Here is a 72,089-nt window from a genome sequence, read left to right as displayed (position 1 = left end):
CTGGAAAATTGCTTTATTGTATGGCTTCTGTATTTTTAACTGTAGTTTGAAAGATACTGTAATAGTTATGAATTCCCATTGAGACCCATTATGTTGGCAATCAGGTGCCTCAAAAGGACAAAAGTATGCCAGACAACATTCAATATTCAGCTTTTGAGAGAAACTGTGTTGTTACACTGTTCTGTATTATTCAATATATAACAATGAAGCATTTCAAGTACTTTAAAATTATTCTGTTACTGTGTGTACTTCGACAGTCTGAAGTAAAAGAAAATATTTCTGTGAGGTGGTTACAACTTGAAGAGACTTAATTTATTTTATATTCTCTTCTAATGAAAAGAAAGCAGCAGCAATGTTGACCAAAAAGCCTTCCTGAGATTCCAAACAAAGGTAGTATATAGCACATATACTTTTTTTTTTTTAAACCAAAATGCTTGTATTCTAAGTTAGTAACATTTTTGTTATCTGTAATGATACTGAGAATCCAGTACTAGGAAGGCACTTGTTTCTGAGTAACAGTTCAAGTGCTAAAGTAGCTTTCCACAGCTCCTCTTTTGAAAGCACTGTCTTTCACATCACTACTTAGTCATTGCCAAGAAGCGTTTCTATCAACAATATTCCTTGGAAGAGCCAAACATCAAGGACATTTCAGGGCTGCCAGTCCCCTTGATTTGAGGAAGCATTACCATCACTGAGATTTTGGTCTGTACGTCAAGGCATAGTCTGTTTTTACTCTCCTAAAGCAGCAAAAATTGCACCCAAGTGATTTCCTGGAGAAGGGGGCGCACATTTGGCAATTAGAAAACATAAGCGCAGTGCATGTAGGTGTCATGGTAAAAGTAGCCTGGGACCAAAAATTTAATCTCTTCCACACTGGCGAGGGAAGTACCGTTTATTTGAAGTTAGTGTTTCTCATTTAAAACCAACTGGTACCATGACCAGAAGAGCTGTATGAGAGCTGGATCCAAATAAGGCGCAACAAATCACACAGTTTGCCTCTTGCCTTTCTGCTTCCCCAGGGAGGCCATAAGAAACTTGTGCTTTTTCCTTTAAACTGCTCCGACTGAATACATCTCCAGCTTTTCCCTTACCCATCACCACAGTGAGCGCACAGCCGGCGACGGCCAAGCTGAGCCTCCCCAGCACTTGCCTGTCTGCGGTTCCTCCCCATCTCTCCTGCTCACCCGAGCTCCGCAGGTCATGCTCAGCAGCTTCCTGAGACACTCGGCCATGCTGGCTGCTCAAGATCTCTTCAAAATCTCCAAATCTCACCTGTATTTGGGTAATGGGTTTTCTCAGAGCCAGGGCACTAAACAGCCCAGATTTGCTGGTGACAGGATGACTATCACAAATCTCTGCAAAGCAAGATTGATCTGCGGCCACAATTCAAAGGAGAACTATAGATTATATCTCTATAAAACAGTCGTGGGTTCCAGACTTGCATAAACCAGGGTAGCAATGGTAGATGAGTTTGGGTAAAGTGCAGGGAAGAGTGTTTTAAACCTACAGCAAAGATAAATCCTAAGGGCAAACCCCAATAACTAAGAGGACATTTCCTTCACTACTATTTCTATCTGTCAGCTGCAAATAAGTCCTTTCTTATTATTCAATAATCTTTTTAAGAGGGTTAGAAATCAGGAGGAGACCAAGATGACTTCTGTGAAACTAATAATTTATAGCTATCAATAAATTTGTTTTTGCTTGGGGTTTGGTCAGTTTATTGTTGGGTTATTTAGGGTTGGAGAAGAGCTAAAGAAAGATGAATTACATAAAAGGTGACCTGCATCTGGGAAAATACAATTTCAGCATTTGGGAAAAAATATTGAAAAGGATACACAGAATACCCTTTGAACTGCCGCAGATGGCAATGAAAACAAAACCTCAGAACAAGTAAATTAATAAATAAGTCAGACCACAGATTGTTGCGCATCCACAACAAGCTGCAGAGTTTATTGTTTTGTTTCCAGACCGAGGTCTACAGAAAATAAATATATGGGGCTCGGGGCATTTACAGATAATGAACATCCAGACTGAGCAACATACCCCAAGGTATTTCGGAATCATCTCACTGACAGAACAGAAATCAGATAAAAAAAAGCAAGAAAGAAATATGATCTGCAGAGACACAGAGACTTGAACTGACTGGTAAGTAAAGGCATCTTTCCACCTGTAGTACAAATAACTACATTTGAAGTTCACCAAGGAACAGATTTCAGCTGATTTAGCCCTGACCTGTATCTGAAGTTTTGTCTATACAACGTAACTGGTGAGCTAACAAACTTGCAGCCCTGTTGTCTGCCTATAAAAATGGCTTTGATTCCTGCCTTCCCACCACCAACCTCCACCTCAAGGCTGGGCGAGACCTGCCCTTACATACACATTAAAACATGCTTAATCATTCAGACAGGTATTTAATTTTCTCAGGCACATCTGTTATCAGGATAATAGAATGGATTTTTTACTATTCTGCAAAAGAAAAACTTTACCTGACCCCAACAAAAATATCTTCCCATTATATATATTTATACTTGCTTAGTTTTGGCTCCAAGTAACCCATTAATTTTGTATTGAGTAAGGAAAAGAAATAATCGTGTAATATGCATCTTTCAAGGAATGGAAAATGTACCATGGCTCCTGCCACAAACCACCTCCACCAATCTCTAATTAATAAATATGCTTGAATACTATCTGTAATGAACCCAAGAATGAAAAGAAAAATCTGCATGAACTCACTAGTAGTGCAATGAGCTTAAAGTCATTCTCTAAGAATAGAAATGCTGAACAAGTTTCTTTGAAATTGATTCTTTTTTTTCAGTCCTTTGCATAGGACTGCCAAGCTAGCTACAGCACTGCTTTGGATGTAGTTAACTTTGCATCATAGCAGGAGTTCAGGTCCTCAGGTGCAGTAAATTGAGGTCCCTCTATTGACTCCAGCACAAGTCTTCCTGCTGAATCTTTACATTACATCAGTCTTGTGTGCTTCGCTATTAACTTCAGTTTCTGTTTATCAACTTACAATTATTTAATCAAGAAGGGCTCTTGAAATGCATTATCACACTTTGAAAAATAATACCAAGGATGAAAGAGAGAGGAAAAGCAACAGATGGGTAACAGTTCCAGCAGGACAATTCAATTTCCAAACAACAAGCTATCACAAGCACATCAGCCTCCCCACAGGTTTCTTTCTCAGTTTAGCAATAACGTGCTAAACGTGCCTCCAATTTGTGAGGCATTTTACAGTGTAAACATTTCAGTAAACCCTGGGTAATTGCGGCGAAGCTCACTAAATGAACAGCCCAGCTGGGACTCAGCTCTGCCAGTGATGCCCAAGGTTGCTCTGGGTGCTGCAGGGACCTTCCCCCCCACCCAGGGCTTTTTGGGTGAGCAGCAACCAGACAGGCAGACTGACAACGTGTTTCTGTGCCAAACAGGCATCCCATCCGAGACTGACACCTGTAAAAATCGAGCAAGGGGAGAGGAAACTGGTTTCCCGTGCTGAGCTATCACTACCCCTTATATTTGAGCAAGGGATAACCCCTTCACTGCAGTGCAGTTTCTCCATTCATCTTTTGGGCAAAGGAGGGAGAGGATACTGAGCTGAGGTTCCTCCTCACTCCACCTACCCCTTTTGATTGTTATAATCCATGTGTACTTTTATCCGGCTGAAAAATAGTTAGGAAAGAGCTGATAAACCAGTATAATCCATTCATTTACCTGCTTCTAGAGATGTTCGTGAAACTCTTCAATTTCTTCTATGCATAAAGCAGGATTTAATTTTCTTTCATGAAACACAGAAAGAATATCTGCTGCTTTGTTTTCCCTTGAATTAACTTGCAACCTCCTTTCTCCTCTTTTTAAAAGCAGCCTTGCAGAGTCAGGCAGCCGGTATCCCCCAGCGCTACGGCTCCTGTTCTCCCAAGCTGGAGGATGCTTCAGAACCACATCGTGTACAGATACAGCCGAGCGCTGCAGCCCGGCACAGAGCTGGGAGCACATGCTAAGGCTGGAAATGGAGCTGATTCGCTTTTCTAGAACAGTTGTCACATGCCGATACAACTACATCTGTATGTGACCCCATGTGTGACTTATAGAAGGGATGCACAAAAAAAAAAACAACCTCTTACATTGTAGACAAACCAGCAAAATCTAATTTGAGTCTTATATTTTAGCCAATATTCTGGGAACTCAGATGCTCTCCTCTTTCAATAAATAACAATATTGGAATGTTTAATTCATTATTGTCTATATTAGTACATTACATTCCTTGAACTAATGAGATTTAATTCTTATTGTGTTTTATGAGTCTGCTCAGTCTTAGGCTCATGTGAATGACTAACAAACCCTTGGTTTGAGGTAGAGGAAAGAAAAATCTTGTACTTGACTGTCACCTCCTTCAGGCAAAGTACAGAATTTGGCACTGTTAACAGTTCTTCGTTTAACGGTTATTCAAGATTTTCTATCCTGTTTCTCCACAAGAATTTCCATGTTTTCTATGCTAGAAGTCTTTTTCTAGTGGCTCAGAGGATAAAGGAATTTAGCATGGTAACACCTTCCTCTTCCTGGTGTACATGATAATCTCCAGAATCTCCTATAGGGCAGAGCACAGCAATAAGTTCTGGATGAAAAGTCTTACATTCAAGCATCTGCCTTCCTGCAGACTTCTAGTGCAAAGACAGACCATCGAGTTAAATTCAGATGACATTGATGCACACAGCTCCTGATGGATTTGAGAAGCAATATTTACATATCTGGGCTAAAGATTAATTGATTCACCTCTACATTTTCTAAAACAGAGACTAACTCAAAGAGGTTTCAGAGAGATTAAAGAAAAAAACAAAGCTCAAGCTGTAAAGTAATCAGATGCAGTGAGCCCCGTAAACACAAAAAGCATTAATTACCTCCCACCTTGAGCATGCAGAGATGGGGCTGCTCATCCAGGAGCAGCTCTGCAGAATGACAGCGTGGCAGCATCTCAACCAACACACCAAAGGAGAAGCAGGTCTGAGAGGAACCTGAAAGGTCATCAGCAAATGGGACCCAGGAGCAGAGAGGGCTGAGCAAAGAGGTGCCCACAATAGGCATTTCATTTCTTAGTCGCATCTGTCTGCCACTGCTAAAAGATGCCATAAATATTGGTCACATTTCTTAGGACACCCAGGACAGTTTTATTAGTTGGCAAGTCTCCATAATTCGTTCACCAAAACACATCTTGCTAATGCCACCATTTTTTTCCTTTCATTATGGTTGGGCAGGAGCAGGAGACACTTTCTGAGAGCCACTGAGGTGATCAGCAGTTTCAAAATGTCACAGGAAAATTTAGGGTGGATTTGACAGAAATAAATAACAAGATCTCAAGACACTTCACCAAAAGCGGTGCGTGTATCAGTAATACAAGTGACCATCCTACTCAGACCAAAGGAATGGGTTACCATGGCACCAAAGTTTGCAAATTCAAAGGAAAAAACAGCAAAATCATACTTGTGGGAATGACAAAGATGATGTTAATGAATGGGGCTCTTATTTGGCTCCGTTCTTGCTGCAGTCCTCTGGGTCACATGCGGTTCTCCCTGCATAATGGAAGAGTCAGCACCTTCTTTCTTGCTCTGAGATGATACAGTAAATTTAACCATCTGTTATGTTTTGTTAGAGCTCGGAGGAAAGGGAACAGCAACAGAAGAATATCTGGGCAATTAATTGTTCATCCTATGTATTAGACAAATAAATGTTTGCATACATTAGCAGAGCAGACTGATTTCGGTTTTTTTTTCTCTCAATGTTGATGATATTGTTCTCCATAATCTGGAAAACTTTGCAGTAGTATCTGAGTGGTGTCATAATGAACTTACTAATGGAAAACAACCAGAGAGTGGATGGTGAATACTGTGCCAACGTAATTACTAAATAGACCAGCTAACCAATATTCTTACAAAATTCAAAGAACATGCCTCAGGAGAATCCCTAATGATTCTTTCCCAAAGTTTCTGAACGTTTTCACTTTTTTAGTGTGAGTTAGAATCAAAACAACCTGAAAATGAGAAATCAAAATATTTGAAGGCACTGAACAGATCTGGCGCTCATCCTAGAAAATATCTGCTACTATTTGTGCATTCATAATAACAGCAGAGGCAAAATGCGAGTGGGAAATCCCAGAAAAATCTTCAATAGGAAAGCAAAGATGCCCCAGCCTGGCTCCTCACTCAGCTCTTCTAAGGAGCAAAGCAAGGGAAAGGTGGTCCAGGAGAAGGCACACAAACCATGAGGAATGCACACCCAGGTGTTCATCACCACGGAGGAGGTACAGCCAACCTTGGACTGCTTTCAAGCTCTTAGATATCACATACCTAATCTAAATACCTCTCTCCCCTAGTTTATTCAATAAGGGAAAGAGAAGCATTGTGATTTTCAGCATTCATTTTAATATACATTTTAAACATGCATTAACCATAATGGGAATTTAGATTTCAAAGTACTCATTCTGCAGCCAATATACCTAAATATTGGAGCAAACATAGTTTTAAAAAGTGTTTGTCACGGAGGTACCCCGAGGCTAGTTTAAGGGACAACAAGGTCCAAAACAACTTTTATTAAACCGGTGAGAAACAGGGTTTTAGCACTCCAAAAGTGACTTAAATATAGGTTCGGATATCAGTTGAGGAAAATTATTAAGGGGCAGCAACCGATACAACAGGAGGTCCAAAGAGTGCATGCACATGGCTTCACCCAAAACAATGCCGGAACCGCCCAAGTCCCAGAGGAGTACACACTTGCCTGAACACGGTGCGGGATTATTCTGAAAGAGATATAGGTACTCGTAGTGGGTACAGAAAGTGTACGCTCGCGATTCCGCGAGGGTACATTTATAATACACTCGCAATCCTGCGAGCGTTAATTTACTTACACATGCGAATGTGCACGGAATACTACAAGTGCTTATATGGAAGCACGGAAGGAAAATACACTCGTGATTGTGCGAGGATAAATTTATAATACACTCGCAATTGTGCAAGGAAATAAAGTTACACTCGCGATTGTGCGAGGAAATAATTTAAAGTACGCGTGCAAATGTGCACGGAATATAAATACACTCACGATTGTGCGAGGAAATAATTTTATACGTGCTTGTATTAAGAACAGGAAGTTACACGTGCATATGTGCACGGAAAGGATAAATATACTCGCAACCCTGTGAGAAGTTTTACTCACACCCGTGGCGGCAAGGCAAGTGGGGTCTCCATCCTGGGGAGGGGGGCTCTCGGAGGCAGCATCTTCAGCTCGCGCTCCGAGCGACCGGCGACAATGGGCCCAGTCTCGACGAGAGAGTCCCGTTTTTATACTGGCTGATCAGACCTGACTGTAGGCATTCTAGAAGCTTCTCTGCACCCCCACACCGTGTGTGGGGTGCCCCTGAAGCCTCCAAACATCCCCCACACTGGTCACAGGTGCCCAGCAGCTCACTGGCGCCTTGGCAATCCCTTCTCCTAATGGCCCTGGCCAGGGTGCTCTGGGGCCAAACAAAAGAAGCTGTCAGCCTCACACAGAGAAAGAGGGGGATGTGCCTACTCCTTCCATGATGAAGGAGGAAGGGGGAGAAAGGGGGGTTTGCATTCTGCCACAGTGTCAGTATCACATATTGACATATTGCATCATTTACTTCCCATCTGATTGTATACTACTGATGTACGTAATGCATATTCTACTGATGTACAGCATACATACACTATTAGTTGTGCTTCAACCACCCACCTGTAACCATCTCTCCTGCCAGCCTCAGCACTGCCACCAGCAATGCAATTCTTCATATTATCTTTCCATTTTATATTTCAAAACTGTTTCACAGTTTTAAACAGTTGTCTCACATTAGTTAGGAATCATCTGCCTTTATTTTTCTGCTCCAGCATGGTTTCTTTTTATTTTCCATTTCCTGTTTACAGTCACATCTACTTAAACACAGATACATCCTGCTACCAAGAATAATTGAAGTAGTTGATGATTTTAGGTACTCAGCACTTGGCTGATTCGGAGAGCGCAGTATCTCAGCATACCTTCTGCTTGGATCTCACGGTTTTGCTGCAGAGCAAAGAGAGTTAGGAGCATTTGATCTAGCAAGCACGTTTTATTAAATTATTGGCATTCTGTAGATTTCCGTGGTTTACACTGCTTATCTTTTCCTTTGGCTAAATTGCCTCATTCCATGTTTGGCCACGTAAAAAACAAAGAGCACACTATGTTTACAGCAGAGACCAGTAGAATTCTAATTCAAATATATTAAATTTCCTGTGTCATATTCACAAACCCTTATTCCATATTTTAAGTTAATTAATTCATTAATTCAATATTAAGTATAAATATCAACAGGAAAATTTGCATTATTCTAATGATATAAAGAAACATGATCTGCTTGGACAATTTGTTCTACTGTACATGCTCTATTTCTGAATTTTAAGGTATGGGGTTCTTTTTATCTACATGCTAAAGAGTAAATTAAAATCAAGAAGCAAGTACTGCCTGAAATATTAAAAAAAAAATAAAATAGTTGAAATTCTGTTTTGAACTAATAAATACGAATCACTCCAATGATCTCATGAGCAAGAGACTTCAGGAGAAGCCAGACTTGTGTGTGGCATTTACATTTATGAATAGCTAAAAGTCAATTCAGCTGATGAACAGGAATGTCAGGGGTTATGATAACAGTGTCACTCTACGGAGTGATCTCCTGTTACTCAGCATAAGACGCAAGGGGTTGATCTGGCATTTTTAAATGTACGACAGTGAAGGTGTAGAGGTATTTCCAGGAACTTTTTGCCCCAGACAAAGTGAGGTTTCTGCCTAGCCCCATGTCCCTGGTCCCATGATGGTGCTGGAAACCCACTTAGCACTTTCCAGTCTGCCCAGCCAGTAAATCTGGGGCTGAACAAGATGGATTTACATGCACTGTTTTATTTCTGTGGCAACGAGCGCCTGATTCTTTCACCTCCACAACTGCTTATAACACCATCTGATTTGGGGCGTATTGCTGCAAGTCCCCTGCGTTTTGCCCTCTCCTGTCACTGGAAGGAGGACACGAGCCTCCTCCAGATGACACTGCAGAAGATCTCAGGCTCCTTCTCTGCATCATGCTCAAGATGTTTCTCCCCTTCAGGATTCTGGGGAGATGGTTGAAGCACTCAAGTTAGATACTTTTATTTTTTTCATGATCGATGAGAAAAAGCTTCCTGGGAAGCAGTGCCCTGCAGCAGCGCTTTCTGCAGGGCTGGATTCTTCTCAGACAGGGCAGTTCCAGCTTGTAAAATTCCCTGAAATCAACTGCATAGGATTTGCTCAGTGCCAATTCCGGGTATGCAAAATGATGAACCACAATGTAAAAAAATAGATATCCGCACAGTTCATTCAGGAAAGAAAACACAGTATATTCCTGTTTCCCTGCATCAGGTGGGGACAATTAAAGACTCTCATCAAGAATGGTGCAAATACTGACAGAGCCAGAGATGTTTTATACACAGCACTGCTCTGGCTGACAGCTCAGAATTTCCTTAGGGTCCTTCCCTGATGGAATGATTTCTACCTTTGATCTATACGGTGAGGGGAGGAAATGGTTATTTAAGTTATCAATGTGCTGCTGCGGACTTTTATACTTGCTACTAGTAAAATAGAATTCAATATTCTTGTTCCTGTGGCTTTCAGTGCAGGTGTAAGGCAGTGCAGATAATCCTCTGCAACTCAGACCCTGCCACCCCATTCTGCATTATAGTGCCTGGCATTATCACAGGAATGGGAACTGTGAGGGGTCCTGAGCAAGTCTGATACAGAAGATGTTCATTCGTGATGGACTTGTGCAAAGTCACAACTGAGCAAGTGAACCGGAGAAGCCTCTGGCAGCAGTTCCGATCACCAGGAGGTTGCACTGCATTTGAAATGATTAGTCTCTGCAAATGTATGTGCATTGGGGAAGGGGGGATAACATGCACCCATTAAATCGCAGCCTTTCAAAATATGATGTCACAGCAAGTCACATCCTATTAAAGGAATCAGAAGATAAATGTTTGCTGTGGGCTGGTGAAAGAAGCCAGGAAGAAAATAAAGCTTTCCGCCCTGTGTGTAAATTGTAAAAGATTACTTCTTGTGTTGCTTTGCTTCTGCCAAAGAAAAAATACTTCACTAACTAAGTGAAATAACATAAGACAAAGATCATGAAAATAGAGAGTAATGAAGGTTTTCCACCAGAGAAGGCCAGTTATTTCCACAGTTGTGTTTTGTCTTGGTTCCATGCCATACAGCCTGTGGACCAGGGCTTTGCTTTAATCCAAGTGAGGCCAAAAGGTTCATAGCTCAGGCTCTGGTTTTAAACATTACAGAGGTAAGAAACTGTTGTTTAAGAAAGGGAAAATTTGGGCTCCGAGACAAAATTAACGAAGTCTCCTGTTTACACCAGTATGTGTCACTCAAGCAGTACCGGGAAGAGGGACAACAAGGCTAAAGCTTCACGCACAATTCCCCAGGTGCCAGGAACCCGCTGCCCAAGCACGGCACCTGTATCAGCATCATGGGAAATGGACTTTTTTGATATCATGAACCTTTGCACATGTCAGTATGAAAGACGTATTTGGTGAAGCAGATGTGGTATGACAGAGCTCCTTTTTTTCCTTCTTACATATCAGATTAAAGGATGCATTGCAGGAATTACACATTTCTGTCATGTCTTCACTGTGTCCTGCTTTCCACAGATTTATATTGCTAAGAGTGGCAGCTGTAATTCTGCCCGCCTAGCAATCATTAACAAAGACAATGAAAGCACTCTGGGCTCAAAAGAAAATGGTTATTTAATTAAAGCAACAGGAAAACTCCCTTTCTTGCGGCAGCCGGCAGGCAGATGGGCTCCAGCATTGTCTCTCTCTTCATTCCTTCAATCACTTTCTGAAGATGGAGTAGGCAACGTTGAGTAGTTTTACACACACACCGCAGAGTTAGCAAGGACCAGCTTCCCAGGGACCTGTTGGTGAATGATCAGGTGGGAGCTCCATGGCACCTATCTCAGCACCCACCTCTGCCTCCATGGATCTCCTGGGTGCGCAATAAAATGTGAATTCACCTTGGAAACCATGACCACAGTGTAAACTCTAATGAAGATTACAGTATGTTTGAACAGTGAGGTGCTCTGTTCCATTAAATCTTTTATTTTGGTATAAAAGAGTACTGAGATCATTTTAAAATATCTCTTCGAAGTTGGGAGTCAATCAGGTGAAACTTTAGAAGCTGCCTCCCAGAGCCTTTGCTGCATAACCTAACATGAGGGTTTGCTGGAGGCATATATTAATGGCTTTAAAATGAACTTTCAGCAAACGGTGCCTTGGGAGCACCCCTTTAGCCTGCACTTCAGAAACATTTTGAAATTAAATATAGTGAAACAGACAGCTAGAAAAATAGACCATATTAATACTAATAAAACCCCTAATAGACAACAGGCTGGAAGGCCATTAAAATTCTTGTCATGGCTGGGAGAGCAGACTGTAAACTTTGGAGACAACAAGGGAGAAAAAGCAACTAAAAGCAATTTTGAAAAGAATCTGACATGAATGTAAGAATATCAGCTGGTTCTGCCTTGGTTGTTCTTAACAGACTCTGTTGTGACCCCCTGCACAGCAGAAATATAACATAATGAAAGACAAGGCATATAAATCAGCAATCAGCTCTTTCTTCTTCTCGACACATCAGTAGCAGCTAAATGAAACGAAGATCTGGGATGCTCTCCTGAGCTAGTTCTGTGCCACTTAAATTGCACCCTAATCTGCCGTATTTATAATGCAAGCAACTTCAATGGATGAGCTGCTTTGAAATTCAGGGTAATTTTGTAAAACAAAGTCATTACGAAGCCATACTCTCCAAAGGGCTGTTAAGGCCACAACTTACTACAGTGACAAAAGCAGCTGATTCTGTGGAAGTTGGAATCTCTGGATCCGTTTCAGTACATCAGGAATACTTTTTTTCCTTCATTCTGATGGTGGGCACCAACACCTTGCTTTGTGATCTAAAGTATCTTTCCATACGAGGTATCTGTTGCTGTGTTCTGTAGAAAATGCTTGTGGCATGGGAAAAAAAAAAACTGAAAGGAATGATGAAAATTCCAGTATTTCAGGTGGAAATAGCCATCCTGACACCTTAGTGTATTTTTTTACCTCATTATACACTTCAGATACCTCCACAGGTGTTCATTACATACTCAGCTGATTGATTACCAAAGGCCAGCTTAAAACAGCAGTTCAGCAGGACCCTGCCAGGTGCCAATAAGAGACAAAGAAAATAAAATACAGTTAGAACTGCTGATTCTTGAATATAATACAGGTTCTGAAAATTGACAGCACATTGTAGGAAAACAAGTGATATTGTCATAATGCAGGTGGAAAACTCCACTAAGTATCATCGGGGTAAGAAAAATAACTTTCTTGCTTTCCTTCACCCTTCACTCAGAGATAACTGATAAATTCTTTATTTTAAGGAAAGCGTGAGTTGCCAGTCTAGTTCAGGTTTTTAACAGATGTGTGACATTGTGTACTGGCCAGCAGCCCACCTCAGAGACCGACTTGTTCTCTGGGAAGTTCCCGCTTTGCTACTCAATTCTGACAGGTTATTATAAAATAAGACAATTCTTGCTGCTCTTGGACTTTAATAAACCCTTTCCTGCTATTTTTTACAGGAAAAAAGGGGCTGTTAAGTTCCACATGAAGGGAGGGCATGAAGGATGGGAAGGATGCTCTCCCACCGCTGCCAAAGCCATAGCGGGTTGGTGAGTTATCTGGTGTTGGGTACCAGCTCCCATTTCCATCCTCACCTCTCTGTGGAGATAGCAATTTAAATGTTAATGCTGTGCCTTTCACCTACTTTTATCCCATTTCTCTTTAATCAGAGTTTGGCACTTAGACAATAAAGTACTTCCAGTTCCAGCTGATGATTCCCTTTTTGAGGGCATCAAGAGAGTTATAAAAGAAACGTTGCCTCACACAATGAACCAAAACAAGCAGAGTTCAAATGTGTTGCAATGTCAAAAAGTACGTCCTGCTCATTCAGCAGCAAGAGAGCTCACACTTGCTTATACGGGAAAGCCAGCACAATTATATGTTTGAATAACTCTCCAACTTCTTTGACTCGGCTTTTCACAAAGGAAGAGTAAAAGCATGTAAATCTGATAAAAAGCTGCTACATCTGGAAAGAGAGGAGCTCTTTATTTCCCAGCAAGGTGCATCTACCGAACCACTGTGAAAACGCACTTTGGTGCAGTGTGTCAGAGGCATTATTTGGGATTTTTTATGAGAAACTGGTGATTGACTTGTTCACAAGCTGCAAAAACAATGAAAAATAAAATTAAAAAATATATATATAACACGGTGATTCAGGTCTTCTTGCAGTTAAAATGACATTCATCAGAAAATGCTTTGGATCAGGTTATTCCCTTCAGCAAGGGGGAAATTGAGGAGATGTCACAGAAGGAACAGTGCAATCTGCAGGAAATTGCAAGGACAACAGGGATTGGGTCTCCACTTCTCACTGCCTCTGCAGTTCAGCTCCTGCCTTTATCTCCCAGCACCCGTCTGCTGCTTCGCATGTTATTTCCCTGCTCACAGAAGCAGCAGTCAGATTTCCTATCCTACACACATTTGTTCAGCAAAACAGTGCTTGATCCAACTTAGAGCAAGCCAAACGCTGATTTAACCTGCAGCTGCTTCTAGTAACTCCAAGAAGCCAAAAAGCAGAGGTTGCACATAGGTGCAAGGTACTGACAGATGCATACAAAGGATCCATATGGCATCTTTGCTGGAGAGCCACTGCAGTAGTAGCTACCAAAAACAAACCAACAAAATCAAAACCACCAAAAAAACCCCAGCCAAACCTGCTCATATTTTACTATCATAAACCAACTTGTTTCCAGCTCACTATACTGCATTAAGTACGAGCTTCAGTTCTTGATTAAGCCCATCTTTCTTGGATTAATTTTGAATTATTTCTGTCTTGCTTTCTGATCAGTCTGGTTTTGTCTTCTTTCTCATTTGCAATAGGTCTGGATGAGATATTGCTCTTGGAAACAGAAGTAGCAGCCCAGCTCAACACTGGAAATCAATACAATTAGAAGATGCTATAAATCTAGTGTTCCCTGAAAAGCAGGGGGTGTATTTTGAGTTCTAAATCTGCAAAACCTTCCCACATTTGATAAAACAGGTGAAAGTACATCTGCAAGTACCTTCCAGGGTACCAGGGTTTGTACCCTTGGCTCATGGGGCAGATAAGTGAACACTTGTCAAAAGCAGGAGCACTTGCAGCCCTTCATGGATAATGATGTGTCAGTCTTGATTCTTCTAACAAAGCAACAAAAAAGCCATCATTATTCTTCAAAATCCCCTAATCATAAGAAAACAAATTAACTAGCACAGAAACATAATCAAATAATATACCAGGATATTTACCAGCCTATTAGTAGATTCAAACAGATTAAAAATAGCACTGTGAGCCTCCCTCTCCTGGATTTTCCTTCTTTGTTTCTACTGGGCTTGGATTTCTTGACTCGCTTCATGTGTTACAGACCTAATGTTCACACTGACATTAGCAGTGACAGGCAGTAATAATGCCACTGTCATTCGTGCTGGCTTCCTGCAATCCCAGGAGTGCTAATAAATGGTTCCCTGATCCAAGCCCAGCAATAAAGATGGAGAGGATTCCTGCCGCCTCCACTGGCTCAGTTGTTCACTTCCCCAGTTCAAGGCTGAATTAAGAGGTGACTATTGCAAATAACACAAACATCACCTGGGTTTGCTCAAATGTCAGCTTTTATTTTGGGCTGTGGAGCTCAAGGAGAGAGCCTGGAGGAACCCTGACACTGAAGGCAACCTTTTCTTATATGATCTGCTATATGTTCTTATTTAAATAATGGCTCCTCAGGAAAACAACAGCTGTCACAGGAAGCTCCCCAGGGGAAAGAAGACAAACAAAAGAGAGAAACCGTCTTCTGCAAATGCATCTACTTAATGGTTTCTTAATTCTGGTTTTCTTACAGGTAGGACGTTTTTCCAGCCAAACTCTGCCCATCTGACATGAAGTCTTTGCCAAACAGCACAAGCCCAACTGGTTAGACATGAAGGAACAATCCTACCCTCATTTGGCAAAAATAAAGTGAAACTTAAAATCTGAAACATGAGTAAACTCAAATCCAAAAGTACTCTTGATACTGAATCAGACCTAAACATTTTCAGTGTCAGAATCTGCCCATGAATTTTGACATCTGTCTTCCCTTTGTGTCGCTGCTTATCCAGGCAGGGCTTGGCACTACAGCTCAGGGATGTTCTTAAGCCAGCGCAGCCCAGCACTGATGCCAACATTCTCCCCTTTATTTGCTCCTACCCCTGCTTTGCCCCTCTCTGTGCCAGCTGCCCCAGACTGAAGATAACCTGAGAACTAATTCAAGTTAAATAGACCTAACGAAAAGCCCTATCCAAACACAACATTCCCCAAACACAAGTGCAGATTTAAGCAGATAAGTTTTCTGCTGGTGGAGAATTAACTCTCACTGTACCAGACAAAAATCTAAATACAAGGAATACAAGGATCTAAATCAAGACACAACGCATTATTTTTTTTTTTTTCCTTTTTCCACTACCTAAATGAACATGGTTTGGGATTGATGCATTCTTATTATGCAGCAGCATATCAGCATCTTAGGAACCTGGCTACAATGGAAAGTTCAGCTTTAGGTGCCCAGGCTGCCCTATGGGAAAACTTCCATCCAGTTCAGTTGGTGCCAGATCAGGCACCGGTGGCCAAGTGGTGGATTTCCATGTCAAAAAAATCACACTTCTTCAGTTAACTCTATTTCTGGCCTTAAAAACAGTGACTGAAATAGAATATAACACCTGGGTCTGTGTAAATCCGTCTGAGGGTTTTTTTCAGGCATTTGGTCTTCAGCTCTGAGGATCAGACCCATGTTCACAGGTCTACTGTATTTTTCTTGCTATCTGGTCAGCTGGACAGATATACACGTAAGCACGCGACAGAAAATATATCCTTTCATGTTGGTGAACTGTGCAGTGTCAACCTCTGCACCTGGTTCTGCTACAAATGAAGACACTGAGCAAGTAAAACAATAAAACAAAAGCAATCAGAGAGCATCAAATCTTCCAAGATAATTAAACTCTAATTAAGCATTCTGTTCTCACTTTGAATTATAGATCACAGAATTCAAACAATTTTCCATGAGGATTTGACAGACACGTATGGCAAAGTAAAAGCAACTTTCAATTGATTTTTGTTTCACTCTGTAAGCAAGTTTATTGAATAATACATAGGATAAACAAATGTTAGAAATAACAGACCCTCCAAACAGAGCTAAATGTAATTTTTATTTTAGATATTGCTGCTCTAGGAAGAGCCCAGCCTTGGATCGATCCTTATTGGCTATTGCACAAGGTTGACAAAGTTCTGCCACAGAAGCATTTTTTCTTGCAAATATTTGCCACCTTCTGGAGTACAGAAAAGGATAGATGGTGCTAGACACCTACCACAGCTCTCAGGAAGGAAAATGGCTCAAGCCCTCTTAAAATTATACAGCCTGCTTTTCCTCTGGTTTGATACTGAAAATGCCTTTAGTAAAAATTACAATTGTCTCAAGGAAGAAAGGGAAGAAAACAGTAAGAATGTGCAGTTAGTCCAGGTCAAACCATGTCCCTTGATGGTATTCCCAGCGAAGTATCTCTGTCTGGGTGTTGTGCCAAATCAATCTTCCTTCCCAGCCACAGGACTGCTGCTCATGTCCCAGAGGGATCACCCATGGGTGTGAGTCCAGCCCATCCTCCAGCGACGGATGCCTTTGGATAAAAGAGAGGAGGGTGTTTTTTCTTGAGAATTTTCACTCTGAGTCTGTATCCAAACAGCAATCAGGTACCTCGACGCCATTCTGCCACAACTGCTCCTCTCCTGGGGGAGGATCAGCCTTTACCAGGACCTTCGTGATTTGCGGTGTGAGCTGCAGGGTCTGTACCAGAGCCAAGAGCTGGAGGCTGTGAGCAGTGATGGGGTGAGTTCCTGCAGCTCATCTCCACACAGCAGGGCTGGGTGACATCTTCTTTTTGTGGGCTGCCATGGCTGCAAGGTGCAGTAGCACCTGGAGAAAGTACAGACTTGTTTCTTTCCAATCCATCTCTTCATTTGGCTGAAGAGAGGATGTAATTTTTTTGGGGTTTTACGTGGACATCAGTCCATCGTAGCCACTATGGTTCCTTCTTGCTGCCTATGTCCACAGATGTCGCAACATCTGAATATATGTAATTCCTTTGAGACTACCCCCCAATACATGTAAAAGGCATGTGAAAGTCTGGCCTGGTCTTCATTTTGGGACAAATATACAAAGAAAAGGACAGGTTAGTCAAGGCGACCAAGGGGACACCAAAGCAGAGCTCCCCAGCAGCTCCAGCTGTGACAGGCCTCTCCAGCTCCTTATTATTCACAGGTGGCAGAGGAGCTGTAAATTTAATTTTGCTACCTTTTCACTTCCTACACCGCAGAATGACATTTATGTGTTTCATTGATGCTAAATGTAGGTACACTATCATTTTACTAAATGTGCCAAAAATAGAGATCATATATCATTAATGTCTGGCTTTCAGCTGAGTCATTACACGTTTATGGAGGAATAAGTATTTATGCAACTATTTATTTCAATTTTATGGACAATATATTCCAAAAGGACGCACTGCCTTCAGCACAAAGAATTTTCTATATAATTTGGTCTGTATAGAGTTTATCCCATCATGTAAAATTAAGCACTCTTTGTTCAGTCAAAAAGATACAATAAATTACAGTAGCAAGTGAATTTCTCCTATTCACTTATCTTAGTCTTTTTGTAATATCTTTTATCCAGTGATCTCAAAATACAGACAATATCTGATTAAGAAGCTATCATTTCACACAAGCATGATTTCATATACTAGTTATGAATAGCATGTCCACCTCCGCAGTAGAGTATGCTAGATATTTAAATTCACTGCAGAATATAAAAATATAGGATGGGAGGTTAGGGAAAGTCAATCTAGAATACTGAGAGGCAAATCTGGGCAGTTGCTGGAGTTTAAGTGCATCTAGGGTGCAATTGTCTTGAAAAATGAAATCGAAAAAAAAAAAAGCATGTTAATGAGTATACCTAATTAGCCTCTTTTTTATGAGTCCTTTAAAATAAAATTTGTTCAATAGAACCTGAGGTTCCCTTCACACTATTTTATGTGGTCAGTACTGTGTTGTTTCTGAAGGTGGCAGGACTGTTACTACTCGTTTATCCTGGGGACTCCTGCCTGCAGACATGCCATTCCCATTTGTAAGATATGAAAAATCAAGTGGAAATCCCAGACTGGACTGGAACTAGAGCCTCAGCCAAAAAAGGAGCCCACCTAGACATTTTCTCACCTGAGGATACAAAACTCTTCCCTTAGCTTGTGACTGTAGCCGAAGTGCACAGGCAGGATGAATCACCCTTATCCCCATTTTCTCAGCTGAGCTGCGATGAACTGGTGCAGAAGTCCATCGCTCCTTTTGAGAGGATATGGCTTTCTGGGAGCTTCAAGGATGAGCTGCTGCAGTTGGGTGACTGTGACCTAATGTTTGGAAGCTGGAATAATTTAATAAAAAACAAAACACAACAAAACCCAAGCAAATGAATGAACCATCAGAGCTGCCCCTTCATCACCAGGAGGGAGCAGCCCGTGGCTGTGCTGCACTGGGCCACCTCGGGCACCTTTGGTGAGATGAGTCAGGAGCTGAAAGCAGAGGGTCAAGGCCCATTTACAGACTTTGGTTTCTCAAATCAACACAAAAATCTGTGCAAACACAGTTGTTCACCAGCTGCATCTACCATCCCTCCTTTCCCTGTGCAAATCCCGCTGGGTCCGGAGCAAACTGCAAATGATGGGCTCCTGCTGCTGCTCCCTCCGTCCTGTTCATATGGCGCACAAACAGCACCAGTCATGTATAGGAAACCATTTTTTCCTATACATTTTTTGTTTGTACAAAGGGAACTTATAGTTCTCCAAAATATTTACACCTCTATCGCGTTTCTATAAGGTTTAGCAGTAAAGATCCCTTTGAGAATAACTCAAATGTTTTGCTTTGTTTCTATCACTTTGCAAGCAAAGGAAGAGATAGAGCATGTGGGCTTGATATGGAGGAAATGGTGGAAGGTGCCACAAGGCAGATAAAGAAAAAAAAAAATAAGTTGGAGATATTTATACATTATTAGCTCTAAGCCCAGTTTAGCAGAGGATGAGGGAGCCGGGCTGGCAGCACAGGTGGATCGCGGAGCCGGGTCCCTCAGCCATGGCAAGGCTGGCACCCGGTGGCCGAGCCTCAGATCGCACAAACCGACCTCAGCATCCACGCGGCGCTCGGGAGACGCCAACTGCCAAAACAAGAGCCAAACACACTCTAAGCTATTCGTGGTTATTTTTTTTCTAGATTTTCTCACATTTGTATGGCTGGAAGACCCGGAATTAATTTTGTCAGAGAGACCGTAACTTTTTTCAGATGGCTTAGAGTAAGATGAACACTTCACACTGTTTATTTCTAAGATTTCCAGAGTATTTCAAAGACACATAGCTGGGAAAGTACTCACGTACAAACCCAACCATTCTGAATGCCTCAGCTTCTACTTCCCTTTTTCAGGCTTGTCAAGAAACAGAACAACACATAGGCTAAATACTAAAGAGAAAAACCACTACAATAAACTTTTTTCCTGGCAAGTTTATTTGCTGTCTCTTGTAAATCCACTGAGAAAGTGTAGTGCAATCAATACAGCTGAGGCCCAAGTTCTAATTAGAGCCTTCTGTTTGAAAACAGCTTTTCTTTAAACACTATGTGGCCAGTGGTAGTGATAGAATATCCCCTAAAAATACAAAAATGGCTCATTAGCGTTCATGGAAACAGAAGATCAATCTGCCCTTGTGAAAGTTAATGAATACAGAGAAATATCACATCATGACCCCTGATCTCAGTGCCTGAGGCAGCAGTATTATTATGCGCTCACCAGAATTGCTCAGCAACAGGACTCAGATACAACTCTTATTGCATTAATTTCATCTGTGTGATTATTTAAATTAATGACATTCTGGCTGCAAGTCACAAACTTCAGGAGATGTTCATCTGCTTAAATATTAATGATGCTTTTCTGCTGTAAAGTGTAAGAAGGAAAAGCAAACCCAAATACTGACAATTTTAAGAACAGATATTAACAACAGTACAAGCATGAAAAATAGAGCTGTTTCACTCAGACAAGTGCTGAAACAACCCACTTAAATCACTACCCTCCCTCAAAGAAGTAAAAATGTTTTTGTTAAATCTTGGCCAAGAAAAAATATAAGACATCCTTTATTAGAAAAAAATCAAAACAAACAAACAAACAAAAACAAACGCAGTTTTTGAAGTATGAGGAAAATACCTTGAGGTCTTGAGTGACTTTTGGCAAGTCCTTACGTGACTCCATCTCCCTCTACAAAATAAAACATGAGAGGATGTCAGCCACCTGATTGCTCTCAGCACCACAATGATTTGTGGTACTTCCGTTGCCCTCTATGTTATTTCAGATAACGGCATTTGCATTCTGTTACCTGTAATAAGAACATCTAAGAAAAATGAATGTAATTTGAAGTGTTGATATTATTCCCCCCCGCCCCAATGTACTTTATTCCAAGATTAGCCTTTTAAGATCATTACCTGCCTAGTTCTGCCGCAGTCTGGACCGTCTCCAGCTCCCCACTGTGCTATTACCAGTTCGCTGGTTCATATCTGCTCAAAAGACAGAGAAACTTTTTTTAGCATGAGTTTGAAAAGCAGGGTTGGCAGCTCTACGCTTTCTCTTCCGATCCCTTCTTCTTTCACTCCTAAAATGTATTCTTCCATCTCCACTATTATGACTCCAACCATGCAGGTTGGCCACAGGTCTTTTGTGGGATGAAAGGACCAGAGGGTTCGGCGTTTCTGTCCAGTCTTTGAGGAGCAGCCGTCTGAGCAATCACACCACGTTACTGAGACCTGCGTGAATGGGAGAGGTTACGCGGAGCCAAAGACCTGCGCCTTTGGATGACTTTGCAGAACACTCCTGTGCCTTTGAAAAAGTTCTCTCGGAAGAGATCTGCGGACATTCGAGAAAGAACGAGGTTGAATAACATAAAAGGCTGCGCTGGAATTTGATGAAAATTGAAACTAGTCCATAAAATCGTTACCATATTTTACATACAGGACAAGCTCAAAAAAACCCTTGTGAAGTCCTGCTAATGGGGAGGGCCTGTGCATAGGGCAGAGACTGAAGAAAAAATGTTCTCAAGGATTTGTCACACACTGATCCTTGGATCCCACAGTAACCCTCAGCCCCACAGCTCTACAAATTGATTTGCAGCACGTTTTCTGAAGTTCATCTCTTCACTCAGGGACCTGAAGGATTTCCACTTCAATTCTGCATCTGTTTTCACCAGTGTATCAGGTACCAACAGCACCCAATGGGCACACATGATAGCATCATCATATTGCTGTTGCACACCAGTCTACTACACAGTCTGAACACCCCAGCTCCAAATACAGTGAAGACCTTAAAGCCAGTAACTATATGAGTAGCAAACCTTCTCACTTTCTTCAGCTAATGACCTTGCTGATTCAGAAATTATGCGAAGATTAAGTGACTTAATCTGTTGGTACCACAAATTAAAACAGAGCAACTTCTTGATATTGTGTCATACACAGTAACACAAAGCAAAGTTACTTTTAGGCCTTTTTTTCCCATCCTTTGCAGAAAGTTTCACCAGAAAGAATAATATCAGAGGTAGTTAATTTCATGACCCTTCATTTAAAGGCCAAGGTTACAGCTGCTTTTTTTGTCTTCTTTGTAATTGGACTATTCAACCACAGATAGTCTTCCTATATCAATCATTGCATGAGTGAAAGGTGAATAAAAGCATTTACTGAACTGTCATATCCATGACAAAACAACAGATGCTGTCAGCTCCAAAGGGAATACATTAGCAGAAGTAAACCTGGAAGATAAAGACCTATTAGTCATAACATGCCTTTCAATCACTTATTTATGTTAGCACTTCAGTTTTGAAATAAACTGAACATAATCCTTATTTACAATAAATTAAGCTTATCTTTGCACTATGGTGTATCTTAAACGACATCATATTGGTTTTTTACCTTCAGAAACACATTTACCTTCACCACACTCATCAGTTTGCTTCCTTGAAAGTCTCCCTCACCGCCAGTTTTGTTGTACAACCCTTTTGGATGTAGAAACCAAACATCTTACACTTTCAAAGCATTTTACTTCACAACTGATAACATGTTTATTAAGCTGACACACAGATCCTAAGCCCAAACGAGTTAAAAAACATCACACTGGAGTGACTGGTTACTTCAGGACACTGTAACAGGCTCAGCCATGGGGCTCCAGCCAAGACCTTACAGGCCCTACACAAAGCAGAATTACTTCAGCCGTCTCAAAACCTAAATGCTTCTCCATTCCCTTATGACACTTAGTTGTTCTGCAGCATGTTGCCTCATGTTCCACTCGTAATCTGCTACAACCCTTACACATCCCTTCTGAAGGGCTGCTGTCTTGCTTCCCTTCCCTTTACGTATTTCTGGAGCCAATTAGCCTTGCTTAGAAGCACTCATCTCTATTGAATTTCTTGAATTTGTCCAGATCATTTTGTATTCTAATCTTGTATTCCTCTGGCCTTCCTTCCCGTTCTATAGATCTGCAGTTTTAATAAGCACACTCCCTACTGTTCCATCCAAGTGATTAACTAGGACTGGAACCAGACACAGAACTGCACAGCGCTCTGGATATCTTCCTCCTCCTCCTCCTCCCGCACTGACAGCATTTGCTAGTGCAGCTCACTGACACTGCGAGTACAGTTTTGAAATCCACTTCTGGTCATCACATGGGTCACGATCAACATTGTGCCCTCCCAGTTTGCTTTGAAATTTCATATTTAGAATTAAAAGGTAAGCTTAAGATTTTCACTTCTTACTCAAATCATAAGACCATTACGTCTGCCATGTGAGAAAATTATCCTGTGCTAGCTCGTTCTCTACAAACATGAACAAATGGAGCTCATTCTCTACAAATCTACTCCAGCCATTGTGGGTTTTTTTTTACTTTTCCTTCAGATTATCTGCTGAAAAAGTAGTTGCTAATATCATACACACTTATCTAAGTGCAACTACAATTTGAACTGTATCCCCTGTTTTTTCAATTAAAAATATGCAGAGACAATATTCCCCACTGGCACAATCAAAATAAGAACTAGTCCTTAAGGTTCTGAAGTGAGCAGGAATTACACAGTCAGTGATGATCAGTCTGCCTTGTAATCTGACATGGCATCCTTACTCAGAGGTTGTAATCAAAAACATTTAACTACATCTGGCTAAGCCCAGTGCTTCACTTGCATTCAGGATATCACAGCTTTCTGTCTACAGCTGTTATACATTTCTGGCCATTTGGCATAGCACATCGTAGTCAACCATGCTATTTTTGAAAAGTCTGCTTGCTGTGAAATTCTGATGCTGGTGCCAATCTATGAAAGTAGTGCCTAACACGGATGCTGTCACAAACCAGAAAAAACAGCTTTCTGCCACAAAATGGCTTGTGGCATTGTGAGATTCCTGTTGAATACACTACTCTGCTTTGTTAGGACACCCGACGAGTGATTGTGTGGCTTTAGATGTGGAGGAGGGACCCCCAGAAAACCTCTGTCCCCCTCCATCCTCCTTACTAATGTCCTACTGGCTCCACAACAGCTCTGATCACGATATTGACAGTGATGACAAAAAGTGCTGTATCACAAATCAAGTGGGATTTTTTTTTTTTATTTTAAACATTTACAGAGATGGAAATAAATACAGCAAATAGAAGACAGAGAGGGTGCTTTTAAAAGAGATCAATCAAGTCTTCATCAGGCTTCAAATAGGAAAAATTGTATCCAATAAGCTGCTTAAAACTGGCCACCACTTCAAAGGTCAAGGATCAGGCTTAACAATAATGTAAATAACTAAAGAAAAGCATTACAACAAACAAGGATGACACAGCTGACATCAGTGAACACACAGCTGTAAAAAACAAAAGGAACCACACTACAACAGGAAAGTCTCATATATTTACAACATACCTATCATACAAAAACATGTGGAAATATTTAGGGAGTGATTTCTTCTCTGTGCAGCTGTAGAGATATAAAAGAAACACTGGAGGGTTTGTTGGTTTTGTTCCCCTCTCCAATATCTACAGAATAGTTTTAACGTTTGGCAAAGTTTAAAAATTGCAAGATTTTTTCATCCGACCTGAACTCTTCTGTGGTTCCATCCTTGCTTATCACCATCACTGTCATCCACTGGGGCAGTTTGTCAGAAGACAAAGAGTTTGTAAAGTTCTTTACAGTCCTTTATCGATGATCTGACCTGTACGCTGGAAAAGTGTCCGTGCGATGGAGCTTCACTGGGCTAGAGACATCTTCACCCAGTCAGATGCAAAAAACAGAACAACACTCAGTCAGTCAGACATAGGCACCTTATTCAGCATTTTGTAAAGGACTATATGAACTACAGATTACAGCCTTTTAATTACACCTATCCCTGCTTAAATTGCTGCTCAATCTCAGAAACATTCACACTTGGATTTTCTTTCCCAGTTCCTTCAGAACAGAGAGTTGTACAAAGAAAATTAACTTTTTAAGAGATTTGACTTTGCATTTTAAAGGAAAAATGCACTGTAGCTCACAGTATGAGTATCAGTTCTTTTCTATACATTAGAAAAGGGGAAGAAAGTCAATTCAGAAACCATAAATTCCAACCCTAGTGAAAGAAAGTTTTTGCATAGAAGGTTTCAGATGCCTCTATCATTCAGTGAGTAAAATGCTGTTTCATACATATGGAATAATACAATGTGGTATAACAATGCAGGGACAGGAGCTGGTCTCGATGAGCCTTGTGGGTCCCTTCCAACTCAGGACATTCTGTGATTCTACGATCCTATGAGTTATTTCATATTTCTTTTCCCAGTAGTAATTGAAGCATTTCAAGATTTTGGCAACCTAATCTAATTAGAGGTGCCTGGAGTACCACTGAAGTAGTAGCCCTGACCGATGAATGAGACAAAGGCCCCAGTGTCTTTCCTAATTACAGTGCTGGCTGCATGGCCAGCTTATTTTTCAAAGACTTTTACCCCATTCTCATGACACCAATCTCCTAGGAACCTTTTTTTTTTTTCCAGTTTAACAAGCAGGTTATTCTTCTAAATATACAAGTGGTTTGTACCCGTACAATCTATTTATCTTGTGTCAACTCAGTGCTGAATTATCGTTTTAATAAAGGACTCGCTAGCAAGGCACAGTAAGCCCAACCTAGCGATTGTGTCAGAGTGCTGCAAGCAGCCTTGTTCTCATGTGCCACAGGCTGCCACCAGCAGGTCATCTTCCCATGCCCTAATTTGTTGAACAAATTTGAACAGGCATGTAAGTGCTGCTTTATTATTAATTCCTCCTCTGAAACATTTGCTGGGCTTTGCTGGAGCTTTTTATGTGCTGCCTGCCCCCTCTGGTGTTGAAAAAGGGAAAAAGGAAAAAGTATGATTTGCTGAAAAATTTGTTGAGGACCAGAATGAAATATAGCTATATATGTCAGGACTGCCAGCAGTCGTAATTTTTAATCACAGTTTGTGATGTTTCATGTTGTGGAGGTGTTAACCTCTTGCTTTATTAAAGAAAGTAAACTAAGTTTCTATCACTTATTACTCCTTGAGAAATTCCTTGTATCTGAGAGGAAGAAAAAAAAAGAAACAAACAAACAAGAGACTCTAAAAGTTTTCCAAACTGGTATGCTTTAAAACATCTGTCTGGTGATTTCTGAATACTTGATGTTAGCAAACGATATCTCCACGGCAGCAGCAGAATCCCCTGCCAGCTCCTGAAGTTTTCTGTTAAACACAGGTTTATCTGTCAGGGTTTTTTTTGCAGCAGGATGAGGCACCAAGAGCAGCACACAGCAGCCCTGACCTTCTGGGATGACAGAGAAACAGCCCATGTCCTGATGGCCAAGCTGAGCTTCACCTTCTAATGCCCCCACAGAGAAGGGAAGCTGCTTTAGTCCAGCTTTATCATCCAAATGTTTAATCAAGCTCAGTCTTTGTTCTGTATGTTGTGAGAATGAAATTATGTCAGGTTTTGGCTCCCTCCGCTCAATACTCCAGGCTGCCCCGCTTCTAATTAAGTGTTCACTTTGTTTTCTGCTGACTTTTTTGAGCAATGCCATGATCCTGACTTCACAATTCATCAATACCAACTTCTGTACAACCACTTGGTCAATCCATGCAGCTTAGAGTGGAAGAGTGTGCTTTGAAATATAAATGGGCGCTTTTTTAAAAAAAAACTCTAAAAACATGCATGACTACAAGATGCCAATTTTGGATCAGCTCCTCAGAGGTACTAAGCACCTGCAGCTCCTACACCAGAGCTGCCGCTGGGGAAAGCAGCACAAAGCAACAACTGGGCACGTCAGGTGCTGCAGCTTCCACACAAGACAAATTCAGCGTTGAAACTCTCGGAAGCTCACGGGCAGAGATGGTTCATGGCAGCACTGCTGCAAAGCCCATCAGCCATCCCCTCTGCAAATTCCATCTCCCCATCCTCAGTCACCACTAGATGTCCCTTGGTGACCACGGAGAGACAAGTGGGTGCAGAGATCTCCTTGGGGAGCAGCACAGGGAGGTTGTCAGGCAGGAAGGGACTGAGCTGTGGTGTCCCTTGGGCTGACAAAAGAGAAGGGATTTAGAGAAGACATCTGCTCATCTTCAGGCCTCATCGCAATGCACCGTGGCAGCACTGCAGCTGTCTAAGCTATAGTTTTCTAGAACTACTTATTGTGGCTATTTCCTTTTACTTTCCCTAAACCAGCTGGTTTTGAGGATGCAGTTGTTTTGGTTGAATGTTAGCAAGTACACAAAATGAATAATGAAGACTGCATCATTCTTAGTATGAGACAGATATACAAAGGAGAGGGGAGCCAAATGGTTGTAAGTTTGGCAAAAAATCAGGTGCCATTAAAAGAGTTTGGTAATAGAAAGGAATTGGCAACTTTGATAACTGACTATCCTGTAAAAACGGTCAGAAAACCTCTCAAATGAAGGACAATGGCAAGAAGAGCACCTCACAATGACAACCCCTTTGGTCAGTTATCTGTCTTAAGGTAGGATGTGCCCTTCTCTTCATCAGGTAACCAGCTCAGACAGAATATCGGCTTTCAGCAAGATGAACAGATACTGAAATGATTCAACAATGTCACGATGGGATTTGTGCGTTGACTCTTTCCACCCTTACCTTGCAGAGCGCAGAGCTGGCCGGTGCTGTGCTGTCGCGTGATGTGCTGCCAGTAGGCACTGCGGGGCAAGGGCACCATGGTGCTGAGGGACACGGCGCGCTCACTCATCTTCATCTGAAGCTGCAAAGCAGTAAATCGGTGTGAAGGAGACAGTCTGAGAATCGCCCGAACACCGGCTGCAAGAACTTCCCATGAAATAGACAGCATGGCCTCTCCCTCCCTCCATCTGCCCACACGAGCAGCGATGGCTGACCCCAGGGTTAGTCTTCGTGGCACACACACTCGGGTTAGGATGCCACCAAAGCTGCACACCAAAGCTCACCTTGGTGCTCGCCTGGGCCTGGGCTAGCACTGCTTCCCCTGAGGGGAGCTTGAGCTCAAGTAGCTGAAACAGAAACCGAGGATCAGTGGAAGATCAGAGAGTGCCACTATGCTCCCGCTTCAAAAAAGCCATCAGAGGGTCTGCCCAGCTACACAAGAACCTTCACAAAGCTGAACACATTGAGGACCTGACTGGAGATGTTTCACGTGGGTGAGGATAAGTTGTTCGTGTTAGTTTTGAAGTATTTTCTCTTCACCTCCCATCTCTGACAGCTGAAAAACATGCCAGCTGGATGGTACAGGAGCTCGGCACAGGAGATAACTGCATCTTTCAGCTAAATTCCTTGAATAAACAGCACGTCCAGCTCTGCAGAGCGGAGAGCACGTGGGCTACAGGGCATTGCTGGAAGCACCATCTCACACTTCCCCCTCCATACAAGGCCTTCAGCTACATTTTCTTACATAGTCACAGCCCCTCGTCAGTTACACTTAGCACAAAAATATATGAGAACTAAGACACTTCCTTCCATGGATTTAATAAGACGTATTTACAAGCTGATAAAAATAATTGGATTTATCATCAGCTAACATAGTACAGCTAAAATTCTCCTCTCAAAGGTCAGGAAAACACCAGTCCAAACATACCCTGACTGCACTTGACTTTTCTAATTTATAAATACAGCTTTTTATGAAAGAGTAAGCTTATGTATCTTAGTTTCACAAAATCTCAGGTAAAAGAACATTTTGCAAGAAGACCAGTACATTTTGGAGCAAAACCAGGCAAAATAAGCACAGAAGATAGGTGAGTGCCGGCTGTATCCAAAGAGGCCCATTTCCAAGCATTTAGAGGTGTCATCTAACTTCAAATTCCTCTCTGTACAGTGGACACTGTGCCTGTGATGTGATGGTAAATCAAAACCAAACTCTTGCTCTTACAACACCCACCTCCACGTCAGCTGGATGTGAATCACTGCACTACGAAGGTTCCACCTACATTTTATTTATTACAGTTCCTTCACTAAAGTCCCGACACCCTTTGCAGTGTTATCACACACATCTCAGCACCATGGAAACAAACAATGATGGATCTCTCACTGGGAACAAAAATCAGCAGAGCATTGGGAGGCCGGCATTTCCTAGCTGGAGATACTTTTTTTGGTGGTTCAATTTTTTGGTGAGTTGGACAGCAAGATAAGGCAGTTTGAGCAACAGTTTGGATGTCACGAGGGGTAGAAAAAAGCAATAGGCTATCTTGGGAGAAAAAACAGACACAGCTAGAGAAGAAGTAGATAAAGACACAGAAAAGGGCCAGAAAGGGTGCCCCTCCTGAACTCCATCAGCAGGGGAAAACATTTAAAAACCCACAGCTGGAGATAAGAATTAATATGTTATGTCCTGAATACACAGCGCTTCATCAAAACACCTCGGACCACGAGCAAAGGCAGCTTTAATGATGATTGATTTCATTCTCACAATTAACCTACTGTATCTCTGTGGCAACAGAAAGAGTAGGAATAACTTGCTGATGACTTGGCTTTATGCTGCAGAAGCAGCCAGCACCTTAAACAGGGCAAAGCTGGGCAGGATTGATATGCTGGGTCAGGCAAGAGCAAAGGCTGCAAGCAGAGCACCAGGCGGGAAATCTGACTCCACGTATCATTAATACAACAAATAATTAGTAAACTAGAGGGCACATAATTCGTGGCCTCTTGTCCTCTTCTGCCTAGGGGAGAGGGAGAATGTAGAAACCTAAAAGATCAAGATCCTCAGAACAGCTCAAACACAGCTCCCTGAGCAAGGATTTGCTTTCTTGGATCCCACCTTAACAAACTGGCAAAATCACATTAAAAAACTAAAAAGTACTGCTAAACAACAACAACAAAACAAACAAACACACCAAAAAAAAAAAAAAAACACAAACAAAAAACCACACAAAACCTCCCAAAAGATCCTAACAAAATCAACCTCTGCACACCAACATTCTCTTGTTAGCTGTGTACAAGGCTCCAAAAGGAAAGACGAGATGATGTAAGATTTGTTAGGCTTGTTTGGTTTGCTCATGACAGACACTGCAATTTTGAAAGATTTTGCAAAACAACTGCACTAGATAAACCTTCATCTTGGGATCCCCAATTGGAGTAGATTGCACTCCCTGGGGCTTTGAGGGGGAGTTTCTTCCTAGTGAAGCAAATTCATGTAATCAAATCAAAATCTATTAGAACGATAATTGCCTAAGTAACATTTGCTAAATTTATTACAACAAAACTAAATAATTGTAAACTAATGATAAAAGCAAACAACTTCACAAATGAAAGGGCCCTAATATATTGCTTCCATTTTACCTAGTATCCATTTTACACTAATACTCGATATTCTTCTGTTATTTCAAAAGGCAGTGAGCACCCTTTCCACTCTTAATTGTGAATGTCTGTGGGAATGGACAGAGATAATTAGCAAGCTCCAGCCTGGACAGATGCACTTGCACATGAGATGAATCTGGTGCAAAGCGCACTCTTGAGTTGCTGAGAGGGGAAGAAGAGCCAGGGATGGCTGCTGATAAACTGGCTGATAACACTTTTCTATGAAGCACTGAGTTTTAGCTGCCAAAACTGGGAAGCTTGCCATTATTGCTTTAGTGAGATGTCAAGTTGCAATGTCTTTTTTAAAGCAACCTGAATGGAGAGCAGGCATAAATGACAGCGGTCAAGTCACTGTACTGCTCCCGTCAGGTTTCATGGCAGCCAAATACTCACGAAAATATAACTTGGATAGATATTTTCTTTCCATTGTCTGGCAATGCCAGAGTGAAACAGTTGAATGAGATGAGTTACCAAATGACCAGAATGGCTTCATGCATCGCTAGGCAAAGCCAGTTCTTTCTTCCTTTTAAAAGAGAAAAGGGAGAGAACTTTGAATTTGCTGAAAAGGGAAACAAATGAAACCCACTTGTGAAAGTGTCACAGACTCTGAGTTCTTGCTCAGACCTTCCCAGAAAGCAACAAAACATTAACAGAAAGCATCAGGGTGAGGGTCCCAGCTGAGGAACCTCTACGGCACCAATTTTCCGCATGCATCTCAAGAGCCAGAGCCAGTTATAGTCACGAACTGAACCAACACACTGCAGTATAAAGAGAGTGACTGCTAGGGAGGTGACAGACACATTATAGCCCACGTTCTCAACAGTACTTGGCAGCTTTATTTCACTCTATCAGCATCAGCCGTTCCTTTTTTTATTTCCTTTGCATAAGATCCAGGAGCTCCCCAGTGGCTTAATACCACCTCGGTCTTGGATAATCCCACCACTGACCTAGCAGTGGTCAGACTTACAGGAGCAAACAGAAGACATTCAGTGTAGACTTAATTTCTCACCATCAGTATCTCCTACTTTCTACTTTTCTTTACCCCTTCTGTGAATAACAGCTTAAGCTTCACTAATTAGAAAATTCACACAGGGTAAATAATTCTTGGTGACAGAAACAATGTTGACATCTAAAATGGATACTCTGTGCAAGGGTTCAAAAGTAGAAGAAAAATACCAGGGAAATTATTCAGTCCGAACAAAGATGTACTTTACAAATATTTAGTAATCAGCAAAACAAGCCACTTGGGTTCTACACTGATATAATGATCCTCTGCCCAGACTTCTAAACTGGCTATCCTTGAACTCCAGAGAAGCCTTCGAGTCCTACTGATTATTTTGGAACAAGGCAATGTGTCTATGGCAGACTTGGGAAACTTGTATTCAGAGACATATGGACCATCCGAAACAATTATATTCTACTACTATATTACGAGAATTTCAGTTCACCTGGAATATGTTCTTATCCCACACTTAGCACTCTAAGGACTATAAAATCAGATTATGGGGTTGTGGTTGGACACAATGTTTATGAAAAATGCTTTTAGAGGTTGTGCAGCTGCTCTCTTTTGAAATCCATAGCAACTGTGCATCTGTTGAGTCTACTGGCACTTGTAAGTTGGAAATTTTACAGCACAGCATCGGGCTTCATCTATTAAAGATGCTGTTTCATAAACGTAAAGCCACCAAATATTAACTTGCCTGTAAGCCTGTTCACTATTGCAACTGAACTTATCTCTGTTTTTTGAAAATGAAGTCGTGTTCTCAACAGGTTACTCAATCATTTCTGATCTTGGTAGGCTAAAAATGTCAACTAGTTATGCTGACTTAGCCTAGGTTAATTTTAATCTGTTTAATTTAGTTACTGCTGGGTACTTGTATTATCTACATCTGTCTCAACTTAGATAACTGCTAGTATTTTTGAACAAATACTCCCTTTGTTAACTATAAAGTTTTTTGTTTTAAACAAGACTCACAACCAGTAAAGTTGGTGTTAGATGATACTTTAATGGGAAAGGAAAAACTACCGGAACACCTGGCTGCAGAGTTCACCTGTTAGTTCAAACTTTTTTGAAAGAAAGCCAGCAAAGCATCAAAGCCCTTCCTAAAGAAGCAGCTTTAGCCACAAAAAGCACTTGTGGAAAACAGAGATTCACCGAGACATCAGACAAACATCTAGTCCTCCCCCATAGCTTAATCTGAACCATATGACTCTTTACAAATCATCCTTGAGAGCGTAGGCATCAATTAGCAAATGGAAAACTGAGCATGAGCCACAACATTTTGCAAATAGATCGATGAAAAATGCTTCCAAACAAACTCATGATGCTGATTAATCAAAGGAACCTAACGGGAAAACGCACTGACAGGAGCTTCTCGCTGTATTAATTCACACTTATTGGTAGCTTTGCAAACACAAAAAACAAGGACCATAAGTTTCCTTTTCATTTGGATTCTTGAAAAGCAACCCCAGTTATATATACTGACCTAATTATTAAAACCAAGCAGAATTTATTAAAAGCAATAATAATCAAACCGCTTACTATCTGTGAATCAAAACTTCAACATCATGTTGAAGAAACAGGTTGTTCAGTGGTGCCCGGTGCGAAATACCAAGCATAACAGCCGTACCATTGAATTTTTCACACTCTGCAACAAGCGCTCGTGTTGTTCTGCTATGGCCAAAGCAGCCGAGTGAACCTTCTGATAGATCGCTTCCCCATCTCTGGTCTGAAAGATGAACAGTCCTTCTCCTGTGTCACACATCCTGCCAAAGCAACAACAGTTGGGATCCAAGTGTGAGATTTGAGTTTACACATCACCGTGAGCAAGTAAAACTTTACCATGCTGCTCTAAAAGCACTATCGCACAAGCAGTAAGAATATAGAGGTTGTTGAAACATGGAACAAAGTTATCTAAAAGTCTTTATGTATGGATTTTACCAGCCCTGGTCCAATCTATTTTTGCCCGTATTTGTATCACTCACACCAAACAGGGACTCAGCTAGGTACCCCTGATCTATCACAAGTGCTTAAACTCTAGAGAGTTTATGCACAAGACCCAGATTTTTAATATTTTGACTCTATCTAGAATCCGTGTCGGGTAGGATTAATTTGTCTTCCCCTTTCAGACTTTTAACACTGCCTGTAATGAGTTTTGCAGAGTTTTGTCTTCCACTTGAAACAACAAACACATATCCTCAGCATCCCAATTGCAGTGTCCTATCACAAATAATGCATGATCAGCTTAACAAAAACGTATCCTTCACCACCACCCCCACACTGCGAGGACTAAATTCTGCAGTAATATGGAGGATGGACATTTAAATGCCTCTTCTGATTCCAGATAAATTAAATGTGTGACCTCTTTCTCTTTTACTATTGTAATTCTTTGATGTGCTTATCTAAAATAACGCATCCATATCCCTTAGAAGGGATTTGATAGTTCAATTCAACAAACAAGTGTTCCAACTCCAGTCACACAAAGACTTCAGCTCATTAAGACTGAGCTGCAGGAAGCAATACAGAACAACATCTCTAAAACGAGGGATTGCATTCAAATTTCTTATAAATCCGTTTGACAAATAGACAGAAAACAGGAATACAATCCATGGCAAATGGGAATCCCTTCTCTTAGTTTGCTTTTGGGAAACAAATTTGCACTCACTGTTCTCAACTTCAAACTCCACTGCTTTCAGCATAGAATCGAATCCATAACCCTGTGCTCAAAGGCCCACGTTGTACAAATTCTGAAATGATGTTCACCCCTTCTTCCCAGATCTGTCCACCCAGTTCTCTGGTTCATATAATGCATTATTTAAGACCAATCCTATATAGAAATACCCAATGCTGTCAACCAGCAAACACACACCTACCTCCCTGCTTCAAACGTGAACCAAGATGGGTCCCGCCCGTAGCGTCGGAGGGCACTCAATGGCCAAGAGATGAGTTTTACTCTGGGATTCTGGATGTCCCATAGACAGATATTCTCAACTGTTATCTGCAAGGTACATTCCCCATGCACATCTAAATTAGGGGATGGCATCAAATACACATTGAATCTCTCTGGGAGAAAAACAAAAGGTTAGTCTAAAATCCCTGCCCATTAAATGTACAAGTCATTAAAGGAATTTTGTATTTTCCAAATCAATTACAAGATCTTATTTCCACTTTGAACAATGCACAAAGAAATACTCAATTCCATCGAATAACTCAATAAACTTCATGGTTGGGGCAGTTAGAATGCTGAACTCAGAGGACATCAAACATTTGTGTGTTTATTCAGATACCAAAGAGAACTGCACCATCTTAATCCTGATATTTGCAAACCATCAATAAAATTGAGTACATGAATAAATACATTGCAATTGCTTTCGTGTATGTAAGTAGTTAATTTGCATAGAAAAGTGATGTAGCCACGGGCTGAGGTTTTGCATGCAATTACTACTGTTTATTATTTGCTTTACAGTGTTGCCAAAGAGCCTCAGTCACAGACTGAAACTGTTGTACAGATATTGTACAAGAAAACACACAAAAAAGATAGTTCCCATCTCCAAGAGTAACTAACTTGTTTGAGAAAGAAAAGTGCTATTCCAAAATAAATCTAGTTACCTTACTTATTCTGTCTCGTAGCGATTGGAAGGGGAAAAAAAAAAAAAGCCAAAACAACCTTCGAGCAAACTAAAAAAATCCCACAAAAAACAGGAAGGAGGGCTTGGAAAAAACAGTTTTGCATCAATTTATTTCTGATATTTATATGCATAATCCAAAAGGCTTTAAAATAACGCAATTAAAGATTTAAAAGGTCAACATTTCTGCACCTACCGTTCTGCTCCCTCTCTACTCCAGATGCCAACAAGTCAGGCTCCCCAAGGCTAATGTCATTAATTCGTGTTCCAAGACATTCCATCTGCAGCACCTTGCACCACTCATCTGCCTCAAGTTCTGTATAAATGCCCAGAAAATCTGTGTGTAGGTATAATACATTTATGATTTCAAAATTAATGCTCTTATGTTTTCTAATGTGCTTTGCCATTTTACCCACCTGATTCACAAGCAAAGGTTTTGGAGGTGGCATCATTAAAATAAATCCCAACAGCATGCTTCTTTGTGCTTTTTGGCAATCGTAATATATTCTTCACATTATTGAGCTCTGTGACCTGAAAAAGCACAATTTGGAGTCTTAATTAGGAGCTTGAAAAGCTATATATCCATTATTGACTGGAGAAGGAGAGAAAAGAATTACGTTGCAAAGGACAGAGAAAAGAAGAGCATGAGCATGCCTAAGATTTTCTGAAAGAAATGCAGCCTTGACATGAATCACCGTAGGCAATCAACTCTAGAGCCTGGATGATGAAGGAGCCATGTCCTCCAGTTCTCTCTTGTCTGTATGTGAGCTTCAGTGCAACGCAAGCTGAACAGGATTTTTGCAATGAGGTAGGTAGAATCAAAGCTCACTCCAGTTTTAGAAATATCTATGTAAAGGACATGAGAACGACCAACCTGACATAGCAGAAGTAAAGAGAGGTGAAGACAAAAATCTAAAGGATTCACCCATTTGGAGGAGCAAGTCCAGTTCCAGTACAGCTTTCATTTCATCATGGAGGACAAAACTGTAAGAATGGTGAAGAGCTGTTCTCTAAACTATGTTTGAATGGAAAGTTAAGGATTTGTCAGAATGGTCCACTTTAAAAAAATAAATCAAAGTATTAGTTATTAAAAAGCTTTTTAGCTTTAAAGATTCACAGGCTTGGAAACACAGATTTCTGTTGCTTGGTTGCCAAAAATTTATTGGAAAAATAGCTTTCATACAAAAAAAAATAAACATGAATCTGTTACCTTCTATACAACTTTAATAAATACATGGTATAGTTGCTTCATATTTCTAACATTCACTTTTCACCCTCTCAACCATAAGTAAGTCTTCTAAATTTGACTGAGGAGGAATTGTTCATTATTTAAATTCCTTTTAAAGTACAGGCTAACACCCAGACAGGGAATCAGGAAGTTATATTTAAATATTCATTATTAGGAAACATTTCACCAATTCCTTTACATGACAGGTGTTGAAGGGAGGGAAAAAAGGAATTTAACAGGAATGTTCCCAAAGCTGTACAACCTAAAAACTTCATTACTTTGGTCTCATTAGCCCTATGGAATAGTCTCATTTCAAAATGCGTCAGCTCTACACAAAGAAATGCAGCAATTGTCTTACAGATAAGATTCAGGAAGCAGAAAGAGTTATCGGTGTTGCAAGGTCCAGCAACAAAACCCTTCCCTCCAGAGCATCTTCAGTTGACCAGCCCCACTGCATCTTTCTGGACCCCATCCTAAAGCCCTTTCTTCTTGGAGAGCCTTTATTACCCATCCCCTCTCGGCAGGGAGGACAGACAGCCAAAATCACATTTTCAAGCAAGACCCCTGAAAAGGTAATTTTACTGTGGATGGAAGGAACAAAGAGCAGCTGGTGGACAATGCCGTCCCAAAATAAAAATAAGCAACACATCCAACGCCCAGAAAAAAAATCACTCGAGGGGCAGTATCAGAAGGAAATAATTGAAAGGAACATCCCGTGGGGAAAACACTAAACCTTCTTGCTTAGCTGCCAGGTTTTTATAGCCTCCAGGTTCAAGATTTTAAGAAGTGTCAAAACTGAGACTTCCTAACTGTGCTTAATTTTGCATGAGCATTTTTTACTTTTCCAGGAAATCCTGACAGCCCCCAGTGCTAACAAGACACCAACAAACTCATCGTTAAATATGGCAAATCTGTCATAAGCTATTCCCATCATGCTGAGCACATGACAGGTCAAGCACAAATTGCCAGCTGCCAAGTTCAAGTCTCATATATTTTCCTCATACGCCAAGCTGGAATTCAAATGCAAAAGGAAAAAAAAGAGCTAGAGTTTTCATTCAGGGCAGCAGCCAGCCTGACATTTATACTGAGCACATTTACATTTTCTGCAAATGAACATGCTAATGAAGTTTTGTACCTATGAATACAAAAGTTAGCAGAAACAGAATGTAGCCATATATTTTGGTAATGAAACATTTAGCTATCTAAATTTTTTCCCTAATGGAAAGCTTATTTCTCAAAATCAGGCCTGTCACACTCCTACTGCTGGGTATCCCAGTAATTGTCTCTAGTGTGATGAACCCTGGGGATGCTGTGACAGAGCTCAGTGAGATCATGGGAGGTTTATACAGGTCGGGGAGCAGCTTGCTGCCTTTCCGTGCTGGCTTGGGAGCCAAAAGCCCTTCTAGCAGTTTGGAGGCTCAGAAGAACCATCTGGTCACCTGCTGCCCATGTCCCCGTCAGCCTCAGGTGACGGGCAGCACGTGCTGGGAGGGACACACCAACATCCCAGAGAGGGAGGCAAAGGCTGCTCACTGCTGCACAGGGCTGGGAAGGAAAAAGCACCCAGCCACCCCAAACAGTATCACTTATAACCTGCATGCAGACCGAGTTATGCACCTCCAGGCCAGATGGGAGCCGATGTTCATAACACTGCTGGGAACGTGAGAAGGACAAGATGAAAACATTTGCTCTGTCTGCCTACACTGAAGGAGAGACATTTCCGATCCCTGCTTCTTTTAGTACGACCCAACCTTGTAAATCTTACCTTCATCACTCCCAGAATCCTTAAGACCACACTTTACGCTGAAAGTTGTCATGTTTTATTCACATCAGGGCTGCAACTACTGTTCAGCTGCCCTGAATGAGCTCCTGCAGTCTCTGCATCCCTAGCAGAATACCCATCACCCATTTCCTGTCATTTCTGTACTACTAGAGACATCCTGTGCTTTCCAGTCTCCACACTCCAACCTCCAGCTCACCCTAATCCACCCAAAGCCCTCCAGCCTTGCACACTGTTGCTTTTGTGCCATATCCACATGGCAGCTCCAGGACTGCTTCACCCTGAACCCAGCCACGGGGACTGAGAGTTTCCTCCTGCCAATATCTCAGATACCTGTGGTCTCCATCCAGTCTAGGACTTCACATGAGAAGCAGTTGGTCATTTCAATGAGTTCTGAGAAGCGTGGTGGCTGGGTGACTTGACCACATAAGAGCGTAACTTGCAAATCCTTCATTCACTTTTAGAAACAACTAAATACAAAAAAGGCATGGATTTAACAGAATCATTGTTTTGGAGCTGAGAATAGCAGCAAGTTTTTCTTTCTTATCATAAATTCCTCTCAAAAGCCAGTTAGTTACTGCAGTAAAGTACTTCTTTGTAATCTCAAATTCAGAGTAATATATTCCAACAGAGATTTTAAAAGAATCAGCTCGTACTTGAAATCCCAAAGTTCATTCTTCTGAAGAGAAAAAATTGTTTTCATTTGAATATGCCTTCTCCTATGTTTGCTTTTTATTACTGTACTCCCTCTAAGCATACTCTGTTATGAAGAAGACAATGCAGATTATCCAAGACATTATTTATCTCTTATCTTTTACCTTCACAGTATTCAGTGGTCTATTTTGCTTTTCTGGATTATCAGCCAGCATTTAATTCATCTCTCTAAGTGAAAATTCTCCCTCATTCAACAGAAGAGCAGAGGACAAAGACAAAGCACACGAGTGTGCCACTGCCCTGGGTGTTCCTGCAAGGGCAACTCGGACTGGTGGGTTTTTCCCCGGGTCTGCGGGGGGGTGTACAGGGAAGGGAGGAAGGAAAAGGTGTTACAGAGGTGGGGTGAACATGAACAAATAATTATATGATGATTTTTTTTTTTTAATGTGCTTATAAAGCTCGACCCTATGCCCCTTCCTCATCACGTTGCCCCTACCTCTGAGTGTTGTACGCTGGGAGCAGGGACAGGGCAGGGAGCCAGAATATATCAGGTGCTTTCAGGCATCACCTTGTGTCCTGTGTGAATGCAGAGCGACTGTACTGCAAAGCACAACCACCACAAACGGAAAACACACTCCAAGAGCCCTGGCTCACAGCCTGGCCAAATAAAATTGCTGGCAATTTCACCCCTTGGGTGATATCTTGAAACACTGAAATCAATAGTATTGTTGTCATCAATTTCACCAATCGTCAACCCCTTTGTAGCTCCTGTTTCAGTTCTGAACTGCGGGAAAATAAAAAGGGGTATTTCTATTTGGAGAAATGCTAGCTACAACATTTGGCAGCTCCTGGGTTATTTGTGCTGGACTGACTGCTTGAGAGCTCTTGTATAATAGCATTTCACAGAGTATGATCTGAAAGTCTTCGCACGCATCTGAAGATTTCCTGATGGCATTTGCTTCTGTCGAGCGGCACAAGCTGACACCAAAGCATCTCCCTTTGAAGTGTGACAGACAGGTAGCCCCTGATTCTGACCTCTGCCCCAGGGCCAAATGTCTACAGTAATATGCACATACTCTTGTCTCTTCCCAGATGGTTTCAGACTAAGTTTTTCTTCAGTACCAGACACAGCAGACACAAGGAACACCACAGATGGACAAAATCTGGCACTCTGAGACTCCTTCTGAAGTCAGCGGCACAAGTGACAGCACGCCGAAGAGTCTTTCGGCTCATGCATGCCTTCTGTGCTGGACACAACCTTGTGGCATCCGATTTTTATGTCTGGCAAAAATATACTCAATAAGCAACTACCCTTTCTTCCATTTTTGTGGCTGAACTGCTGCAGATCCCTTTGTCTTTCAGAGGTGTCCAGGGGGCAATAGTCCCTTCTGGTGGGATCCAGCTTTAGCCAAGAAGCTGTTCCTGCTGCCAAGGCTCAACAGCACATCTGCGCTCCCAAGGAGGGAGTTGTCTAAAGATCGCTTGATATTTGACCTGCTGTGTCACCCAGCAAGGTGCTTCGGAATGCCATCATTATGCCCCATGCCTAAATAGCCTTCCTGTTGCTCATCCTTATGCAACAGATGGTTCAAATTGTCTGGCACATACACACCAAATTCACACTGAAGAACTGGCAGGCTGCTGACATCCCCTCTACCACATTTTTGGAAAGGAGTCAGGAGCAGACACCAAACACCTGCAAATATTTGACGCTGGAGTTTTCTCTTTTTTTCTTTTTGGCATTTTTTAAATAACTCTCCTCCTGCCAGGCTCTTGCAAAACAGCGTTTTCATGGTCAGCTTAATTCATGTATGTTTTATTTGTCCGAGATTAATAAGTAATGTACATTTATAAAGTTAATTCTAAAAAGGTGGGTAAATCACGAATTTCAGACCTGAGAAAGTGTTAGCAGATAAATCACAAGAAGAACGATATTTTGTTGGGGGTTTAAGACCTTCCTTTGCACACTTATCCCCTCCTTTACACTAACATGAGAATCCATATAATTGAAATCTATTTCATTAGATTAAAAACTAAAATAGTTGCAGAGCTGTGCAGTGAAAGAGTACTGAACCAGGAACAGGGATTAACCATTCATTTCCCAGCCAACAGTACAGACAGACAGAGTTTCACCCTGACCAGATACAGTCAGGCAAAAATTCTTCTCTCTCTTCCATTCCCTTCAAAAACATGCCAACAGTTTACTAAAAATGGTCTTTAGCACCTAACCTATCATTTGAGTTAGTACATTATTCTCAAATATAGGTGGCCTTCAGAGCACAACACAATGGAGTATATTTATTGCCTACATGACTGCCACATTCAATGGTTTTCAAGTATCCTGCGTTTTAATCTCAGTTAAGGACTTCAAGCTTCTGTCTTGGCTTCCTGAAAATTCCCCCCACGATAAGTACAGGTAGAATATTCCCAGGATACACCAGGGGAATAGCTAATGGAAAATGCTGCTGCAATTCCACTCCAGTCCTGCTTATAAGATTTGTTCCTACATGTTTAATTTATTAAGTATACATAACATACTAAACTTTTATATAGCTGTTAAAATATTTATTAAGAAATATAATTATATACAAATAAAGTCTACAGCCATGCTTATATCTCTCTTTCTTCCGCGGGAAAAATCATCAGCTGCTAGTTTTCACCTGCTCACGTACAGAATTGCACACATGGGCCATCACCCCCCTGTAGCCCAACACTGGATTGTTCAAAGAAGTTAGAGCCAGGATCAACTACCAGATTTAGAGATTCAGTTTTTACCATCACTCATGGGATCAGAGGAGCCATGCACAAGGTAAGTCCTTCCATAGATTTGCAGTGAGCCTCACTGTACAGCATCAGAGTGAAGATACCACTATATCCTGACGAGTTACTTTAATTCTTTTAAAGCCTCAAACTAGACATTTCACTCATAGTAAGTGATGGTATTCATTAAAATAAATGTTTAACAGCCAGTTATTAGGAAAGTGGTCATACTTCAAACATTTCATTTGCTACCGATACAGTTTTGCATTAGCCAGCCTGGAAAACAATTACAAATTACACAATTCAATTTTCCAAATGGATTATTCCATAACTAGACAGAAAGACTGTTTAAATTACTTCTGCTGTTTCAAGGCAAGATTAATACAATCGGATTAAAACTTAGATCCCCTCAAGGAATCAGTATATTCCTGTCAGCAGTATGCAATTAGTTGGTTTTGTATTGGAATATTAAGGATTTTTCTGGCATATTGCAAAGTCAAAAGTCACCTGGAGAAACAAGAATTTCTTCTTTCCTCCAATATTATTTTGTGAAAGCATATGGTAATTTGTGGTTGATTATTTACATTTATCAAGCAAAAACCAGACAGCTACCTGAAAGGCAACTCTCTGCCTAGATTTTGTAGCCTGGATCCTAACTATTTTCTCTCCCTTTTGGGAACAAATGAATTAAGTGGGCAGTTTGCTTTGTGTATGCAAATTTCCAGTTCACTCCATAAGCTACAGATGACTGTCCTCAAATGACCTGTATTTTAGGACACTTAAACCTTTCCATGTTTTAAAAATAGAACAAGATTAGAAACTATTTAAAGATCAGTATTAGTTAAAATAAATAAATAAACAAGTACTTATTTCTTTTGTTGTTTTAAACTTTGAGGGGCAAGGATGTGAAAATTCTGCCTCTGGTGCCTGGCTGCAGAAGACACATTTGTTCACATTTGAATGCTTGACATATCGGAGCCCCCAATATGACAGAGACACTGAGACACCTCAAAAATTGCTTGTGACCCAGGTTCAGATGGATAAAGGAAAGACCTTGACTGGATAAATGGGCCAAGGAGATGTTGTGTGGGCTCAGACCACAGCAGCTCAGCTCCAGTGACTGGTACCACCACTGCGCCAACAAAACAAATGCTCTGGGCAGCCTCTTTCCACTAATAAATCAAAGCAACATTTGTACTTCAATTCATCACAGAGAAAAAAAAAAATAAAATAAAGATTGACAAAATGAAACAATTCCGTGAAGGAGGCAGGTGCTATTGAAAAATTAGCTCCATTCATCGTTTTTCTTTTTCTACCCTTTACAGTTTTATGATGGATTAAAACTTTCCTGAGACTGATGGGGTAAGCAGGTGCTCCTCAGTTTTCTTGATTTGATGCTGTTTTCAACAGCATTTGAGAATCACTTCAGAAGCCAGGTTGGTAGTTAACAATCGTATTTTTGAAACCTTGGTAATCTGTAAGTGAGGTTTTCCTCTTACAGTATCATCTATCAGCCTGAACTGCATTCACCCTTCGATTCATTAGCACAAGCATTTGACACGGTGACATCTGACACGTTAACAGGACTGGCTGGGCGTCTCATTTAGAAGATTAACTTTATTGCCAGAGACGAAGAGAAGCAGCCTTCTGCCTAGGGGTGACAGAATTAGAATAGTCACAGAAAAGCCTCTACACACCATCAAGCCATTATTAAATCAGCTGCTCTTGCTGATCAAACGTACATCAAGACAACAGCAATGACTGTCCTAGACCTCCGGATTGATGTCTTGAGTACCAAAGTCCTGTTAACATTATACATCAAAAACAGGTGACAAGTACTGATAGTTGAAGAGTTCACAATATTAAATTGTGGGGCTTTGGCTTTTTTATTAATAATCAACTATGCTTTTTGTAAGAATCAGTTCAATTATAGAGCAGTATAGAGCAGCAGTGACACGTTCTCAGCACCTCATATTTAATATTGTTAGAAGCTGCATCATTCACCACCTTAGCATTTCACACATTTAAAAGGCTTATTTAAAAAAGAAACTCATTTTTATCCACCTGTGCTCTTTGTAAGTTAACAGATTTTAGCCAGAAAATGCTGTTTAATATTCATTAGCATCTTTTGAGCCAGGTTCATTAAAAATAAACAGGACTCGTCAACTTGAATAGCTGATGACTGTAGCACTAGAAGACAGCCTCATTTACCACCACAGTGAAGAAACAGGGACATTGCAGAGCCCCACTGCCAAAAAGAGCAATAGTTTAACATTAAATAACTATTAACTATAGACTAAGCTTGACTTAAACCTGAAAATCCCTCAAAGCTAGTGGGACTTTCTATGGCGCTTTAGTCTGCAGATCCAGATGCAAGAAACTGCTGCTAGGTGACATACACAACAAATGCTAACCTACAGATCTTCACAGAATCACACAGAATCCCAGAATGTCAGGGATGGGAAGGGCACTGGAAAGCTCATCCAGTGCAATCCCCCCATGGAGCAGGAACACCCAGCTGAGGTTCCACAGGAAGGTGTCCAGGCGGGTTTGAATGTCTGCAGAGAAGGAGACTCCACAACCTCCCTGGGCAGCCTGGGCCAGGCTCTGACACCCTCACTGGGAAGAAGTTTCCTTTCGTATTTAATTGGAACCTCCTATGTTCCAGTTTGAACCCGTTGCCCCTTGTCCTATCATTGACTGTCACCCAGCAGAGCCTGGCTCCATCCTCCTGACACTCCCCCTTTCCATATTGATCCCCATGAATGAGTCCCCCCTCAGTCTCCTCTTCTCCAAGCTAGAGAGCCCCAGCTCCCTCAGCCTTTCCTCACACGGGAGATGCTCCACTCCCTTCAGCATCTTGGTGGCTGCGCTGGACCCTCCAGCAGTTCCCTGTCCTTCTGGAACTGAGGGGCCACAACTGGACACAATATCCCAGATGTGAAATCCAGCCTTATTTAGATTTCATATCCATTACCTAATCAGAACTTCAAGTCATCATGTACTGTTGATATATTGCATTAATACAATGGAAGAAATGCAGTTTTGCATAAATAATTGACAGACCCATACTAATATAAACGCAACATTTCACATAAAGCTGGAAATTGTCTTATTGTCACTGTGCAACGCTCACACACATCAAATAGAAAATGCGCTTCTCATTACTTTTGAAAGTTGCTTAATATAAATTTGAATGCATTCTTTCTGGGCATGACTTACTACAAATAGCCACAGGTTTTATGACCAATCAATTACAAATCATGTGGCATGTAGACAGACAAGTTTGAATTCAGATTCAGTATTCCCTCAAGATTTCCTCCTAAATGCGTGTCAAAGTGAGTAAGTGCAGATCAGTCTCAAGCTGACTGTGCCCGCCAACTTCTAGGAATTTATGCACATAATTCCTAATCTTCTAATATATTAAGTTTTTGCCAACAATGATTATAAATTAAAGGGTCTCTTATTTCCATCTCCATGCCCAAGAGAATTACACATGTAAATTCTCAAATGAATATGAAATGTGCACATAACTCCAGAGAAGTGATTAGAGGGAAAAACTTCATTCTTTTAATACCAGTGAATTTAGCAAAAGGTTTTCACATCATCATTGCAAGAAAAATTTGCATATTGCCTTTCATTTCTGTAGCTGTCTACTGTCTTCCCACAGATGCAAATTCCTAGTAACATAAGAACCTCTAAGTACACAGCTTTTTTAATTTACACATTACCTTGGATGGTTGTTACTGTAATTATGAAGAGTAGCAGTCATTGCAAAGTATTTCAGATCTGATTTTAAAGGGCCGAGAAGAGAAAAAGGACACCATATCTGAAAATAAAGTCATTTTCCACTAGTTTAGCAAGATGTTTGCTACAAAGCAGAAAACAGAACACTTAATCTGCCCTTCCATTGAATGAAAATACAAGCACGTTTAGCACCTTGACAGTTAAAAGAAAGTTCCAGTTTTCAGGACAACTAATACATGTCAACTTCAGATTTTATTGATTGCCCATTAAAAAAAAACAGTTTCAGAAACAACCATATTAGCAATTCTTACCTTGTGATAGCATCTAAAATAAGCAGCTCGTTCATCTGAGAATTTCTCCAGCCTCTTTGGCCCCTTGCTTGAAGCTTTCTTGAATACTAACCAGCATCTCTGGTAAATCTAGAAACACAAAAAGAGTAAACTGGGCATTTCCAGTGACTTGAATATCACTAATATTTGCCTAAAAGTTAAATGCATATATCAGCTGTTGCTCTGGAGCTACAATTAATGATTCTCAGTAGCCTAGACAAAACATAAAATCAAATAATGGGTAGTTACAACCTATTTCTTTTGAATGCATGCATGCATGAAAGGTGCTAGGAAGAAAGGGCTGTAATTATGCTTGCACATGCAGGGCTTTCTAGGAAAAAGATTTTAAATAATAAAGTGACACTTTCCCATGTGGACTTTTTAGTGCTTCCAGTCTTGCATGCTTAGGACACACATGAAGCTTAAGAAGACAGGTAGGAATGGACATTCCATCACACAACTATGAGAGATAAATCTGTAAGTGTATATTCTACGTATAATGGTATATTAGAACACAAAAGGGAGAAGGAACTGAATTACTGGGTAAAGAAAAAGATCATCTAACTGTAGAACCCAGCACAATTCTGCCAACCGGTGTTTTGCTTTCAAGGTCCAGTTAAATTTAAATTCAAGACACTTGGAGCAGCATCTGTCTGTGCAGAGTGGCTGAAAGAACCCCTTTCCATCTACAGCATTAAGCCACTTCCTCTCTCAAACTTCTGCCACCATTTCTTACAGTCTCCTCACCTATTCTTTAACTATGGTGCACTTTCTGCCATCCTCTTACGTTCAAAACCATAGCTCTCAGCCTAGATGACATACTGGCTGCATAGAAGGAAAGAATTATAAGCCTTGCCAACTGTTCACAGCCTACATTTAATCAGTAATTCCAAAGTAACACCTGCTAAGTTAGAAATAAAACAAACCCAGCACTAAAATTAGTGTGATTTAAAAAAAAAAAATTAAAAAGTCTGGTCAACTGTTATCAAGTAGTTCACAGCTCTGGCAGAACTCCTTTACAGCACAAATTCACTGGAGTGATCGGTGACGAGACCCAGCAAAACACCCCACTGCCCTCAGCTAAGCCAGCACCCAGCAGGTAACCAGCAGACAAGGCAACTCCATCCTTTGTACCCTTGACCACAAACACCGTATTCAGCACAAAACAGTTATGTCCACTAAAAGTAGCTATAACTTCATTTATGTGCCCCAAAATGATTGTTAGTCGACTAGCTGTGCTTCTTTCACCAGCTTTTAGCTGTTTCGATAAAGATGTTCAGAGAACCATATTATCCACCCAGCTTTATTACCCTGCCTCACATATGGGCACTCATACTCCTGGCCCACTTGGCTGCAGAAGTGTTTAGCATATGGACAGGCTGCTCTGGTGCCAGGCACCAGCTGAACCCATCAACGTTTTCTTCCAATTTTCCGGCTTATTGGCCAGTCAACCTCTCCTGTTTAATGCAAGGGTTTGAATTGAATTGTTCAAGAATTATTAAACACTGACCAAAACGAGAGTTCACCACTAAAAAGGCAATTCAGATCTACACACACTTACACTGGAAGAGACTTTCTACATTTGCGTTCTGACAGTTTTGTTTGCTGGGTCAAGATAACCTCAACACATCTAACAAGAAAAACTCTCCAAAACCTTGCCCGAAAGATAGTGTCAAAAGTTTGAGCATTCAGTCCTTTTGCTTTGCATTTTAACTTAGCAATCAGAAGTCCGCAGAAGAAAACAGAATCCTTTAGTAATGCATTTGCCAATGTACAACACATACGAGGACAACAACTACAACACAATGATGTCCTACTCGGACCATTTGCAGTCAGAAACACCTCACTGGGTCAGCAAGCATCTCAAAGCTGTAGCTGCAATAGTGAGCTCTGCATCGCACAGATTTAGGGGCAGAGGAGGAGAATAACATTTTAATACAAATGAGGAAATAAAGTTTTGCTCTGCCTCCAGCGAGGCACAGATCCAGGATGGTTATCACCCTTCCAAATGCCACTAGGAGCATAAGTACTGTTAAAAATCAACTCCAGTCAAGCATGGTAGATGGCTATCAGTTTGTCCTACTGCAAGTTATTACTGTAGTTCAGCAATGACTAATCCAGAACTAATCATCAGATCAGAGCTGGGGAGGTGGAACAAAAACCAAACAAAAAAACCTGTTGCATATAAGTACCTCCAAGGATGCAAAAGCCAAATAAGCCTACAATATAATACTGGTCTTTAAGTTTTGGTTCCGCTCCTGTATTACAATTCTCTAACAAAAGAGTCCCAGGGCTGGAACACATTACACCAGTGCCTCAGGACACCATCACTGCAACCCAGGTAACTACACCGATAAAGAACAAAAGGCATTCCTGAGGATAATTTGAGCAAAGCCAGGTCATGAACATTCCCCCCTAATCTTCCTACTCTTTCTGCATGAGCTAGTCAACTCTCTCCTCTTAGGGAATCACTAGGCAGAGAGATTCTACTGCAATAGCAGATTAAAGTAGAATAAAGTATTTTGCTTTGATTAGAGACAATGGACAATTTTTTGCCTGAACATACAGGCCAGAATGCCATTCATGTTGGTGATCTGATGGTTAACTCCTCTCTGCTGACCTTATATAAACAAACCCAAAAAGAAGATACATCCCCTCACTTGAAACCTGCCTAGGACTTTCAAAAATGAGTTAATTGAGCCATCAAGATTGGGTACTATTATCACAGTCACATTTCTATGCTCACAGATGAACACCCAGCACCATCTTAACCGAGCATACACCATATGACAACCTAAACCTCTAGCACTAAAGCAATAAAAAAGGTGGTTGGACTAGATGACCTTTAAAGGTCCCTTCCAACCTAAACCATCCTCTGATCCTATGAATAAACAATTTGGCAGTATCTCCCTAGGAACACTGAAAGCCCTTCAAAGCACTCAATGCACAGACGACATGATGTGGTGCCCAAGACAGGGAGCTAATCATAGACCCTGTTATGAGCTGCAATACAGAGAAAGTAATTAGGTCTTTGATGCCATCATGATCTTGTATGTGTCTGAGAATTGTCAGGATTCTTCAAGCTGAGGACGGCGTGTGAACTGTTTATACTGTTACAGCCATTTTGACAGCAGCAGCCAGAACCAGCCCCAAATGCTCTTAGGTGACTATTCCAGCATGAATACTTAGCTCACTTATCCCTCAAATCAACATTTTCACTACTACTCCATGAACAGGAATTAGTTGAAAGTACTGCTGTAATTACTTCCATTCCAAACACTTGGGCTGACAATGATTAGAAAATCCAAACAGTAAATCAGGATCTGATGAGCTGAGAGAGAACAGTAATAGCTGTCATTTGCATAACACCTAAAACTTACAAAGCTCTCCCTGGGAGATCTTGCAAGGAAGCCTAACTCAAAATTTAATTCGAGTATCAAAAATTAGCATCTACCTCCTATAGTCTCTCCTGAAAATTTCAGGTTTAAACAGCCCATCGAGCAGGCAACGTAAAACTCTAGGGAAATGACATGACTGTTTACAAAGCAGATCATCTGAAACCCCGATAGGTGATCCAACATGCATGTCCAAGGTCATGTCCAAACAGTTCTATTTCTGGCTCTGAAGATCAGCTGATATAAATCTTTACCACAACTGAAGTCAAAGAAGGAGTGACTTCAAAGGAATGATGCAATCCGAGTATTCGGATTCCTGCTTTCAGTGCTGCACTTTAGAAACCAGGCGGGATTGCTCAGCCACCCCCAAGCTCCTTCTGATGCTGGAAATACACCGTGAGGCAAAGGAACCATTAACCTCAGCTGGAACTGCTCAGCATCTGGCTGAGTAAAGTGGAAACATTTCTTTTGACTTTCCTGGGTTTCATGGTTCAGTTGCGGTTTGAAAATACCATCATGCCGAGAGGGAAGCTGAAACTGGAGCCTTGCTGTCCTACGTGACGACCCAAAGCCATGGTCCGTCCTGGAAATGGGTGTGCAGACGGAGACGTGTCAGTCTTCATCACCTCCCAACTGATCAAAAAAGATAGCTAAGAGCTAGATATTTGAGTGCCTAAAATCCCATTCTTTATACACAAAGCACAAACTATTCCAGTACACAAAACAAACATTTAAATTTAGAAACTATAAATGCGTATTTCCGTCCAAAGCGAGTTTACCCCACCCCTCAATACTTTTGTTCAGCCACTGATTTGAAAAAGCATCCAGAAATAGCCAAGTATTTAGAAACTGAGAGGGGAAGGCTATTTTTCATATCATGGGTCACAGGGTTTAAAACTGGCCATTTTAGAAAACTAAGATATGTAGCTTCCGCTGCACTATGGCCAAACAAGTCTATTTTGCTTCAGGATCAAACAATCCCACCCCTGACTTGCTTGTTATTTAAGAGGGATATAGAGGTCAGAGACAGTAGCACAAAGTCTCATCTGTCAAATCTCTCCTTTGCGAGCAAGTGAACCTTCGGGGAAAGCCGCCCTGTTTTATTCCTGCATTGTGTTTTGCTGCTCTCTGCCCTAAAACAAAGAATTCCAATGAGCTGCATTTGCAGAGACATTGAACTTGCTGTCAAATAAACATCAGCTTCACTTTTTTAAAAACGGTAGCGGAAAGTACAGTCTTGTAGCTTGGGATGATTACCAGAAAGCCGAGGCTATCGCCGAGAACTTGATTTTTGTGATTCTGATAACCTCTAGAAATAGATAATCTAGTAAACACACAGCATAATAACACAAGAAATTTCTTCCAGTATGTTCTGAACCTTTTTTTTTTCCATAGGAAAAAAAATGTTGCCACTTCATCCAAGGCTGGTAGATACCTCACCCACTGAAGTACCTCAGCTGCAAATGGAAAACTATTTGAGCATTTTTGCTGAACTTTGCCAGGGAGTAACCAGTGGACTGGAGTTCCAGGTACAAGGTCCCTTCCAACAGGGTGCTGCTAGCACTAAGTGTTTGGATCTTAATTCTTCCATTTTAAAAAAATGCCTTAATATGTCACTTCTGATTCAAAAGGCTGTAAAGAGCCCTGAAATAGTATCCTTAGACTAAAGGGAATTTGTGAAGAGACTGGATCTAGAATTTTGCTTTGCATCTAGAAAAATGAAATATTGCCAACAAAGGCAGACTGCAGCCCATTCAGTTAATTACCTTCTCTCCTCAGACATGTCTGAAGCAGTAGATCTGCATTAGGTTGCTGTTTCTTCATGAAAAACTGGAGGACTGCTTCTAGTAAAGAGGTCTAGGTATCAGCAAGTATGAGAATGCTTCATGTAACACGTGTGTGGCCCTAGCGAAGACTCCCATTTCATAAAGTCACAGACAGATTGTGAAGTACTTAATTTGAACGTATTTCTTCCTTAAGTTTATAACTCGCCTCTACTTTTCCAGCCAGCTTTGTCCCTTGCCTAGTTCATCCCCATACTGGCAGCTGTGTTCAGCTCTACCCCATTCTGAAAAGACACAATGTAAGTATAAAACAATTGCAAGTAGATTACTACAAAGAACCACGTAGCTGTAAACATACCTAACTTGTACTGACTTGAGTTTAGCATGGCTTAGATGGTGCATAGAAATGTACACTGGTTCACCGACTTCATAAAATAAGCAGTGAAGTTTTCTACATGTTGTCTGTAAAGATATTGCTGCACTTGGCAACAAGACAATTTCGTTTTCCCAGAATACCCATTTAATGTGAGTGTGTTATGAGTAAGCGATATCATATTATTCATTGTGATCAGGTTATAATGACTACATAAACCAAAGTTGTTTTATATCAAGCTATCTTCTTCTCTGGGGGACTAAAGAAAATAATCTAGATTTCTCCTTCCCCCAAAAAACACATTTGTGAAGAGATAAACCTCACTCCTTCCTCTCATTCAGTATACATCTTCAGCAACAATATTTTACATGAAGAAGTCATCCACAGCTGCTAATAGGGAATAAAGCTGTAATCTTGTTTCTGTGCCTGTTCAGAATGTACAATATTGCTCAGTATTGCAAAGCTTTTTCAAGTTACAAAATCCAGCTTTGGCACTGGCCAGAACTTGCTATAAGATTAGTGCATTAAAAAAACCTTGGCAGATCTTTATGAATCCATATACCTTCTTTTACTCTTATTAATGCAAGTCACAACGGATGCCTACTGCTCTAAGAGTCTTTCCTCTTCAAAAACTCTTTCATTCTACCCCTTCCCTTCCAACTGGAATTGCTTCAACCAGAAGTGGGATTTTTGTTAATGGTTCAGGCTCAGAACTCAAAACCATTCCTCCAGCCTCAGTTTAAAACACCAAACAGCTGGATTTGAGCCTACAGCTGCATTCCCACTTGGCACACTAGTTAGAAGGCAACTTTCTTCTAAACCTTTTTAGGGTTTGTTGGGTTCTTTTTGTCCTTCATGATTACATGAGATTCATTCCACAGACAAGATTTACTTACTGCCAAAACATCCTCAGCAACTGGAAGTGTCCAGGGCTGTGATCTAGGACTTGGAGTATCCTAAGTGTTCTGCAAAGCAGTAATTTCTCTCTCTTCTCCATTCAGTGAATGGTGCCTTGGATTTACATTGGCAGGTGCTCCTTACATGCAACTCACAGGAGACTTGTTGATAAACTAACGTGTTAATAAGTTACACTGTGTAATAAACAATCGGAAGATGTAAGGGATAAGCAGTCATGCTGTTTGGTGTGATGGCAAGAAATATAGAACTTGACTCCGTTTTTCAGATTCTCTAATGACTGTCTGGAATTTCAAGACTCAAAAGACGTTGAAAGCAAGACTTCAATTTCCAATCTACTCTCCCCACAAAAATGACAAGTTGGATGGAGTAGCATTAGAAAGAGAGTGTTACCTGAAATATCCTTCTACTTTCAGACTCTTCTTTATGGACTTCCAGGCTTTAAAGTATAGGGTTGTTGGTTTGTTGGGTTTTTTAAAAATCATACACAGAAAAAGGTTATAACTCTGGGCTGCATTAAAGCCATTAGAGTGTCTCCAAAATTGCCAAGAAGCATTTACAGCTGAACTCCTCTCTTGCTAGTGACAGTTTAAAAAAAGTCAGACTAGAGTTAAGTATCTGATTTGGTTCCTTGAACATATGCTAAGCTTTATATACGGGTACAGTTAATTCTAGGCATGAAACTGGATAGGAGAAATCAGCCTAGGAGTCTAACTAGTAAAGGAAGAAAAAAATAGTAAAAGCTTCAATGCTGACTGAAAACTGGGTCTGTGCTTGAGATGTGCTGTCCTGCTGCGTCAGGCCGTTAGTGCGGTCCAGTGAATTAACACAAACTACCACTGTGTTAGAATTAGGTAACTGCTGAGTAATGGAAAACAACTGTGATGAATTATGGTTTGAATTTTTTCCTTCTTTTTTTGGTCACTAAGTATCTGATTTGGTAACTTTAACTACATGGGCTATAGGAGGAAAATGGCATTGATACAGCTCATTAACAGTTTGCAGCGCTTACTAATTAGCACATCAGATGCAAAGAGGCTGCAGAGCACACCTGTGCTGACCCTTGGTAACAGCTCGAACAAACCCAGGAGCTCAGCTGCCCTGGCCATGGCAGGGGACGCTCTCCTGCACTCAGCCAGCAGAACGCAGGGATGGGACTTGCTCCACGCCTGGAGATAAACTGTACCTGCTCACAAAGTCCCAGCAACAGACTTTGTTTCAGCCCCCCAGAGCATACAACCACTTGTGAGAGTTGTATTTCAGAGTGGGACTTGTAATTTTAAGATTGCACATAATGAGACTTTAAAAAAAAGGGCAGAAAGTGCACATGAATTAGGTCTATCTCAGTAAATTCTTCAGCAGTAAGCTGCCAGCATCCATAGCCAGACATGGGAGGAGAGCTTTAGTTTCTCAGTCTTCCGTGTATGACTTGAACAATTTAGCTGTACCTGTTGCCACTTACCCACCTGTTAAATTCTGTTAATTACGCTGTTATGTGCCACTTGGAGAGCCAAGGATGACAAATGCCCTGCAAGCCCATAACTAACAGATGGGTATAACTGCCCATTTCTGGCCTGCTGTCATTCTTTGCCATTCACCAATTAATTTAACTGCAAGCTTCAGAAAGCATCACAGGTTTCCTGTAACCAACACGTTACTTCCCATGCCTACAGACACCTCCAGTAGGTCTCAAGGTTAGTCCATCATACCATCCCAACACAAGGTAAATCTATCTTATTCCTTCCACATTTTTCTTTCAATCCTGACATCAAAGCTATGCAGTCACAGGTCATTCCCTCAGCCTCTCTGGAGCTTACATCAGCTTTAAAATCAAAGTGAACCTGCATGAAAGAGCAAATAATGCCACCAAGTGAGTCACTGCAAGCTGGACTTCACCAAGATACAGCGCTTTGTTAAAAGTGACGGAATTACAGCCCATTAAATCATAGTAAAATGCACTTCAGCATTGCCTTACAGGATTGCAGCAAATAATTGAAGTCATTTGCCTTAGCTCTAGCTGTTCTGATACTCTGTTCAAAGCCGTGAAGGGAGAAGCCCACAGCAGTCAAAATGCATTTCCCTTTCCATGCACTTTGCTGCACTGGCTTCAGAGTGATAACCTTCCAATTATCCTGAATTACTGAAGGCTTGTGCACAAAAGGATCCCAGTCCCAGCAGAGAGCCCGTGGACCTGTGGTCAGTCAATGGGCTCCAGCCTGGGCACAAACTGGTGATTCTGAACATACCCTTGCTCTGCTAGAACTTTTAAAGCTACTCACTGGCTGAAACTGTTCATTATTTTGTTTGTTTATTGTGGGTTTTTTTTTGTTTTAGGTTGGTGAGGATAGACTAATACTGACTTAAAAAAATACAGATTAAAATGAGGATTCCACAGCCAACATTTCCATGGTAGACTTCAGCTGTCTACTGGCTCCTGCAGTCTTTTCGAGTTTGCTAAGGCTAATCTACATATTAATTCAAAATGGACAAACACAACTTTATTAATTTTTCATGTCCCAGCTGTGTAGTACTAAGTGAAGAGTTTGAGAGCTCATTCACATTCAAGTAGACTCCATCCTCAAGAAAGCATGACTGCTGCATTAGAAAATGTCTATGAAAGCTTAGCAGAATACTGTCTTAATTTGCACTACTTCATTTAACAGAGAATAGCCACTTGTATTTTAGTCTAAGCACCGTGCCAAGAGTATGCCACTCAAGAGTATGCCATTAGTTCAGTACAATCAGCTAATTCTATCCTTACTGGTGTGGAGACATTAGGAGGAGCATTTAGAGGAATTTGTCATTTGCCAGCCATAGCTCCCCAGATAAGCATTATTTGGTAAGTAAAAAGACAAGTTTATCTCCTACATGTACATTACTGGGGTGACATACCACTGATTTTACTGTATTGATCTTATGAATTGAAACAAGTCATATTATTTTCAGCAAAAGGGGAAAACAAACAAAAAACCAACCAAACGAACGACAACACTATTCCAATAGCATGAACTGGTATTTGTGGCAGCACTTGATGAAGTCAGACAAGAAGACAACAGGAACAATCCATCCGCTTCTATGGTATACTCAAAACTACACAAACATCAAATTAAGATGTCAGTCTCAGGTGCAGACCTCACATCTGTTACTTTCTTTCAAGTGTTTCCATAGACACTGCAAAAGGTTAATTAATCATTGATCTAATTTCAGGGCAATGCCCATATAAACCAGCAGGAGAATTAACTTCATACTGTGCAACGAATTGATGATGAATAGGCATCAAAATTGCGAAAGACTAAATTTCATCTGCTTATAATTGGGTTTTCTTTTCCTTTCACTGCCTCTACAATCATTCTTGGCACACCCTTTCATCAAGAGCTTTGTCTAACAAAGGAGGAACAAATACTGAAAAAGCAGAATTGGGACCCACAACTGGCAGAAGATGAGGGAAGAGTTTAAGGTAAAAGTGGAAGAAAAAGGGTGTTCTGCTCAGGTTTGCATTAGACTGGTTAAAATGAAAACTTCATCGTTAGAACAATTCAGTGAATAGGTAAGAACCACTTTGTTCCTAGTTATCTCAGTTTATGAAAAAACCATAAAATTTGGAGTCTCATTATTTTGCTTAATGAACTAAGCCTATCTTCCAAAGAAGAATGTGAAAGGTAATTTAGCAGAAAATGTATGCTGGAAAGCACAAGAAAAGCTGTTCCTGCTCCTAAAATGGGCCACCATCAAAACATGAATTCTATACTCCAAATCATGATCTGCATAATCTCCTGTCTTCTGCCTCTTGAGCAAAAATTAGAAGAGTTCTTCAGCTTGTTTTTGGGGCTTTTGGTGGGAATTTTTTTGAATCAGATTAGGCCCACATTTGTTTCTCTGCACACAATCCTAAAGATCAGATTTACCTAGAGACACCTACTGAACTTGGACTCAAATCCCATTGACTTTGTGCCTGAGGAAATCCAAAGGGGACTCACTCATGGGCTAATAGACCCAATGCCAGCAGCCAGACAGGCATTAGGTCTTGAATAACATTTGTCAGTATTCCTCCCCTTATCAGCTCAAGGATCAAATCTCAAACTTTCTAAGCAACATCCTGGATTCTATCCCTGCTGCCACTACAAGTTCCAAGCACTTAGAAATCTTAATATCTGTGAATATGTTCCAACACCTTATTTAACAGTTTTCTAAAAATATGGATATCCAACGGGTTTAATATCTTGCACGCTGAAGTTGATACATAAGAAATCTGTTCAGTTTTTCTCTGTCTCAGTGCTTCCAGACTGAAAGGAGCTGTATAGGTGAACACAACAGTTTTATTAATAAGTTGTTTCAAATGTAGATATAGGCAGACAACTTTCCCTTCTCCTCCCCCAGCCTTACATCATTCTTGTTTCCAGTTTTCACAGCTCATACTTTAAAATCCCCATATTAACTTTCTGGCACGCTTATCCAAGCACCAATCTCTTTAACCATATGGTTCTAGTCCTGCAGATTGTCTACCCCCCATTTCACCTCTCCTCCCACAGGGTTTCACAGAAACAGCGCTATGCAAAACTTGTAAAAGTACATGTCATTTTAAATGTTCAACCCCAATCTTCTCAATGAAGTTTCTACAGAAGTCAGTTCAATTAAAATCGAGAATAGAAAACCCTGAAAGCTTCATCTCTTTTCAGCTTTTGACAATCAAAAATTTCCACTGAAGATTAAAAAAATAGGCTGAAGTGGACAAGTCCAAAAATTCATACAAAAGTTTCCCCAAACTTCTAAGCATGAATCAGAAGTTTCCTGTCTAGTGCTAAAGCAAATATATGCAGTAAGTATTAATGCTGTACTTCCTGAGGAAAAGTCTATAATACAAAATTGTTGTATTTTCCCACTTAAATCTAGCATACATCCACTGTCCGACATGTAAATTCTCAGGCAACACTCTAATACAAGAGATTATTAATAACATCCTGATTTTATTTTGTAAATATTAAAAAAATATTTAATATTGAAGGTAAAGTGCTAATCAAAGTAAGAAGTAGTCCAGAAACCTAAGAACGATTTTTCGTTAAGTTTTTAAATCATTCCAGAAATATCTAAGTACTGAATGTATTACTCTACCTAAGCCAGCATTTCCTAGAAACAAGCAACTAGTTACAAAGTTGTGAACAAGCAAACTCCTTCCTCTGCCACAAACTGAGCACTAAACTATTACAAATTCCTGTTCTGAGGTTGGTGAGGGGAGTCCCAGTTCTGCATCGGAGGACACCACTTACACCACATTCCTTCACACTGATGCAATTCAGAGTTTTTGGGCTAGTCAGACCCATCATGCAAAGAAAAACGACATGCACAGATCTAGTTTCTGTCCTTAACAAAGTTAATACTAAAGAGGGCACAAGTCTACTGTTGTATAATAGATCCAGCAGTCACATCTTCCAGAAGAGACACAGTTACCATTTCCTCATAATTTTTACTTCAGGACTTTATTGACTTTAGTTAAGCTGGTTCAGATCAGTGTTAAACAGTGTTCAGAACAACGGCACCCACACAAGTTTTTTCTGCTGTATGTTAATGTGGCCCTTGCAGCAGTGAGATCAATGGTATCAACACAGCTGCTTTCAGAAATAAAACTTCTGATTTTTCTCCTTCCCTCCACTCCAGGCAGTCAGGTCCTACTCAGCAGCCACATTTCATGTGCCATTCAGCACTTGTACAAGGCCACCCTTGTAATGTGAAATCACTTAACCACATCCTAGTTGATTTGGAGAGGTACAAGAACGAATTACGCTGCTCCATCAATCAGAGCATGATCACCAAGGAAAGGCTGAACCCCAACCAACATCCTCCCCAGCCAGGAGAACATCCTACAAAAGGAGCAGTTGTAAGAAAGAGGTCTAGACCGAGCTTTGTTCATCTTATCTGTTTGAAGAACCTTGTTGCTAGAGGTATGGGTAGAAGTTTCTCCATCTTTAACAAAGGTGGTGAAAAACATCATCTAAAACTCCCTTTTACTCATTCATTCCCAGAAGATCAGGCCCCAGCAGAGGACACAGCAGATGCTGGGCAACCCAATGCTTGCCATGACCAAAACCCTGGAGGACACCGGCTGACCTCCGCGTCCTTAGGAAACCCCCGTGGACAAACACAAGTAGTATCAGAATTGCACTTTTGGGCTTCAGCTGCTAAAACCCTGCTAACCCTCACATTGGGTACTCAGATCTTTTTATTGGACCCAGCCCAAATTTCCATGGAGGACCCACTCTAATAGACAGATGAGGCTGATCATTCCTTACATAACAAGGAGGTGCCTCCAACAGATGGGGTTACAGCCAACCCCAAGCTGTGCAGACTGCAGATTTAATTAGAAGTGGTGTTAAACAGCTACGACTGCAAGAACAGTTCTGTGCCTCGCCTCCTAAGTGCAAAGTGGAAGATACCTCATGAGACAGGATTCTGCAGAAATCTGTTAGCAGCATTCCCTTTGCCAGACAGAGGTGCAAGCAACAGACTGCTAGGTAAAAAAATTCCACTCTACTCTTTTCCTCTCTGCGAGCTTTATTCTCTGGCAAACAGATATAGAAGTCTCTGCAGAGACCTGCGTTTTTAGGAACAGACACTTAGCTGTTAGCACAGCTCCATTAAAGTCAATGGAACCTCTCAAATGAGTGTTTTTCATAGCCTGTAATAATTCGATAGCAATACAAACTCACGGAGCAGACTCCCAGACCTGCACATGCCAGAAATACCTTCATAAAATCTTGGAAACGATAAAATAAATCAGTCTGCCTGTTAATAGTGTCCAATTTTGAGAGTTCTGCACATTATTTTTAGTGTTCAGATTGTTTTTCTGGGTTGTAAACATCCAGTGTATCTAGTTAGCAATAGTATATGTTCTAGAAAGATAAATGCTTTGTAAGGTTTTTCTAACAAACAAGAAACTGCCAGGACTATTTGGTTTAAGTACTTGTGTCATGCAGAAGCAGTAAACTAGGTATATTAATTCAGTAGCATACGCTGCCCTACACTGTTCTAATTTTATTAGTCCTGCCTTTTATAAAGGAAAAAATCTTCATCCTCTTCTAGAATACAGGTCACCTTAATTTTCATGTGCAAATTAACTCAGCATTTCCTATTCTGCTTTTAGATACACGTGATCTTTAGTGTTTCCTTGAGTCCTTGATGAAAACATGCATCTAAGCTTGCAAAGGCTACTTCTATGTCTGTGAGAGCTGAAGTTGTCTTACAGCTCCAGTTCTTGCATCTTCACCACTGAGGGACCGACAACCTGGAATAACATGGTGCAAACAGCCAGGGAACAGAAACAGTTTCAGTGTTGAAGAGGGCTTTGCTGAAGCAGAAAGTATCTCAATTGTTACACTTTCTTTGATTTATAATGAAAGAAATAAGTATGCAAACAACAGTGTGTTCCACTCTTTAATAGTAACTCATTTCTTATTTTAACCTGGATTTATATTGTATCATGGCAGAGACCTTTTATATCAAAAGTCTTCCAAAATAAGACATTTTAAGAGCTTAATTAGCAAGACAGATAAAGACTGCTTCATCATTGGGAAGCTGGTGACAGAGGGAAGAGCACATGAGAGCACAAACTACTGTTGTTTGCTCCACGCTTATTTTTAAACCTTAAAAAGCTAAAAGATGTTGTGTATCCTTGCTGTTGGATTTTTCCTGAAAGATCATTCACCACCACAGTCTCCTCACATTGCCTACGCAGAGCTTTGATCCACCTTGTACCACAGCAGGTCAAGCATCACAATATACAGAATGAAGCTCACATTTTGATGTACTTGTATTCGTGAGTTTAAAGGTGATACTATCTGAGGAATGGGGGTACAATGGAAATACTTGTACATAAGCCAGATGTGCTCCTAGTATACAAAGCTTGGGAGAAAGGGTGCAGTCGTATTTGTATCACCTTGAAGTATTCTCAGAAAAGTATTCTGCCCCTCCTGGAAAGCAGCCACATGTCAGCCACCCCAGCCAAACCCTCTGTTGGGAAGAAGGTACTTCATTTCCAAGCAAGCCAGAGAGAATGTTTTCAGAAGCCAGTGATTTCTAGTCAATCAAGTACTGCGCGGGACCAAACAAGACCGTGCAAGGTTTTGCATAGCTGTGAACATGTACAACCCCGTAACAGAGACATCTCTGCTCAGCACCAGCACAGCTCAGCTGGTTCTTTGAGGCACTTCTGTTCGATCAGCACTATTTTGCTTTTAGCTACATGGAGCTCAAAGCTGTTGCTGTTCATTGAAGAGATTGTTTCCCTCTGACACTAACAGTACTTCATCACTTAATGCAACAAGACACGCCAAGGGTGTTACTGGCATCCCAGAAACGAGGGGCTGACAGCTAACCCCATGGCATCTTGCTCCAGCAGTCTCCCATACATCAAGCAGCAGGGACAGGCGAGATGCCTGCAAGCTCTGTAGAGTCTTTCAAGGGTAGAAGCATCATTTTCAAAGCCCAGCGCAGAGGGGCATCCAGCACCCTCCTGGTGCCACAGCACCAGCACTTCTGCCCGTACCCTGAGGAAGAGGCTTTGGGAGCATCACCTGCCTTCATCCTGAGACTCCACCACTCGCCTCTGCCCAACCTCGACAATGGCAGTAGAGGACACCCTTAGAGCAGCTTCTGTGCTGCATAACCCTTGCTTGAATTGAAACATGGCTTCCAGCAAAGCTGAGTTTAGGTGTGGACGGAGGAAGGGAAAGCTAAGCCTTAACAACAGGGAGTGCAATAGAAGTGTTAAACTGGAACCAACACACACTGCTGGGACCCTCCCACCCCACAAGGAGAGGTGGGCTGGCTGCACCCCGAAGACAACTATCAAGTGCCTCCTTCCTTTGAAAGCTCTTCAGGCTCACCAGCATAACAAAAGCAGTCTGTTTCAAAGATTTGGTTTGACTTTTAATAGTTATTTAAACACGCAGTTAAGCCAGTCCAACCTAACATGAAAGCTCAAGTACATTCACAAGCAGTGCACATGCACCCATCCTTAAAATGAAAACTGAAGAATTAGCCTTTTCATTAAGAGGAAACATCTCCATAATATATTCCCCCTCATAAAGGTCACATCTGTATCACTGAACAGAAAATTATTTGAAAATCATAAGCATAAAAAAACCTTTTTAGGTACAGAGGCTATAAAATGACTCCCCCATTTCATATATAGATATAAAGTACTTAATCAGATGAAGGGTGAGACAAGCAATAACACTTAGCGCAACAGAGTGTTTTCTTCCCCAAAACACAGGTCCAGTGGTCACTAGTGGTCACTGATGGAAGCACTGCTCACAGAGCAAAGCTGATGGGTTTTTGTTTAAAGGAGCTCTGGAAGGTTTTGCTTTTACACTGTCAGCAGTTTTCTAGCACACAACCTCCTCTTTGTCACTGCTAATGACATAAAAGAAGGAGACCATTGGCTTAAAGAATTATTTTCCTCCCTATAAGGATGGAAAGAATTGGGAATAGTGCACTTTCTTCCGAATATATTTGGCTCTGCGGAAGACACATGTGACACAAATGTTGCTATGGAAACTATTCTATTAAATCATATTAAATTAAATTTACATATTTAAAGTGCACAAAGACAGGCCAGGTACAAAACTGATCAGCCTAAATTCAATCTTGCATTTACAAAGTAGGGCCTACCAGAATTGTCATTTTTCTTTTAAAAGAGAGTTGGTTTTGCACAAGCTGCTTCTCTGCACCCCTTTCTCTCTAAATCTAGCACCTGCACCCCAGTTATTCAGAAAAGTAATTTCTGGAGGTAATTTGTAGATACGAGCTCTGATCCTAGTTCCCTTGGTGATGGAATTACCATAGCATTACAGAGAAAAACCCAGGAGCTGAATTCAGGCTGAAAAGACAATGCAGTGATTACAGCTGTGCAACCATAGGAGTGGAACATGTTTTAGTAACTCCCACTTAAATCTTGCCACACACACAGTATCGAAATACTTCTCCATTAAACAGGAGCCCTACACAAGGCTGGAGCAGGCTTGTCCTTCCTAACATCTTCAGGATATGGGCAAGTTCTTTGGAAGTCAGTATCTGAAGGTCTAAAGTATTTTTTCCTTCCCACCTCCAGCTCCTGGGTGTCCGACAGCCCTCCCCAATGTAGCTACCAGAAAACACACTGCTTGCCTAGTTCCATCTCCTCTGAAGAATCCAAGCTGCCGTTAGCCACTAAGATTAAATTTAAGCTCTTCCTAAAGCCAGGTGGCAGCCCCAGGTGCTCAGTACCAGTACCAGCCGTGTACACACACACCTGCAGCAAGGAGGAAACTGCACCAAGGAGGGGGGACACGTTTCAACTGGTGCTGTGCACGGACAAGTGGGTGCTGACGGTTGCACTGGTGCTGCAAGCAGCACAAGCTTGTCCTGCATTTAAAGAACTCAGGTTTATCATAACTACTCACTTCTACTTGGGTGTTGTAAATCGGGACACAGGGCTTTTAAGCAGCTTAAAGAAAATGCAAGTTAGAGGCAGAAATCTGCAGCCATGTTTCAACTATGGCTTAAGTAGTGGGCCAAGACTGTAAATTGAAAAGCACAGGGAGAAAAAAGCATTACTGCTGATTAAACTACTTATTTCCCAATAGAGCGGCAGGATTTGAACAGGTCACCTCTCCCTCATAGCACAGGTCTCTGTCACCAGACCTAGAGCAGTGACAGCCAGATCACAGCAGCCACTACATTCCCTCCTAATGTTCTTCACAGCGCAGCAAAGCTGTCAGGACTGCACGCCCAGAGCCAAGGGCAGCTCAGGGCAACTAACTCAGGGCTCTGCATTTTAACAAAACCATGGCCATGGAAACTCTCTGGAACTTCCCATCACCCCTCTCACACTTTCCAGCCATTAATAATGATATGAACATTTGCAATTAAAAGGAATGAGATAAATAAAATGTCTTCTAAAAGAAAGCATTTAACATTCGTTCCATTTCCATGGACACAGTGTCATTCTCCATTTTCCCTTTGTTTTTGTATTCAACTGTCAAATGCACTTCTACTGAGCTGACATCGAACACTTACTCACCACCACCCTCAAAGTGTGTTAGAAAGCCTTAATAAAGGAAAGTCAGAGGCTTTATTAGAATTTACAGCTATTTCAGAGTTAGATGCACCTTATTCATATGCCCTTTAGGTTTCACTGTTACAGAATGGAAAGATGTGTCAAAGTTTAATCTTACTCTTCATTTATGCTGGAGCAAACTGAATACTGATATATATTTGGTAATGAAAGGATAGTTACAATACACTAATTCTGCCAAATTTACTACAAGTTCTCTCATAATTACATTATCTCCATCTGTCACAGGATCATACGGTTCTTACAGAATGAACTATGCCTGCAAGTCCAGGTACAAGAAAAATAGCCCGCTGGAATACTTCAAACCGCTTTCCAATCTCCACACGAGTCGGGAAGATGCAAGTTGCCAAAACTGTAAAGGAGCCATTGAACATGGACACAACAGGAGAATGAAACTGTAACGGCAATGAGCCAGCAACAGCTTTCATATGATTGCACACAGCCACCTATAATAAATCTTGATGCAAAACTCACGCTATGAACAATTCAGAATTGCCAACCCACAAGTTCTCAGTAAACCAATGAGTTTCTTTCCTGTCCTGAGAGACAGATATACCAATTAAAGCATTTTCTATACACAAAGCCTCCCTCCAGTTTGCATCCCCCTTAAGCCACTATGTCTCACTAAGGGAGACAGGTGTGGAGCGTGTAAGCCCCGTTGCTGGAGCAGCCCTGGCAGCTCCCTCAGGGGAGCAGCACCCCACGAACTGTAAGAACAGACCAGGCTTTATGAGACCACATGCCAAACCAGGTGGTGTAGGGAACTGGCCTACCACTGCCACATAACTAGTACCTACAACCAAAACTAGGAACATACCATCGTAGTAAAAAAACAGCATTAAAATGAGCTTAAAATTAAATAAGGAGCTAAAGAGGGGTTTTTGAATTTTCTTCTTGTGCAACTCAAATGAACCTAAAAGTCCTAAAGATACCACAAGATCTTCGCCTGTCCCACTCAGGACCTTAAAGCCCTGAACTGCAGCAGCCGCCTCTCAGGAGCTCCAGGACTTGAGCAGCTCCAGACCGCTCCCAGCGCTCACCGCTGCCTCCAGCTCCCCGCACCCCCAGAGCTCCGAGCCCCCCGCGCTCCCATGCCCCGCACGGCTCCGGCCCCAAGTTGGTGGGGTGCCCGGGGAGCTCCGTATGACGGGAGGTGGAGGCAGCACAGCCTTCCCAGCAGGCAGCATCCTCATCTCTCAACGGAAGGAAGAAAAAATAATAATATATATATATATATAGATATATATACACACACACAGAGGTATATATATATTGTGTGTATGGATACACGCGCGTTTAGGTGCCTTTATTCTTCTCCCCTTCCCCCATTTTTTTTGTTTCGTGGCTCTCCTGCCGAGACACCCGCTGATCTCAGTTTGCAAAAAGAAGACAAAGGAGAGGAAAAGGATAAAAAGAAATGAAAAAAAAAAAAGGCCGAAAGGCAGGTGCCCCCGGGGCCAGCCCGGCCGGGCCAGCACTCACCCCCAGCCGCCGGCTCCGGAGGCGCACGTAGCCCTGCTTCACGATGTCGTTGAAATTGGCGGCCATCCTTCCCCGGGACACTCGGAGGCGGCCGGCACCGCTCAGCCAGCCCGCATGGCGCTCAGCAGCTGCGGAGCCGCGCCCCGCTCCGCACCGCCCCGCGGAGCTCCCGGACCCCGCGGCGGGGCGGACCGGGCCGGGGGATGGGCTGCGGCAGCGCCCGCCCCGCTCCCGCCCCCCACACCCTCCCCTCCTCCCGGCTGGGGCGTCCGCACCCCTCCACCCTTGTCCTGCCCATCCCCGTCCTTGTCCTGCCACCCTCGCCCCTGTCCTGCCATCCCCGCTGCCCTCGGGGGGCTTGCAGACCCCAGATCAGCACTGAGGAGCACAACGCTGGGGGATCCCCCCAATCCCCAGCATGGCTGGCTCTTCCAGCTGTGCTAACGGCTGCCAGATGTTTGATGCCACCCCACGTTGCAACAAGCAGTTTCCTCCAGCTGCAAGTGGGTCTGCTGGGAGCAATCAGAGCCGCCCCGTTGTGCTGAGGCCGTGAGGCTCTGACCTGTGGTTTTCCCCAGGAAAGCGGGTTTCCCAGAAAGTCTTTCAGATGCCTGAAAGTCTGCCAAGTGGCGCAGCTCCAGAATCTCCTTCTAAAGACTGGTAACCTGAGCTGCTGTCTTCTGGTGCACTTCATGTCGTGGAAATGTCACACGAGCATATGCTGCATTTTCTAGGCGATGTGCGGTTGCAGTAATGAAAGACTCTGCCTGGCACTGCGCCCTGGGGTTGCCTCCCGTGTCCCCCGAGTTCTCCTTTTCCAAGAACGTGTAAATATGGCCAAGTACGCCTGGAGCTCAGGAGAGAGGGGCTCCAGTGACTCCGCTTGCTCTGCACGGGTTACCTGTTAGTGGTACGCTATAAATATTACATCCTGGAAAGAGGTCATGTCTTCATAACAGCTTTTAATAGCATTACAAATATAGGCAGTTTGAGGAGGTCATCAGCCAGAAAGATCACTTTGGGAATTATCATGCCATGGAAATTACAAACAGGGTAACAAGGAGGAAGGCAGAGCAGAGAATCACCTCATAGCTCTGCTGAGTGCAGACAAACATGGAAGTGATGCCCGTTTGTGTTTAGCCGTTCGAAGACTACAAAACTTACCTCCAATAAAGCTGGCCCCTTTCTGGTTTGATTACGTAGCTCCTTCATTTTCAGAGCAGCCAGAAATGGTGGTGGTTGCTCTGCTGTGGTGCTTTCAGTTCTTGCTTGAAGAGGTGATTATGCTTTGGAAAATTTTACAAAATATTAATTGATGGAGTGGATTACAGAGTGTAAGATTCTCTAGCTGAAGGGCTAATACACTTAGGATGAAGGAGACAAGTCTGCAGTCCTTATCTCAGGGTCTGCTTTATTACTTTACACTTCCCTCTCCTTTTCACTAAGCTATTTTATACGATGCATAAAATAGAATCATAGAATCATTTTGGTTGGAAAAGACCTTGGAGATCATCAGTCCCAGCCATTAACCTAACACTTTCAAGTCCACCTCTAAACCATGTCGCTAAGAACCTCATCTGTGCATTCTTTTAAATAGCTCTAGGGATGGTGACTCAGCCAGTTTTACTAAGAAATACTAGGAAATTATAAGGAAATAATTAAAATGTCAGATCTGGACATGAGGTTTAATCAAGTATATATATGTGTATATATTTAATAAATTATACATTTAGGAGACAAATAGCAGTTAAAATAGAAGTATGAATGCAGTTCATAAAAATTGTACAGTATAAGTAAAATAGAACAGCTTCAGCTTGAAAAAACAAACAAACAAAAACTTCCACACCCATGCACCAAAATATGCCAGAAATGAGAAGAATATTCTCAGACAAGTCCATCCACTAGGATAATACGACCCCAAATCAACACAGAAGTTGCATATTATGAAGCATGGGCTCCTCACTGTAAAATTGCCAAGTACTGTATTTTTGTGAAACCTATTTTACAAACCCAAGAACACTGTGAATACCAGATCCGCATCACTGTTTTTTAGATGTCCTTGCTGGTCAAAAGCTAGAAAAGTTAAGACACCCAGCCTGCTTCATCTTGTATAGAAGCTTGCATTCAGCATGGAAACGTATTTCACAGTCTCAAGCACCATAAAAATACCAATGTTGGAAGCATCAAGTGTATTCTAAACAAAAAAAAAAAGAAGAAAAAACAACACCAAAACAACACCAAAAAACCCCACAGAGAGTGCTTCTTTTGGTTTCAAAGACATTTGCAGCAGGAAAGAAATTACAGAGCCACTTTAGATGTCTTTTCAACAAGTTTAGACATTTCTTCTAATCCCTTCCAGTACCTGTACACACATACTGCTGATTTCATTGGCCACCAGCATATTCTTGCAGAAACACATTCCTAAGAGCTTTGCTAAGTAAAGGGGGATTTAAGCCTCTGCTTATTCTTTGATGAATTAGGATATTAGTCTCCACTTATGTTTTTACTTTGAATAACATAAATCCCGTACACATGCTATAGTTCAAAGAGAAAACGCATTTTAATTCCCATGTGCTCAATATGTTCCAAGAATGTGCCAGAAAATCTCATTGTTCAGCTTTTCAACCCAATACTATCACTCGAAAAAAACTTGTTTACTAGTTTTTCAATACTGATGCAAATGTGTGTTCTCAATGTTTTGACAGGAGTCCTCCTTTCATATTCCCAGGGGCCTATTGACCATTTGCACTCCCTATAAGGAAATACTGCATGTGTTTATCTGCATTCAAAACTGCATAAAGCCTTTTTAATAAGCTTTCATTGAAACGCAAAATCTTTTCCTTTTAATGACAATGTTATTGCTGTGATTTGTTACGAAAATAAGAGCCAAGGGTCACTTTGAAGTACTAGCCTGCTGTTAATAATTTAAGTGGATTATTGTTATACTCTAATCTCATAATAACTATCATTGTATTGCCCTGCAATGGGCTCATTTGCTTTTAGGGCTCTGGAAACAAATCACTGTTGTGCATTTTAACTGAAAATGAAGGTATCCATTTTTTTTCAAAATGCCATACTGACATTTAAAAAAGAAGTATGTCCACCTTATTATATTTGCAGCATGTCATCCTCTGTGTCCATGATATTGTTTCATCACACCCCAAAGGCAAAATTTGACAAACATGTCTGGGACTCACCAAGTTGAAGAATAAGAAAACTGCAGGGGCCATTTTAAGGAAGCAATATTTTCTGTGGAAGTTATTTCCTTGAACAGATGGAGCTGATACCAGCTAAGCATTTCCTGACAAAAAGTTCCTCATTTGATCACCCTGAAATGATTTTCTGGAAATATATGACATGCATCAATATTTTTTTATGAAAAGCTCCCATAACGTTTTATCTCCATAAGGTCAAAATGCCAACATTTTTCCACTATTGTTTTGATTTTTCAGACTAGTTTAGAAAAGATAACGCCACAATGAAGTGTTCTGACCTTATCAAGTACTTTGAGGTTACTGGAATGCAATGTTTCAAACACAGGATCCCCACAAAAAGCTTTTTGGCATTCCTCTCTCTGATTTTGTTCTGGTGTGAGATAAACTATTGACATTTCATTCTGATTTCTGCAATGGAAATTCTGAATTTGGACTAGTTCCAGCTGCAAGGAAATGCAACAGATAATGAGCAAAAATAAAAGTGTGCCATTCTTTAAAAAATCTTGGGTTTTTTTCCTATGCTATTACAAACCTTGAAATCCCCTATTCTCCTTTTGGCAGAGACAACTCTACCTTGGATCATTATGCCAACCGTATTTAGATTCAGAAAAAAAAAATAAAATTAAAAGGAGTTTATTCTGAATTTACCTATTTCACAACGCAGAGATTTGATTAGTTGTGCCTTATAGTTGTGGCTTGTTCTATCGCTGGTGCTAAAGCAAAACCATACAGTGGATTCACAGGATAAAACTGCTCAGAAATTCTCTGCCTTCACTGTTTGCATCTCATTGTGCTCACTGATTATGAGCGAATGAATCCTCCAGAAATGGAGATTTCTTAGACACTTTGCTCTGCTTTCACCTCCACTTCTGTGTCTTTGTTTCTTTGGATTTGGCCTAGTCTTTTGAGGCAGCTTACCTGGTAAAGTGAGGGCAGGACCCTTGGTTAAAGCACCCTCATTTTCTGCAGGGATTTTTTCAATATCTTAAGTACAAAGTTGCATTAGTGAAACGCACACATGACTTATTGGCAGAATCACTTTGCAGATGTCAGTCAGTGTGAAAACAAGAAAATTCGTGAGATGGAACAACTAACTTTAAAAATAGAGAAGCCAAAAACCTACCATAACAGAATGTAGGCATATAGCTACTTGCACAGTAAAGTGCCTGCCAGCATAAGCCACGGATAATCAATATTTAATGAAAATAAATAATCTATTAACCAGGCTAACATGCCATTTTGCACAGTAATATTGCAGTATCAGGCACTGAAATTACCTTGACTCTGCCGGATTCATTAAAATAATTTTGCTTCGTGTAGACCAAGGTGGTGAGAGGCAGAGAAGATAGTGGGGGAATGGGGGCAGCAGCAAATGAAATGCATCCATTTACTGGAAACTCTGGTTCTGATTGTAATATTTTGTCCCTAACAAAATTACTGTCAACACAGTGAATGCTAAGATAGAAATAAATATATGCTGACTGAATCTGCAAGCAAAGTGAATCCAGGGTAACATTAGCGATTGAAAAACCCAGCATTCATTTTGCTTGCTTTGTAATTCTGTGACAGCTACAAGCATTTAAGCAAGTTTTTCATCCTCGCTCTCCCGAAGACATACATCAAGGGACCTTCCTCCGTCTGCACAACACGGCTGGAGGGATTAAGCGAGACCGAGTGACGGGTCACAAGGTCACCATCCATCCTCCCTTTTCCTTCAGGTGATTTATCAGAGCCTGCAGTGTATCAAAGCGCAGCTCCGGGACCAGCAGCTCGCTCTGATCTTTGGCTATGGCAGAGCTGGGGTGATACAGTCTGTGCAATCGCAGTTTCCCCGACTGCCTGTTTGGTATTTCCCATTTGAGCCAGCACAAGAACATTAATCCCAGAGTAGATCCCCAAATACACGACCGGAGTTGCTCATCAAGCCATGAGAAGCCAACGCAGCAGTGCCAAAGGCTCGGACCTCAGCAACAGTTGGATCCTGATTGCGCACGTGAAAGACTCAACGTTTCTCTGTGTGATGGGCTTCACTGTGTTGCTCGTGTAGGTGGATTTTGCTGCACAACATGCGTGGGGCTGGCCCAGCTAAATCCCACAGCAACGCTGGATAATTCCTCCAAGAGATCCTTCAAAACAGGACCTGCCACCACCGATGGTAAAATCAATGCCTTTTGGGATAAGGCAGCGTTTGGCAGAACAGTGAAGACAAGCTGCTAAAGGCAATCTGAAGACCCAAATTGTCAATATCAAGCTGTGAATGAGATTTAGCAGACAGAGGTGTAAAAATCACACCATAGATGGACATTTTGCCTATTGTCTGCTCAGAAAGGAACTTGACTAAGAAATTATTAATGGTACCCATGGAAATATTTAAACCAGTGCCTATATTTAGTGGTATCAGACATTTTTAAGAAGGACATTCTGTAGGAACCTAAACCTTGTGTCTGGTAATGTTTTCTAGGAAGAGGGTTTGGGGTCAGTGCTGGCACTCAGGCTGCAGCCTTCCTGCTGTAACAGGATGCTGGTTGCTATTACAGTGTATTTAAATAAGCAATTTACTATTATCACACTGCAAGAAAAGCTAAGTTTCAGTTTAAACCCAAATGTTAAGGGTTTCACTTGAGCATTCAAACAGAAGCTTCTTTACGTCATATCACAACTTTAAACATCAGAAATTGTTTCCAAATTAGACTTCAGTTCATAAATTTATAGATATTCCAAGACTGATTGATTCCAGTTAAATTTATTTCCTGTTGTTTTGTCCTGAATACTCATTACTGAGCCAATGTCAAGCTAAATTGATGTCTGTGTTACCAATGTCTACAAGGCAAATCCTTATCTTGACGCAGTGCATATTTAAACATTTATGGCTGCATGTCTACTGAAAATTTACGCCTGAGTTTTTTTTTTGATCTTTTGTTGCTGTTAAACGAGTTAGAAAGACATGTATATTCTAATTATAGTATTTGCAGATGGCATTTGGAAAAGATATCAAATAGTGTCAGTTTACAATGCAGAGTTTGATATTATGCATTGCCTTAGGTAACCAGTAGATTTGGGGTCTGGATTTTAATATTTCATTGTGCAGTTGCAAGGTTACATTTGCATGAGCGTTTACCAGAGCTGGGCACCTGAATCAGCTGAATGTGAAAACCACCACCATTCCCACTGTAGCGGGAACTGCAGGCAGGAAAAGCCAAAGCTCTCACAACACTCTGTACCCTGGAGCTATTGAACAGGGAAGGCGCAAAGGGCAGATTCTGTTTTCCATGTCATTCTCCCAACATATCAATTCCATTGTATGGAGACGATACAAGAAGAGATGTGCTTTGTAATGCACTAAAAGGCTAAAACAAGGAGGTTTTTTCCCTTTATAAGCAAGACAAATTACTAGGAAAGAATGATGACTGAACCATAGTACCTTCACAACAAAGTATCAGAAAAAACAGCTTAAAAGATGCACTTTCTGACTGTCTTTAACTAGAGCTGAGACAAAAGCCTGCATCAATTACCCTCCTGCACATGCAATTGGAAACATTCACTTGGTGTGTGAAAGCCTGTATGTCACTTTTTTGACAAGGCAGCCCAAATTTACAGATGTTCTTTGCTAACTTTGAAGGTGGAAATTCAAAACAGCCATTATAAAACAAAGACTAACACAGGATAGACAGACATCTGGACAGTAACTCATTATTTTTACGGCACACAAACAAATCTGGAATTTGTATTTTAGTATTGAAATAAAAATATTATGAACAGTTTCAGAGTAGTAAAATTGAAATGACAGGTCCTCTGCTTAAGAAGGGATCAGAGCTATTTGTGTGACTCCATAACACCACGTATTGAAAGGTTCTGTATAGAATATAGATTTCTTAAACTTCTGCTGACTGCCCAGGATCTGCAGGTACCTTCAACTGAGTTGCTTGTGATCTTTCTTTGTGAGACACCATTTATTAATTGCATTTGCACTGATGATGAAGTTAAGCCCATACTGAAGATTTAAGGGGACTTGTTCAGGTTCAGCCACAGCGCTTTCTCAGTCCCTCCTCCTAAACTGTGCCAGCAAATCTGGTATCCAAATGGGAAAGGATTCTCAAAGGCTAAATGATTGCTCAGATTTCCCAGGGTCTTGGTCAGAAATAGTCATGACACCTCCTGAGGGGTATAAATATTGCTGGTGTTCAATAGTTTGAAGAGCAGATTCCAACCCAGACATAGATTGTCTAAAACAGGAAAAGTTTGCCAAAGAGTTAAGTTCAATTTTATGTCAGATCACTCAAAAGCAATGCAAAAAAGTCAGGGGTTTTGACTGCAGAATGTATCAGTAAAACATTTGTTTACTATTACTGGAAGTTTAACAAGTTTTCTAACAAAGCTGCCACAAATTGAACATCTGGCTGTATTGGGTGGAATTTACAGACCTTTCTCATGCAGCTACTTCCCTGAGGAAAAGAGAAGAGAGACTTAATACCCAGTTATCCTTGATTTTCATGCAATTTACACAGAAAATATTGTAAATTGCATCTCTCATGTAAATTATTTCAAATGAGTATTCATTAACACAGGTGACTTTGCTTGCCAAGGCTCAGCTGGCTCTGGGGACTCATCAGTTGTCCTAAATGGTGGATACAC

The 72,089-nt window shown here is 41.3% G+C and overlaps 1 protein-coding gene across 6 annotated transcripts; it reads right to left on the bottom strand.

The window, feature by feature from the left end:
- Positions 1-23,864: 23,864 nt before the first annotated feature.
- On the bottom strand, positions 23,865-64,436 carry DOK5 (docking protein 5). 6 transcript variants are annotated; one of them, XM_065850102.2, is made up of 9 exons: positions 64,243-64,436; positions 45,169-45,276; positions 35,105-35,219; positions 34,885-35,025; positions 33,936-34,125; positions 32,693-32,828; positions 27,704-27,766; positions 27,381-27,501; positions 23,865-24,520 (listed from the first exon to the last, which is right to left on the bottom strand). In XM_065850102.2, exons 1-9 carry the CDS (start codon positions 64,306-64,308, stop codon positions 24,453-24,455), a joined length of 1,008 nt encoding a protein of 335 aa, XP_065706174.1. In that variant the 5' UTR covers positions 64,309-64,436; the 3' UTR covers positions 23,865-24,452. The 6 variants fall into 6 exon arrangements, with proteins under 6 accessions (XP_065706174.1, XP_065706177.1, XP_065706175.1 ...); XM_065850105.2 differs by having other exon boundaries at positions 33,936-34,086; XM_065850103.2 differs by having other exon boundaries at positions 34,885-35,004.
- Between the last annotated feature and the right edge of the window lie 7,653 nt (positions 64,437-72,089).

The sequence above is a fragment of the Patagioenas fasciata genome, chromosome 16 (genome assembly GCF_037038585.1).
Source record: "Patagioenas fasciata isolate bPatFas1 chromosome 16, bPatFas1.hap1, whole genome shotgun sequence".
Lineage (NCBI taxonomy): Eukaryota > Metazoa > Chordata > Aves > Columbiformes > Columbidae > Patagioenas > Patagioenas fasciata.
The sequence above is the reverse complement of the archived record's forward strand: the minus strand, read 5'-3'. Positions and strand labels throughout refer to the sequence as shown.

Excerpts from the sequence above, each read along its gene's own strand:
- DOK5 (XM_065850102.2), bottom strand. The coding sequence starts at position 64,308 with ATGGCCGCCAATTTCAACGACATCGTGAAGCAGGGCTACGTGCGCCTC. Across the intron at positions 35,026-35,104 it reads AACCTTTGCTTGTGAATCAG|ATTTTCTGGGCATTTATACA; the intron begins GTGGGTAAAATG and ends ACCTACACACAG. Across the intron at positions 27,767-32,692 it reads AGAGTGTGAAAAATTCAATG|CTACTTGAGCTCAAGCTCCC; the intron begins GTACGGCTGTTA and ends TTTCTGTTTCAG.